The sequence below is a fragment of the Oncorhynchus kisutch genome, linkage group LG5, assembly GCF_002021735.2.
Source record: "Oncorhynchus kisutch isolate 150728-3 linkage group LG5, Okis_V2, whole genome shotgun sequence".
Classification (NCBI taxonomy): domain Eukaryota; kingdom Metazoa; phylum Chordata; class Actinopteri; order Salmoniformes; family Salmonidae; genus Oncorhynchus; species Oncorhynchus kisutch.
The window spans coordinates 20,306,554-20,360,060 of record NC_034178.2 but is presented as its reverse complement, the minus strand read 5'-3'; the positions used below and the strand labels follow the sequence as shown (position 1 = coordinate 20,360,060).

General features: G+C 39.6%; 2 protein-coding genes and 1 long non-coding RNA gene across 5 annotated transcripts; 1 reads left to right on the top strand and 2 right to left on the bottom strand.

Annotated features, from left to right (window-relative positions):
- Positions 1-6,577: 6,577 nt before the first annotated feature.
- LOC109890747 (zinc finger protein 2 homolog) lies at positions 6,578-26,197 on the top strand. Of its 2 annotated transcripts, none has more exons than XM_031824617.1 (2): positions 6,578-7,165; positions 24,251-26,197. In XM_031824617.1, the coding sequence occupies exons 1-2, from the start codon at positions 6,856-6,858 to the stop codon at positions 25,891-25,893; spliced, it is 1,953 nt and encodes a 650-aa protein (XP_031680477.1). In that variant the 5' UTR covers positions 6,578-6,855; the 3' UTR covers positions 25,894-26,197. The 2 variants fall into 2 exon arrangements, with proteins under 2 accessions (XP_031680477.1, XP_031680478.1); XM_031824618.1 differs by lacking the exon at positions 24,251-26,197 and adding an exon at positions 9,285-10,312.
- A 3,329-nt stretch (positions 26,198-29,526) lies between these two features.
- On the bottom strand, positions 29,527-30,541 carry LOC109890750 (uncharacterized). The gene is made up of 4 exons (XR_004209970.1): positions 30,487-30,541; positions 30,257-30,388; positions 30,098-30,177; positions 29,527-29,972 (listed from the first exon to the last, which is right to left on the bottom strand). It is a non-coding gene; the product is annotated as an uncharacterized LOC109890750 (long non-coding RNA).
- Positions 30,542-36,473: 5,932 nt separating this feature from the next.
- On the bottom strand, positions 36,474-41,224 carry LOC116374176 (uncharacterized). Of its 2 annotated transcripts, none has more exons than XM_031824646.1 (13): positions 39,998-41,224; positions 39,614-39,734; positions 39,438-39,509; positions 39,163-39,309; positions 38,982-39,038; positions 38,583-38,663; positions 38,281-38,430; positions 38,114-38,163; positions 37,932-38,001; positions 37,598-37,695; positions 37,397-37,477; positions 37,198-37,302; positions 36,474-36,775 (listed from the first exon to the last, which is right to left on the bottom strand). In XM_031824646.1, the coding sequence occupies exons 4-11, from the start codon at positions 39,292-39,294 to the stop codon at positions 37,465-37,467; spliced, it is 651 nt and encodes a 216-aa protein (XP_031680506.1). In that variant the 5' UTR covers positions 39,295-39,309; positions 39,438-39,509; positions 39,614-39,734; positions 39,998-41,224; the 3' UTR covers positions 36,474-36,775; positions 37,198-37,302; positions 37,397-37,464. The 2 variants fall into 2 exon arrangements, with proteins under 2 accessions (XP_031680506.1, XP_031680507.1); XM_031824647.1 differs by having other exon boundaries at positions 39,438-39,506.
- Between the last annotated feature and the right edge of the window lie 12,283 nt (positions 41,225-53,507).

Here is a 53,507-nt window from a genome sequence, read left to right as displayed (position 1 = left end):
TAGTAACTATAGTAACATCATCGAACTAGACTATAGTAACAGCAAGGAACTAGACTATAGTAACATCATGGTACTAGACTATTGTAACAACTTGGAATTACACTATAGTAACAGCATGGAACTAGACTATAGTAACAGCATGGAACTCAACTACAGTAACAGCATGGAACTAGACTATAGTAACAGCATGGAACTAGACTATAGTAACAGCATGGAACCAGACTATAGTAACAGCATGGAATTAGACTATAGTAACAGCATGGAACTAAACAATAGTAACAGTATGGAACTAGACTATAGTAACAGCGTGGAACTAGACTATAGTAACAGCATGGAATTAGACTATAGTAACAGCATGGAACTAGACAAAAGCAGATGCATGGAACTAGACTATAGTAACAGCATGGAACTAGACTATAGTAACAGCGTGGAACTAGACGATAGTAACAGCATGGAACTAAATGATAGTAACAGCATGGAACTAGACTATAGTAACATCATGGTACAAGACTATAGTAACATCTTGGAACTAGACTATAGTAACTATAGTAACAGCATGGAACTAGACTATAGTAACAGCATGGAACTAGACTATAGTAACAGCATGGAACTAGACTATAGTAACAGCATGGAACTAGACTATAGTAACAGCATGGAATTAGACTATAGTAACAGCATGGAATTAGACTATAGTAACAGCATGGAACTAAACAATAGTAACAGTATGGAACTAGACTATAGTAACAGCGTGGAACTAGACTATAGTAACAGCATGGAATTAGACTATAGTAACAGCATGGAACTAGACAATAGTAACAGTATGGAACTAGACTATAGTAACAGCATGGAACTAGACTATAGTAACAGCATGGAATTAGACTATAGTAACAGCATGGAACTAGACTATAGTAACAGCATGGAATTAGACTATAGTAACAGCATGGAACTAGACAATAGTAACAGCATGGAACTAGATTATAGTAACAGCATGGAACTAGACAAAAGCAGATGCATGGAACTAGACTATAGTAACAGCATGGAACTAGACTATAGTAACAGCATGGAACTAGTCTATACTAACAGCATGGAACTAGTCTATACTAACAGCATGGAACTAGACTATACTAACAGCATGGAACTAGACTATACTAACAGCATGGAACTAGACTATCGTAACAACATAGAACTAGAATATAGTAACAGCATGGAACTAGACTATAGTAACAGCATGGAACTAGACTATAGTACCATAGAACTAGACTATAGTAACATCATGGAATTAGAATATGTTAACAGCATGGAACTAGACTATAGTAACTGCGTGGAACTAAACGATAGTAACAGCATGGAACTAAACGATAGTAACAGCATGGAACTAGACTATAGTAACATCATGGTACAAGACTATAGTAACAACTTGGAACTAGACTATAGTAACTATAGTAACATCATGGAACTAGACTATAGTAACAGCAAGGAACTAGACTATAGTAACATCATGGTACTAGACTATTGTAACAACTTGGAACTAGACTATAGTAACAGCATGGAACTAGACTATAGTAACTATAGTAACAGCATGGAACTAGACTATAGTAACAGCATGGAACTAGACTATAGTAACAGCATGGAACTAGACTATAGTAACAGCATGGAACTAGACTATAGTAACAGCATGGAACTCAACTACAGTAACAGCATGGAACTAGACTATAGTAACAGCATGGAACTAGACTATAGTAACAGCATGGAACTAGACAAAAGCAGATGCATGGAACTAGACTATAGTAACAGCATGGAACTAGACTATAGTAACAGCATGGAACTAGTCTATACTAACAGCATGGAACTAGACTATACTAACAACATAGAACTAGAATATCGTAACAGCATAGAACTAGACTATAGTAACAGCATGGAACTAGACTATAGTAACAGCATGGAACTAGACTATAGTACCATAGAACTAGACTATAGTAACATCATGGAATTAGAATATATTAGCAGCATGGAACTAGACTATAGTAACATCATGGTACTAGACTATAGTAACAACATAGAAGTAGACTATAGTAACAACATGGAACTAGACTATAGTAACTATAGTAACACCATGGAACTAGACTATAGTAACAGCATGGAACTTGACTATAGTAACAGTATGGAACTAGATTATAGTAACAGCATGGAACTAGACTATAGTAACAGCATGGAACCAGACTATAGTAACAGCATGGAATTAGACTATAGTAACAGCATGGAACTAAACAATAGTAACAGTATGGAACTAGACTATAGTAACAGCGTGGAACTAGACTATAGTAACAGCATGTAATTAGACTATAGTAACAGCATGGAACTAGACAATAGTAACAGTATGGAACTAGACTATAGTAACAGCATGGAACTAGACTATAGTAACAGCATGGAACTAGACTATAGTAACAGCATGGAACTAGTCTATACTAACAGCATGGAACTAGACTATACTAACAGCATGGAACTAGACTATCGTAACAACATAGAACAAGAATATAGTAACAACATGGAACTAGACTATATTAACTCTAGTAACAGCATGGAACTAGACTACAGTAACAGCATGGAACTAGACTATACTAACAGCATGGAACTAGACTATCGTAACAACATAGAACTAGAATATAGTAACAGCATGGAACTAGACTATAGTAACAGCATGGAACTAGACTATACTAACAGCATGGAACTAGACTATCGTAACAACATAGAACTAGAATATAGTAACAGCATGGAACTAGACTATAGGAACAGCATGGAACTAGACTATAGTAACAGCATGGAACTAGACAAAAGCAGATGCATGGAACTAGACTATAGTAACAGCATGGAACTAGACTATAGTAACAGCATGGAACTAGTCTATACTAACAGCATGGAACTAGACTATACTAACAGCCTGGAACTAGACTATCGTAACAACATAGAACTAGAATATAGTAACAGCATGGAACTAGACTATAGTAACAGCATGGAACTAGACTATAGTACCATAGAACTAGACTATAGTAACATCATGGAATTAGAATATATTAACAGCATGGAACTAGACTATAGTAACAGCATGGAATTAGACTATAGTAACAGCATGGAACTAGACTATGGTAACAGCATGGAACTAGACTATAGTAACTGCGTGGAACTAAACGATAGTAACAGCATGGAACTAAACGATAGTAACAGCATGGAACTAGACTATAGTAACATCATGGTACAAGACTATAGTAACAACTTGGAACTAGACTATAGTAACTATAGTAACATCATCGAACTAGACTATAGTAACAGCAAGGAACTAGACTATAGTAACATCATGGTACTAGACTATTGTAACAACTTGGAATTACACTATAGTAACTATAGTAATAGCATGGAACTAGACTATAGTAACAGCATGGAACTCAACTACAGTAACAGCATGGAACTAGACTATAGTAACAGCATGGAACTAGACTATAGTAACAGCATGGAACTAGACTATAGTAACAGCATGGAACTAGTCTATAGTAACAGCATGGAACTAGTCTATAGTAACAGCATGGAACTAGTCTATAGTAACAGCATGGAACTAGTCTATAGTAACAGCATGGAACTAGACTATACTAACAGCATGGAACTAGAATATAGTAACAACATGGAACTAGACTATATCAACTCTAGTAACAGCATGGAACTAGACTACAGTAACAGCATGGAACTAGACTATAGTAACAGCATGGAATTAGAATATAGTAACAGCATGGAACTAGACAATAGTAACCGCATGGAACTAGACAATAGTAACAGCATGGAACTAGACTATAGTAACAGCATGTAACTAGACAAAAGCAGATGCATGGAACTAGACTATAGTAACAGCATGGAACTAGACTATAGTAACAGCGTGGAACTAGACGATAGTAACAGCGTGGAACTAGACTATAGTAACATCATGGTACAAGACTATAGTAACATCTTGGAAATAGACTATAGTAACTATAGTAACAGCATGGAACTAGACTATAGTAACAGCATGGAACTAGACTATAGTAACAGCATGGAACTAGACTATAGTAACAGCATGGAACTAGACTATAGTAACAGCATGGAACTCAACTACAGTAACAGCATGGAACTAGACTATAGTAACAGCATGGAACTAGACTATAGTAACAGCATGGAACTAGACAAAAGCAGATGCATGGAACTAGACTATAGTAACAGCATGGAACTAGACTATAGTAACAGCATGGAACTAGTCTATACTAACAGCATGGAACTAGACTATACTAACAGCATGGAACTAGACTATCGTAACAACATAGAACTAGAATATAGTAACAGCATGGAACTAGACTATAGTAACAGCATGGAACTAGACTATAGTACCATAGAACTAGACTATAGTAACATCATGGAATTAGAATATATTAACAGCATGGAACTAGACTATAGTAACATCATGGTACTAGACTATAGTAACAACATAGAAGTAGACTATAGTAACAACATGGAACTAGACTATAGTAACTATAGTAACACCATGGAACTAGACTATAGTAACAGCATGGAACTTGACTATAGTAACAGTATGGAACTAGATTATAGTAACAACAGGGAACTAGACTATAGCAACAGCACGGAACTAGACTATAGTAACAGCATCGAACTAGACTATGCTGAGAAATATGATCCTTGTAATTATTATCTCGGAATTTCAGCAGTGGTAATGATTGTGAAATATTTTGATCATTTCATGAGAGCAACATGATAAGTAATATTTTCTGAACAACCATGTTTTATTTAATGTCTATTAAGAATATCTTATCAACTTTATTTCACTTTGTGATGTTTCATTATAGAGAACATAACATGACAATACATGGCATCTAAGTAGCTGAATATGATTATGGACTAACCGTCTAACAGTTTGAAGGACACAACATGTTATTCTGGTTAAACAGTGAGAGACTAGTTGATAAAGGAGTGGGGATTTTTTTACAATTAGGATATAATATTTCATGTTTTACTTGTACCTCAGCCAATATTGTGAATGGTTAAGAAATAATATGTCATGTTTTACTCGTTCCTAAGCCAGCGTTGTGAATGGTTAGGAAATAATATGTCATGTTTTACTCGTACCTCAGCCAGCATTGTGAATGGTTAGGAAATAATATGTCATGTTTTACTTGTACATCAGCCAGCATTGTGAATGGTGTCTGAGGCGGTGACATACTAGACCATGGCAGTAAATCTAATACTTAGGTGTTTTTAGTCACGCTTGAAAGGTCTGGGCTGGTTCTGTGGTTATAAGTTACTGACCTTGGAATACATCTCTGGCCATGCTGGAAGGGTCTGAATCAAACCCAATGTACATCTGGTACACTGGCAGGATCTGAATCAAACCCAATGTCCACCTGGCACACTGGCAGGGTCTGAATCAAATCAAATGTCCACCTGGCACACGGACAGGGTCTGAATCAAACCCAATGACCACCTGGCACACTGGCAGGATCTGAATCAAACCCAATGTCCACATGGCACACTGACAGGGTCCGAATCAAACTCAATGTTAGGGGGAGGGAAGATTGGTCAAGAGGGTGATGATTATTGTTGTTCTACTGCCTGATTGTTATGCAACACCACTGTTTACAAACGCTTTTGTTAAATCAGCACAACAGTTTCAGCAGTGATAACATAATTGCAAAAGGGTTTTCTATTGATCAATCAGCCTTTTAAAATGATCAACTTGGAATAGCTAACACAATGTGCCATTGGAACACAGGAGTAGTGGTTGCTGATAATGGGCCTCTCTACACCTATGTAGATATTCCATAAAGATTCAGCCTTTTCCAGCTACAATAGTCATTTACAACATTAACAATGTCTACACTGTATTTCTGATCAATTTGATGTTATTTTAATGGACAATTTCTGGGGATTTTCTTTAAAAAACAAGGACATTTCTAAGTGACCCCAAACTTTTGTTACACCATGTAGGAGCAGTATAGACCTAGTCTGTTCATTATATGCATCTACATGATGTATTGTTACACCATGTAGGAGCAGTATAGACCTAGTCTGTTCATTTTATACATCTACATGATGTATTGTTACACCATGTAGGAGTAGTATAGACCTAGTCTGTTCATTTTATACATCTACATGATGTATTGTTACACCATGTAGGAGTAGTATAGACCTAGTCTGTTCATTTTATACATCTACATGATGTATTGTTACACCATGTAGGAGCAGTATAGACCTAGTCTGTTCATTTTATACATCTACATGATGTATTGTTACACCATGTAGGAGCAGTATAGACCGACAGTAGCTGGCTACTTATTTAGATTTAGTTTGACTGAATGAAACTACCTTAAATGTGCTGTAGTAAAAATAAAAAAATCGCACTAATCAATCAACACATTCCTGTCTTTGTATGTCTCAATATAATAGTATTATTTAATTATATCCATTTAAAATAATCTTTGTCTGATAATAAAATATTTATCTCAACTGCGTTTCCCCTCCAGTCAGCTGACGGCAATGTGAGTCTTTCATGCGATGCTGCCAGCGTGACGTGTAATCTAGTGGACGGTTATTCATAAACAGCTCGTCAACCACCTCGGCAGCTTGCTAGCCAACATAGCCGAAAGATTCAAGCTTTCGGTCTATATTAGCTACCGTGTTTTAGACACAACTGTGTCCTATCTACATGTTAACCTATTTAATTTAATATCACGTTATTTTGTATTAGTCAGCTATAGTAGCTGGCTGGTTAAGTTAGCACTAGCCTAGTCGCTAATGATAGCTAGCTAGCTAACATCCCCGAACATGAGCTTCCTAAACTTCCCTCCTCCTGCTAAAGAAGAGGCGGTCTGCTGGACGGAGAAAGAAGCTCTGGGGCTGAACATTATCGTGAAAGAGGAGAAGGAAGAAGAGGATGTCACAGTTAAAAAACAAGTAGAGGGTGAGGCTGTTACAGTGAAAGAAGAAGAGAAAGACGTTTCAGTGAAAGAAGAGGAAGACTCGTTCAGAGTGAAAGAAGAGGAAGAGGAGGATGCAGTTTTTGGAGTGAAGAAGGAAGGAGAGATTACTGTCACATTGAAAGATGAAGGGGAGATAGGAGATCTGAGTAACACCAGTAAGTACCGCCTTAAATTTGTTTTTAACTTTGGATGTTCGCGGTTGGCTCGTCAATACATCTTCAACGGAGTGTCCTGGGATGATGACTGATATGTCTAGAATCAGACGACGGCCCTGGGATGATGACTGATATGTCTAGAATCAGACAACGTAGAGAGCAAGCTACCCCTTTCCGTTTCCAAAAAGTGACTTAACATATATATTTGAGAAGGGTCTATCTGCTGACCGCAGACTGGGGGGCACGGCATGTAGTGATTTTCGTGTAGTGATGATTTACTACACACAGTGCCCCCCAATAGTGTCATATGAGAGTTGGGTTGGCTACACCAAAGATTATGGATATACTGACAAGATGTCTCTCTGCCCTGATAAAGGGAGTCGTTGTCCACAAGCGGCAGTGCTGGTTCTTTAGCTCTCGCCTACCCTTTCTTTGGATTGGTGGACACATTATTATTGTAATCTATTTTTTACATATTCTATGAGGGTGGTTGACGTCAACAGCCTGTATTCAATGGAGAGAGATGCTAAGCTACTACTCATGGCATGAATATGCATAACCATCTCGAGACAACTCCTATAGTGTTTTTATTAGAACACACCGTTCTATACAGTCCACCTGGTAGAGGTTCATATCTGACAGAGATTAAAATCTCTGTTAGAAACTTAAAAAGGGGGAGTCTAAAGCTGCAACAACTAGGATTGTGCCTTTTGGCTTCTGGACAACGAACTAAAGTTGATATGAAAAACAATAGAACAGGAGAGTAATGGCATAGCGGTAGGTCCAATAGAACAGGAGAGAAATGACATAGCGGTGGGTCTAATAGAACAGGAGAGAATTTACATAGCGGTGGGTCCTACAGGTAAATCATTTGTCCCCAATGATATGATTCCTCCTGTCTATACAGAAATATGTAAGATACCAGAAAGCATGACGTTGCCACGGAGGAATCGGGGATCATTGGCTTCCTTACAATAATACCTGTGTTTGGTTTCAAATCACAAGCTTGTAGGCTTATGCCTATTTGGGCAGTGCGTGTGGCAATCGGCCTCGCTGATTATTGAGTTGAGGCTGTCAGTGAAAAGCATCTCAAATAGGTGTGAAGATAATGTCTCTTGAGTATAATTTAGAATGTTGAGACAAGGAGAAGGGGAGGGTTGTGTGGTGAAGATATGTGAGTCTCTCTTCAGTATGTCCTCCTCCTGGCTTCGACCAATTCTTGCTCCTTCGTTGTTTCATTGTGTGAATTGATTGCCTTTTAGATTGAGTTTATCATATAAATTACCCATTACAAATGTCACCAGGAGTAAATGCACCGTTACTTCCTGTTATTTGGTTACATTAATTTCTGTTAATGCATGTATTAATTAGTCATTTTTTAATTTCTTTATTTATTTTACCTTTATTTAACCAGGTAGTTAAGAACAAGTTGTCATTTACAACTGCGACCTGGCCAAGATAAAGCAAAGTAGTGTGACAAAACAACAACAGAGTTACACACAAACAAACGTACAGAAAATAAAAAAAAATAGAAAAATCTATGTACAGTGTGTGCAAATGTAGGGAGGTAGGCAATAAATAGGCCCTAGAGGTGAAATAATTAAAATTTAGAATTAATACTGGAGTGATCGATGTGCAGATGATGATGTACAAGTAGAGATACTGGGCTGCAAAAGAGCAAGAGGATAAATAACACTATGGGGATGAGGTAGTTGGGTGTGCTATTTACAGATTGGCTGTGTACAGGTACAGTGATCGGTAAGCTGCTCTGACAGCTGATGCTTAAAGTTAGAGAGGGAGATATAAGACTCCAGCTTCAGGGATTTTTGTAATTTGTTCCAGTCATTGGTAGCAGAGAACTGGAAGGAAAGGTGGCCAAAGGAGGAATTGGCTTTGAGGGTGACCAGTGAAATATATATATATGGAGCGCGTGCTACAGGTGGGTGTTGCTATGGTGACCAGTGAGCTGAGATAAGGCAGGGCTTTACCTTGCAAAGACTTAAGGATGACCTGGAGCCAGTGGGTTTGATGACGAATATGTAGTGAGGGCCAGCCAACGAGAGCATACAAGTGGTGGGTAGAATATGGGGCTTTACCTTTCTCATTTTGTTTGATGCAGGCTGTCATGTGCCTTTTACTGTGGAGTGGATTCCGTCTGCCCACTCTTGCATAAAGACCTGATCGGTGGAGTGCTGCAGGGATGGTTGTCCTTCCGGAAGGTTCTCCCATCTCCACAGAGGAAATCTGTAGCTCTGTCAGAGTGACCATCGGGTTCTTGCTCCCTTCCCTGATGAAGGCCCTTCTCCACCGATTGCTCAGTTCTGCTGGGCGGCCAGCTCTTGGAAGAGTCTTGGTGGTTCCAAACTTCTTCCATTTAAGAATGATGGAGGCCACTGTGTTCTTGGGGACCTTCAATGCCGCAGAAATGTTTTGGTACCCTTCCCCACATCTGTGCCTCGACGTAATCCTGTCTCAGAGCTCAACAGATAATTTCATTGACCTCATTCATTGGTTTTTGCTCTGACATCCACTGCTACCTGTGTGACCTTATATAGACAGGTGTGTGCCTTTCCAAGTCATGTTCAATCAATTGAATTTACCACAGGTGGACTCCAATCAAGTTGTAGAAACATCTCAAGGATGATTCGTGAAATCAAGATGCATCTGCGCTCCATTTCGAGTCTCATTGTGAAGTATTTGAATACTTAAGTAAATAAATGTGCAAAAATGTCTAAAAACTTGTTTTTGGTTTGTCATTATGTGGTTTTGTGTGTAGATTTGACGAGGGGGAAAATCTTCAATTTTAGAATAAGGCTGAAACGTAACAAAAATGTGGAAAAAGTGAAGGGGTCTGAATACATTACGAATGCAGAATGTGTCTGCAGGTGTCTATCTGGTCAAAACCACTGATACAGGTGCCCCACCACCCTCTGGGATGGATCATGTATACAGAGAAACCTAGATTCAAATACTTAGATGTGTGTGTATTGGGTATATGTTGTGAAATTGTTAGATATTACTGCACTGTCGCAGCTAGAACCACAAGCATTTCACTACACCCGCAATAACATCTGCTAAACGTGTATGTGACCAATAAAATGTGATTTAATTTTGATTTGAAATAAACGTCCTATTTATCAAAGGTGCATTTGGCTGGGGTCAAAATGACTCCAAAGGATTTGAATTTGTTAAGTCCATTTTAATCCAGAAACACTAAACCATGATTTAGATTTATTAAGAACAAGTTGATTGACAAAGTCATGAAAAAATGGAAGAATTGAATAAACCACATTTTGGCTATGATATAAAAGATATGCCTCTGGTCAAAATCATGTCAGAAGTATGGTTCAATGCAAATATGTAGTGGGTGTAAAGTTTGATTAGTTTTTAATGAGTGAGAAAATAAAACAATCAACACATGCTTCTCTTTGAAAGACTTAATATAATATTAAACTTAATAAATGAAAAGTAAACTTTTGGTTCCTCAACTGCGTTGCCCACTCCAGTCAGCAGATGGTGATTTTTAGGTTCAGGCGATGCTGCCAGTGTGACATATAATCTAGTGGACGGGACGCTCCAACAACAACAGCTAGTCAGACTCCTCGGTAGCTTTCTAACAAACATAGCTAAAACATTCACGCTCTTTACACTGTTTTGGGGTATATTAGTCACTGTGTTTTAAACACACTTCTGTTGAATGTACTTGCTGGCCCATTTTAATTATATATTTACGTTGTTTGTCAGCTAGCTGGTTTGCTAAGTTAGCTTAGGACTAGGCTAGTCGCTAATGCTAGCTAGCAAACATACCAGACCATGAGTTCACTAAGTTACTCTCCTCCTGTTGAAGAAGAGGTCTACTGGATGGAGAAAGAAGCTCTTTTGAAAGAGGAGGAGGAAGATAAGGCTGTTACAATACAATAACATGTAGAGGGTGAGGCTGTTACAGTGAAAGAAGAAGAGAAAGACGTTTCAGTGAAAGAAGAGGAAGACCCGTTCAGAGTGAAAGAGGAGGATGTTACAGTAAAAGAAGAGGTGGGTGCAGTCTTTGGAGTGAAAGACGAGGAGGGGGAGATTACTGTCACATTGGAGGAAGAAGAGGATGTTGGAGATCTGTTTAACACCAGTAAGTACCATCTCTGCAGTCGTTGAACCAATATGCTGTAAAGGGGTTCTACACTTTAATGTTGTTCTGTAGGAATGGCTGAAGCTACACTGTAACGTGTTGAACATCAAGAGTGGACCATCAACAAAATGTTAACAATTGATCACATGCTTCCAATAAAAATGCCTGAAATACTGTAATCCTCAATATCTCCTATTAGCTTAGCCCAAGATGAACTCTTAAAGGTGCAATCAGCAGTTGTTACATCCATTTTGAGACGTATACATTAATGATGATATGTACCAATCTGTTTCTTGAAGAATTCACTTATAAATGCCTCAGGAGCTTAGATCAACATACCCCATCAGAACCCCAAATATAAGCTTTTTTAAATTCTAATGTTTGTCAGTAAATATAAACTAACACTATATCCTCAAAACATGGTTAAAACTAGAATGTTGATATCATGGAGGGTTGCATTTCTCCAGCCCCATCCCTCAGCTTTTTACCAAAACGGGCCGGGAGTACGCTTTGTTAATGTTTCTACTGCTGATTGCTGCTCCCGTTACTCCTCAAGGTCCAAGGACTGTATGTTTTTCAGAGGTAGACTGGCTCTGGCAGGTAAAATAGTCAAATAATCCACCTAAATGTGAATCGATTCTCAATTGCGATACATTTCTAGAAACATAAATCGCTAAACTTTCATATCACATCAACATAAGTTAACACAATACTTTCATATCACATCAAAATAGGTAACCAGTCGCGATGCCCCAGAAGGTAAAATAAATTTGTTTCTTGTCATTTCTCCTTCCTTCAGGCTTCTTTTTCTTCTTTGAACTTTATATGGTGGTTGGCAACGAACTTTAAGGTGCATTACCAGCATCAACTGAACTGGAGTGTGGACCTCCGTTCATCTTTTAATCACCCACGTGGGTATATATCAAGATGGTCGTGAAGAGGGCACAACAAAACCTTTTCCCCCTCAGGAGACTGAAAATATTTGTCATGGTTCCCCAGATCCTCAAAAGGTAATACAGCTGCACCATCGAGAGCTTCCTGACCGGTTGCATCACCGCCTGGTATAGCAACTGCTCGGCATCTGACCCTAAGGCGCTACAGAGGGGAGTGCAAACTGCCCAGTACATCACTGGGGCCAAGCTTCCTGCCATCCAGGACCTATATAGTGGGTGGTGTCAGAGGAAAGCCCACAAAATTGTCAGAGACTCCAGTCACACAAGTTATAGACGGTTTTCTCTGCTACCGCACGGCAAGTGGTACCGCAGCACCAAGTCTAGGACCAAAAGCCTCCTCAACAGCTTCTACCCCAAGCCATAAGACTGCTGAACAATTCATAACCCCCCCCCCCCCCCCCTCCCTTTGGTGCACTGCTGCTACTCGCTGGTTGTTTGTTACCTATGCATATTCACTACGCCCCCACCTTCATGTACAGATTACCTCAACTAGCCTGTACCCCCGCACATTGACTCGGTACCGGTGCCCCCTGTATATTTCCTCGTTATTGTTATTCTCATTGTTACTTTTTATTATTACTTTTTATTTGAGTCTACTTCGTAAATGTTTTCTTCTTCTTGAACTGCACTGTTGGTTAAGGGCTTGTAAGTAAAGCATTTCACGGTAAAGTCTAAGTTGGTGTCTTGACGGATTTGTAAAAAACGGTTTGACATAAAACACTATATATTTATATTTTTTAAGTGTTGCTGACACCCCTCCCCAGAGGTGTCTCATTATTGGGATTCATTGCTGATTCCTACCTGTAGCTCACTATGAGGTGTGATACAGGTTAAGGGCCCTGTTGGAGATTGGTGGTTGGTAGCGGAGTCGGGGGAAAAAGCAGGGTTGGACACGGCCATGTTATTATCCCTCACACAGTCTCTCTGGTTCAAATGAACCCCATTCCTGGGAATTAGATATGATTACAAATTTCCCCGGTCTCTTACCACAGAAGGGTTCCGTCTGTCCCATTCCCAGCTAGGTTACAAGGCGCTTTATCGCCAGTACCTATGACTGGTTGATAGGGGAAACCCCCATGCTTATTATAGAAAAATAATTAGGGGAAAACTTTTTAGTAAACTGAAATAAAATAACAAACCTGTTTGAAAAATGAAAACTATTCCAAAGCTAACTTTGACTTCAAAACTAAAATACCCTAAAATAATATTATATTAAATAATAATATTATGCTCCGTTTGAATAAATTATATCTCGACTTTGGGCAAAAATAGAATTGGGTTTTAAATATGTTTTATGTGGTTTTAAAGCTTCTGAACCTGGTAGCTGGTAAATTCTGCCATGGGAGGGCAATATTTCAAATAGACCTAGCTTGTGTATCACAAGCTACCACCAGAAATACTTTCAGAAATTAGGATATTGGAAACTCCTTTCGATTTGTATTAACAGCTAAAAGAAAAGAACATTGGCATGAATTACCCTCTGTGAACAAGAAGCACAACATTACAAATATTTTCAGAGATGTGCGATAATTGACTTGTTCTCTGTAATATCGTATAAGCTTTGCAATTGTAACATTATGTACTTTCAAGGAAAATAGGCATGTTTCTCGACTCATACCCTGACTTTAAAAAGGGATTTTGTAAGATTATGCTTAGGAACTGCGTGTCACAGCATGACAATATGAGCGCGATTGGTCGACCGTCTCTTGTACGGACGGGCGTTATATACTCTGACATTTTCTGGAATAGTTTTATTTGAAAACGTTTTTGTTTACTTGCCTGGCTATTGAATTTGGAATGCACTGTACTGTTCATCTCTGAAACCCACTGAGATAATTCCTTTGATACAGCAGTTGCAATACAGGGATATAACATCTACAGAAAAGACAGGAATGCTTATGGGGGAGGTGGTGCTGTATACAGTGCATTCAGAAAGTAGTCAGACCCCTTGACTTTTTCCACATTTTGTTACGTTAAAGCCGTATTCTAAAATTGATTAAATGACCCCCCCCCCCTTTAATTTAGCTAATTTATTTGGCACACCTGCATTTGGGGAGTTTCTCCCATCCTTCTTTGCAGATCCTTTCTAGCTCTGTCAGGTTGGATGGAGAACATCACTGCACAGCTATTTTCACGTCTCTCCAGAGACGTTAGATCAAGCTCAAGTCCGGGCTCTGGCTGGACCACTCAAGGACATTCAGAGACTTCCCCCGAAGCCACTCCTGTTGTCTCGGTTGTGTGCTTAATTTTATTTTTTATTTCACCTTTATTTAACCAGGTAGGCTAGTTGAACAAGTTCTCATTTGCAACTACGACCTGGCCAAGATAAAGCATAGCAATGTGAACAGACAACACAGAGTTACACATGGAGTAAACAATTAACAAGTCAATAACACAGTAGAAACAAAAGAGAGTCTATATAAGGTTGTTGTTCTGTTGGACGGTGAACATTCGCCCCAGTCTGAGGTCCTGAGTGCTCTGGAGCAGGTCTTTCATCAAGGATGTCTCTGCACTTTGCGCCGTTAATATTTTCCTCAATCCTGACTGGTCTCCCAGTCCCTGCATCTGAAAAACCTGGTGCCAGGTTTCCTTCAGACGTGACTCTTGGCATTGAGGCCAATGAGTTCAATCTTGGTTTCATCAAGCCAGAGAATCTTGTTTCTCATGGTTTTAGAGTCCTTAAGGTGCCTTTTGTCAAACTCCAAGCAGGCTGTCATGTGCCTTTTTATTAAGGAGTGGTTTCCATCTGGCCACTCTACCATAAAGTGCATGGTCGCAGTTGCAAATGAGAACTTGTTCTCAACTAGCCTACCTGGTTAAATAAAGGTGAAATAAAAAAATAAAATAAAAAAAGGTCTGATTGGTGGAGTGCTGCAGAGATGATTGTCCTTCTGGAAGGTTCTCCCATCTCCACAGAGGAACTTTGGAGCTCTGTCAGAGTGACCATCAGGTTTTTGGTCACCTCCCTGACCAAGGCCCTTCTCCCCCAATCGCTCAGTTTGGCCGAATGATGGAGGCCACAGTGTTCTTAAGGACCTTCAATGCTGTAGAATCTTTTTTGGTACCCTTCCCAGATCTGTGCCTCGACACAATCCTGTCTCTGAGCTCTAGGGACAGTTCCTTCGACCTTATTGCTTTGTTTTTGCTCTGACATGCACTGGCAACTGTGGGACCATATATAGACCGGTGTGTGCTTTCCAAATCCTATCCAATCAATTGAATTTACCACACGTGAACTCCGAACAAGTTGTAGATACATCTCAAGGATGATTAATGGAAACAGGGCGCAACTGTAAGAAATTGAGTGTCATAGCAAAGGGTCTGAATACGTATGTAAATAAGGTATTTAAAAAATATATTTTTTATTTTTTTACCTGTTTTCACTTTTTCATTATTGTGTGGAGATTAATGAGGATTCTATTTGTTTAAATCTATTTTAAAATAAAGCTGTAATGTAACAAAATGTGGAAAAGGGGAAGGGGTCTGAACTTTCTGAATAAACTATTTTTTTAAATGTTCAAATGTAACCTTTATTTAATTCACAATCACATCCGGTTGTAAACACAGCCTGGACTCGAACTGGGGTGTCTGTATTGACGCCTCAAGCACTGAGAGGCAGTGTCTTAGACCGCTGCACCACTCAGGAGCCCCAAAATCATGGGGCTGTTTTTCTGCAAAGGGACCAGGACGACTGATCCGTGTTAAGGAAAGAATGAATGGGGCCATGTATCGTGAGATTTTGAGTGAAAACCTCCTTCCATCAGCAAGGGCATTGAAGATGAAACGTGGCTACGTCTTTCAGCATGACAATGATCCCAAACACACCGCCCGGGCAACGAAGGAGTGGCTTCGTAAGAAGCATTTCAAGGTCCTGGAGTGGCCTAGCCAGTCTCCAGATCTCAACCCCATAGAAAATCTTTGGAGGGAGTTGAAAGTCCATGTTGCCCAGCAACAGCCCCAAAACATCACTGCTCTAGAGGAGATCTGCATGGAGGAATGGGCCAAAATACCAGCAACAGTGTGTGAAAACCTTGTGAAGACTTACAGAAAACGTTTGACCTCTGTCATTGCCAACAAAGTATTGAGATAACAAAAGTTTATTGACCAAATACTTATTTTCCACCATAATTTGCAAATAAATTCATAAAAAATCCTACAATGTGATTTTCAGGATTTTTTTTTCTCTAATTTTGTCTGTCATAGTTGAAGTGTACCTATGATGGAAATTACAGGCTCTCTCATCTTTTTAAGTGGGAGAACATGCACAATTGGTGGCTGACTAAATACTTTTTTGCCCCACTGTATATGTACTGAACTGGTCTGATGCTTTAAGCACGCGTTTGATTAAATAATTAAGACACGCAAATGACTCGAGGGAGCCAGAGATCAAAATAATCTAACCAGAAGGAGAAAAATACTGCTGTTATGCTCTTGAAGTTTCCGGTAATGGGCTACACCAGAGGTCGGCAACCTTTTCCATTTGGAATGTGAAGTTATCTGACCATTTCTAACTATCTGCGTGCCAGTTAGGATTTTCTTAATTCATAATAGTATCTCAATCATAGAATGTAGATTAATCTACATTCTATCTAAATGAAAATTATACAAATTCAAAAGTAACTTTTATTGCCATTGCCAACTATGTAAAAAAAGCCTACATAAAGCCAACAAATAAAAATATTGCAGCCTGTAGGTAGAAAATATCCTATAAATTACATTTGCTGCACATGGCCTGTCTACAACGAACTGGAAACATTTTTATCAACTATCAACTGGGTCGGCCCAAAACTGGAGATAGCAAGCTTTGTATAAAATATTCTGGGCCCTCAGAGTATCCCGCACCAGTGTGTTTGGGACACAGACAGCTGTCGGCTATTTGTGCAAAGAATAAGAAGCAATCAGGTATTTTAGGACATTTCCACTGGATCAGAGCGTTACATTTTTCCCTTTTATGAGAGCTGGAAATATTTTACGAAAATACTTTGAGGAACTATTGTCATTTGATATTGATTTTGATGAGACTTTGTTTACTTGCTGTTTGAGGTGAAGAAAAAAATAATTTGAGAAGCTCCACAACTCATTAGTGGTGGTGCGTTAATCAGAAATACTATCAGACATCCCCAAATGGGCACATTTATAAGCCTAAATTTGCATGCAGGCCAGGTAGACTAATCCTACTTCTATATGCGTAATCAGGTGTGCGTCCTTTCTCAACATTGGCAGGAATGTTTCAAACTAAAGTCAATGAATAAATTGACAAAACTGACGCATCTTGCGGGGTCAGGTCTTGGTGGTCTGCCAGGGGCCGTTTCATTTAGTGTCTGTTTGGGTCGGCATGGGGAATGATTGTATTTCCCCATAGTATGTTGTACCGAAGTTGACCAACTGAAAGGGAGTGTAACTTTATGACTGTTGGATTCGGGCTAAACTTTGAACATTGAGATATTAAAGACATGATATATCAGACTCAGAGTATATAAAGGAGTGAGATCTGTAGAAAGACAGAGTGGCTGTGGAATGTGCTGGGTGGACTGGAGGAGATCACAGGATTGCTACAGGGAAAGCGGATGGACATCTGTGGATTAGGCGGAGGAGGGGTTGAGGTCAGGAGGTCAGGTCAGATCCCTTGAAGGGCGTAATAAGGGTTTAGTATCCTGTTACCCTCTTCCTGTCTAACCAGAAAATGTAAGGATTGGAGAGAAGGAGGAGTGTCCAAAGTGAGGTATATACTTGTGATGGTGAGAACATGTTTTTGTCTGACTTGCAGCTGTAACGACCCTTTGGGAATAATTAAACTTGATTAAGCTTCTCTAGTGTCCGTGAGTTATTTTCTCTGAAAAATTAGAACCTAACACTATAATTAGTGTTCCCTGAAGGAGGGAAATGAGGTACAACACCTGTTTGGCCCCACCCCTTCCTGGGTCGGTGAAGAGCGGTATTACATTTAAGTAATAAATCCGAGCCTCACGTTCATCACCTGTAGAAGGCAGGTATTCCAGCGACGCTTGAATTTAATAGTATGTTGTACCTAGTTTCCCTCCTTCAGGGAACAGTAGTTATAGTCATAATATTACTCTTGTCATGTGATGAACTTCAACTTAAATAGGAGATCTTGCTGTCGGACAGTTTTTTTGTATTCTGAAATGCACTCGAACTATGTATCATTTAGTGGCTCCTTATGTTACGCTGGGGAAAGTTTTTGTGGGCACAGAAATACAAAATAATTTCAGAGTTTGTAATCCAAGATGGCGAAGCAGTAAGACGTGTTTGTTGTAAATGTTATGTTTTTTTGTCTTTTTTTGTATATATTGCAATATTTCAATCTCTTTTTCCATCTTTAAATGAAATATACCTTCCGGCAACCCGCCTCACCCAATGTGATACGGATCTGCTATTTGTTAGACCTTATAGCTAGAACCTCCATCAGAAGTTAGCCATCAGAAGCTAACCAGCTGATTAGCTACTTGCTATTTAGTCATTGTTAGCCACTGCTAGCAGCCTTTACATTTTTAGCTAAGAGACCGGCTGTTTTTAGCCTGGATAATACCTGCCAGTCTGCACAGCGCAATATCAACCCTGAGCATATCGGACTGTTTTTCTCCACTACATCACCGTATTCCTGCCGTAATCTCTGGACCATTACACCGGATAATCGCAGCTAGCTAGCTTCTATCGAGTGGCCCAGCCCCGAAGCTAGCCTTGAGCCAGGCCCATCTCCTGGCCTGCTCAGTGGACCCTATGATCACTCGGCTACACATCTGATGCCTCCCAGACTCTTCACTAAGACGACTAGAAGCCACTACATCACCGGATTCCTGCCGTAAGCTCTGGACCTTTGCACCGGATTGGCTATAGTGGCTAGCACCCTTGTCCCGAAACTAACACCAATTAGCCTCGAGCCAGGTGCATCTACCGGCTAGCAAACAAATGTACTCCAGCTACAATACCTCTTTTGCCAATTGGCCTGGACCCTTTGTCGACACGGAGCCCCGCCTATCCATCACGACTGGTCTGCCTACACAATTCCGTCCGATGTGCCCTCAACCGGCCTTTGCCAGATGTCGGTTACGCCCTTGTCCCGAAGCTAGCACCAGGTGCATCTCCCAGCCAGCGTAGTAACGACTACCATATCGGCTTCCCTGGTTCATATATTGCTGTTCACTGGACCCTATGATCACTTGGCTACATAGCTGATGCCTGCTGGACTGTTATTAATCACAGTACTCCATTTTGTTTATTTTGTTTAACTGCGGCCTCAGCCTTGATTTCAGGCCCTGTGTGTAGTTAACTGACCCTCTCTGCCCATTCATCGCCATTTTACCTGTTGTTGTTGTCTTACCCGTTGTTGTCTAAGCTAGCTCTCCCAATCAACACCTGTGATTGCTTTATGCCTTCCTTTATGTCTCTCTAATTTCAATATGCCTTGTATACTGTTGTTTAGGGTAGTTATCATTGTTTTATTTTACTGCAGAGCCCCTAGTCCCACTCAACATGCCTCAGAGAACTCTTTTGTCCCACCTCCCACATATGCGGTGACCTCTGTGGTGGTTAATTTCTTTACTATCAAATGAGGAGAGACAAACTTCACACAAGTCAGAGTTATACTTAAACTAAATCTTTAATAATAAGAGCTTTGCAATAGCAAATACTTATCAACAATTCACTATTTATTAACAAAAGTGCAAAGATCTTTTATAGCCCAGATACACTCCTTTCAACCTACATGACAAACAACAGATAGATAGAATGGTCACACGGTTAAGATTTGTATAAAAGACATCTATAATACATAGCAGACAGCATCTGCTGTGTGAACAGTTTTCATTGTATAGACCAGTGTCTGGCACTCCTACTCCAAACTGGAACCGTCTCTTCCTGGTACGGTATAGAACAGAACCATTAACTCATGTTCTCTGGAATGCTCTTTAGGTTTTATCACCCAAAGACATTGTAAATCTCCTCTGTCAGTGTTATCTCATAGAGGCCCTTCCTCAGTAGAACACACACACAATAGTTAACAGAATACTCTATTCTGTCGAATAAAACCACCATTATAATGCAATACAAGTATTATAACATAATATTGCAATTTCCCTGACACCTCACCTACCATAACCGGTGCCTCCAGAGATGCAACCTCTCTTATCGTCACTCAATACCTAGGTTTACCTCCACTGTATCCGCACACTACCATACCCCTGTCTGTACGTTATGCGTTGAATCTATCCTACCACGCCCAGCAATTTGCTCCTTTTATTCTCTGTTCACAACCCACTAGACGACCAGTTCTGATAGCCTTTAGTCGTACCCTCATCCTACTCCTCTGTTCCTCGGGTGATGTAGAGGTTTACCCAGGCCCTGTGTGTCCCAAGGCGCTCTCATTTGTTGACTTCTGTAACCGTAAAAGCCTTGGTTTCATGCATGTTAAAAAAAACAGAAGCCTCCTCCCTAAGTTTGTTTTACTCACCGCTTTAGCACACTCCGCCAACCTTGATGTCCTTGCCGTGTCTGAATCCTGGCTTTGGAAGGCCACAAAAAAATCAGAATTTTCCACCCCCATCTACAACATTTTCCAACAAGATAGAACTGCCAAAGGGGGAGGAGTTGCAATCTACTGCAGAGATGGCCTGCAAAGTTCTATCCTACTTTCCAGGTCTAAGCCCAAACAGTTCGAGCTTCTAATTTTAAAAATGAATCTCTCCAGAAATAAGTCTCTCACTGTTGCCACCTGTTACAGACCCCCCTCAGTTCCCAGCTGTGCCCTGGACACCATATGTGAATTGATTGCCCCCCATATATCTTCAGAGTTCGTTCTGTTAGGTGACCTAAACTGGGATGCCTGGTTGTTCTTTAAAAGTAATTTCCTCACCACCTTAAATAAGCATGTCCCTTTCAAAAAAATGTAAAACTTAGAACAGATACAGCCCTTGGTTCACTCCAGACCTGACTGCCCTCGACCAGCACAAAAACATCCTGTTGCGTACTGCAATATGCAACTTTTCAGAGAAGTCAGGAACTAATACATACAGTCAGTTAGGAAAGCAAGAGTTAGCTTTTTCAAACAGAAATATGCATCCTGTAGCTCCAACTCCAAAAAGTTTTGGGACACTGTAAAGCCCATGGAGAATAAGAGCACCTCATCCCAGCTGCCCACTGCACTGAGGCTAGGAAAGACTGTCACCACTGATAAATCCACGATAATCGAGAATTTCAGGAAGCATTTCTCTACGGCTGGCCATGCTTTCCTCCTGGCTACCCCAACCCCGGCCAACAGCTCCCCACCCCCCGCAGCTACTTGCCCAAACCTCCCCAGCTTCTCCTTCACCCAAATCCAGATAGCTGATGTTCTGAAAGAGTTGCAAAACCTGGACCCGTACAAATCAGCTGGGCTAAACAATCTGGACCCTCTCTAAGATTATCTGCCGCCATTGTGGCAACCCCTATTACGAGTCTGTTCGTAAGGTAGCCTAGTGGTTAGAGCGTTGGACTTGTAACCGAAAGGTTGCAAGATCGAATCCCCGAGCTGACAAAGTAAAAATCTGTCGTTCTGCCCCGAACAAGGCAGTTAACCCACTGTTCCTAGGCCGTCATTGAAAATAAGAATTTGTTCTTAACTGACTTGCCTAGTTAAATAAAGGTCAAATAAAATAAAAATAGTCTGTTCAACCTCTCTTTCGTATCGTCCGAGATTCCTAAAGATTGGAAAGCTTCTGCGGTCAACCCCCTCTTCAAAGGGGGTGACACTCTAGACCCAAACTGTTACAGACCTATATCCATCCTGCCCTGCCTTTCCAAAGTCTTCGAAAGCCAAGTTAACAAACACTGACCATTTTTTAATCCCACCGTACCTTCTCCGCTGTGCAAACCGGTTTCCGAGCTCAGCCACGCTCAAGGTACTAAACCATATCATAACCGCTCTTTTGCACACCAGTACTTCTACTTGCACAACATCATCTGCAAATCTATCACTCCAGTGTTAATGCTAAATTGTAATTACTTTACTACTATGGCTGATTTATTGCCTTACCTCTGTACTCCATTTGCAAACACTGTATATAGATTTTTCTATTGTGTTATTGACTGTACTTTTGTATATCCCACGTGTAACTCTGTTGTTTTTTTCGCACTGCTTTGCTTTATCTTGGCCAGGTCGCAGTTGTAAATGAGAACTTGTTCTCAACTGGCCTACCTGGTTAAATAAAGGTGAAATAAAAAAATGTATGAATTGTTCATGATGTCCTCCAGTGTGTTTTTTGGGTACTTTTCCTGTTGAAAAGTCATATATAAATACAGTAAAGTATAAACACACTAAAGGGAAACAAATAAATGTTTTGAGCAAAATAGTTTTTTTTAGAGAGAACTGCAAACTACAAGGTGTGAGTGATTCCACACCTTGTAGGCATTCAAGGAGTTGGCTTGATGGGAAGTCGTGATGTCATCCAATAGGCGACTGATCTTCATGTGAATATTCATTATTCTTTTTTAAATCCTTCCTGTTCTGTCAAGTTGGTTGTTGATCATTGCTAGAAAGCCATTTTCAAGTCTTTCCATATATTTTAAAGATAATTTAAGTCAAAACTGTAACCAGGCCACTTGGGAACATTCAATGTCATCTTGGTAAGCTCCTCCAGTGTAGATCTGGCCTTGTGGTTTAGGTTATTGTCCTATTAGTACAGTTTTTTGTATTCAGATCTCTGAAATGCACTCTACCTACGTAACATTTAGTTTCGTTATATTTACGCTGGGAAAACAGTTTTCATAGGCACAGAAATCCTAAATCATTTGAGTTTGCAAAATCCAATGGTTCTAACCGAGAGTCACCTTAACTTTATTGACATCACCCAAATGGATACGGTCATTAATGCGGTTCTTCAATAATTACACATAATTCTTAATACTGTAGCTGTTTTGTTAGTCACATGTTCAACTATCATCAACTTATCTAGGAAATCATTTTCTGAATAACAATTACATGACAAATATCATGACATGCAACCAAGCTGCTTCTTCATTCATTACTCTGGTAAAGACAGTTATGCCGTGCTCCACGTTTGATCCAACATCCCTAACAAATGTATGTTTATAATGTGTTATTGTCTGCTTGATTTACAGTAGGGTCTCGTTAGTCTGTTTGGACACAGATACTTACCTCATAATGTGTAGAGAACTGTTTCTTGATGGATAGGCTATTGTACAACACACAGAGCTATTTTCCTATATTTGTTTTTAGGTGAAGTTATGGGTCCTAGAGTACACTATGTGTGTCATGCAACAACAACCAAAGTGCTTTTTCATTCATTACATAGGTTTATTTGTTGTTAGGTGAAGTTATGGGCCAATTGTGTAAACAGTGTACAAACCTCATTGTCAGGCTGATGGAACAGCTTGCCAAAGAGCATTTTACTGGTTGAAGTGATTTTAAGTACAAGCGGCTAATTTGAGATGATGACACAAACATTATATTAAGCAGGACATTCAAACGAGCCTTACAATTATAATAAAAGTAGTGAAATGCACTCATAAGCAACCTGGAAATGGAGGTTCCTCCCCTGACTCTTCCCATATTCACATTCAGAATACATCGTGAAAAACGAAAATCTTTGCTCACCATTTTTGCTCCTGGCAGATATACTACATCCATAACTATCGGTTTCCTCATTAGCAGGGAGGAGTTTCTACAACCAAATTGAATGTGCATTGCCCTCGTGCCACAATTTTATGAAACAGGAAGGGGCCTATATTGGAGACCGAAAGTCGTCTGGCACACTGCTTAGAGTTTCAACAACATGAATAACTTATTTCTAGTCTACAATCTTAATGTTACTACTAATGTGAAAAGAAGACAAAATATGACTGTTCTTGCTCATTTTAAGACAAATGTCAAACAATCATTACATTCATTACAGTTGTTGTACAACATCATGACTACGCTGTTGGCATCACTTTTTTACAATGGATTTCTGCTGTTGTGGGCCTTTAACCATCTGTCTGACTTTGTTGTTCACACAGGAGAGAGACATGACTACCGTGGGTCATCTGGGGAGCCTCAACAACCTCATGATGCTGACAAGGCAGAGAAGAGTCTCTCCACATTAGAACACATCAAGAAACACCCGCAGAGATCCACAGGGAAGATACCTCACTGCTTTTCTGAATGTGGGAAGAGATTCACCTCAGCAGGCATTAAAATTCATCAGAGAATCCACACAGTAGAGAAATCGTATAACTGTACTCAATGTGGGAAGAGTTTTACTCATTCATCCAGCCTGATATCACACAGGAGAATACACACAGGAGAGAAATCTTATAGCTGTACTCAATGTGGGAAGAGTTTTACTCATTCATCCAGCCTGATATCACACCAGAGAACACACACAGGAGAGAAACCTTATAGCTGTACTCAATGTGGGAAGAGTTTTACTCATTCATCCAGCCTGATATCACACCAGAGAACACACACAGGAGAGAAACCTTATAGCTGTACTCAATGTGGGAAGAGTTTTACTCATTCAACCAGCCTGATATCGCACCAGAGAACACACACAGGAGAGAAACCTTATAGCTGTGGTCAATGTGGGATGAGTTTTGCTCAGCAAAGCAGCCTGATATCACACCAGAGAACACACACAGGAGAGAAACCGTATATCTGTGATGAATGTGGGAAGAGTTTTGATACATCTAGCCATCTTACTGTACACCAAAGATCACACACAGGAGAGAAACCGTATAGTTGTACTCAATGTGGGAAGAGTTTTTTTACATCTAGCCATCTGAAGATACACCAGAGAATACACACAGGAGAGAAACCTTATAGCTGTACTCAATGTGGGAAGAGTTTTTTAACATCTAGCCAGCTGAAGATACACCAGAGAACACACACAGGAGAGAAACCGTATAGCTGTGGTCAATGTGGGAAGAGTTTTACTCAGCTAAGCAACCTGATATCACACCAGAGAACACACACAGGAGAGAAACCGTATAGCTGTGATGAATGTGGGAATTGTTTTACAAAGTTGTGTAATCTGACTCTTCACCAGAGAACACACACAGGAGAGAAACCTTATAGCTGTGCTCAATGTGGGAAGAGTTTTTTTACATCTAGCCATCTGAATATACACCAGAGAACACACACAGGAGAGAGACCTTATAGCTGTGATCCATGTGGGAAGAGTTTTACTCAGCTAAGCAGCCTGATTTCACACCAGAGAATACACACAGGAGAGAAACCTTATAGCTGTACTCAATGTGTGAAGAGTTTTACTCACCTAAGCAGCCTGATATCACACCAGAGAACACACACAGGAGAGAAACCGTATAGCTGTGATCGATGTGGGAAGAGTTTTACTCAGCTAAGCAGCCTGATATCACACCAGAGAATACACACAGGAGAGAAACCTTATAGCTGTACTCAATGTGGGAAGAGTTTTACTCACATAAGCACCCTGATATCACACCAGAGAACACACACAGGAGATAAACCATATAGCTGTAATGAATGTGGGAAGAGTTTTGTTCAATCTGGCAATCTGACAGTACACCAGAGAACGCACACAGGAGAGAAATTGTACAGCTGTAATCAATGTGGGAAGAGTTTTGTTCAATCTGGCAATCTGACAGTACACCAGATAACACACACAGGAAAGAAATCTTGAGATAATCTGATAAAACGCTGATCAAGTAATAGAAAATACATACATGGGGTGGTTTCATGATATCAAGTAATTCATGTCACAATGTGGAATGTTAACACATTGTAGTAGGAGTATTTTGATATTGTCACAATGTAGAAGCCTAATCATATGCCCCCTTATCATTTGATTTCAACATGATATGGATATTAGCCTCAGGGGGAAAATCCAGGCTCTGAATTGGAAGAGTACTATTGTGATTTAACAAAAGATGTACTAACAAAAAAAGAGTTGTGTTACACTTGAATAAAAATACAACACTTCAAAATGTAGCGAGCTGTTTTCTACAAATTGTCCTCTAACCAGGGATGTACAGATTACTCCCAGATTCCATGTGTTTTTGAGCTGTTAGTTTTAACAGGATGTCCCTCCCTCTCTCGCACGATATGTGTGATGAGTGATGACAAGTAAGTGTTGCATTTCTCTTAGTGTTGGGGACCCATACACTCTAAATGTAGCTGACTGTCTTCTGCAGGTTGTCTTCTAACCAGTGAGCTAAAAGATATCTCCCATTTCCATGTGTTTTTTTAGTTTCAACAGCAAGTACAACCTGATTTCCCCCTAATCGATATCAGTGATTTATTGCTGCTTGTGTCCATGGTGAGGACAACTTGGTTTCTGATTGTCTCAAGGTTGGGCAGTCAAAAAGATTTGTGTTTTGTGTTTAGCCAGTGCGTTCCATGGATGACAAATTATTTTGAATTTCCATATTAGAGATGAGTTTTGTTTGGGCTCGTTCCAAGGGGACGAGAGTTCAAGAAGCAAGTGAGTTTTAGGAAGGGAAAAATACTTTTTTTGTTGTTTGTAATTGTTGACTGCCAGTAGACACCATGTTTATATTGGTGAAGGTGAAGCATTGTAGTTGATTATAATGTGAAATGGAAGTTGTTTTCTGTTGGTGGTGCGCATTCTCTTAATTAATGTGTTACAGTCTTTGGTTTTTCCATTTATGTTTTGAGGTTGGACTTTAGCGGGTATAGCTCGTTAGCACATAGGGCGCACTGATTGGTGTCACCTCGTTAGTCAGTATGTGTTACACATGTGCTGGCTTGTCCATCTCTTTAGTGGGAAGGTGTTTCACCTGAGCTGGTCCAGGTTCTATTTAAGAGTGTCTGGCCCAGTGCTCCAGTTATCTTGATAGATGTTGAATGTCAACACATTTAGTTGCGTCCTGTCTGTAAGTTTGGTGTGAGTTATTGTTTCCCTCTTCTTGGGCAGATTTAGTGGGTCTCATGGTATGTCTTGTATGTCCCAGTTGTTGTTACTAGTCAACTTTCAGTGGACACTGAGAGCAAAACTGCAACATTATGTTATAATGCTTTTATTGGATCAAATAGTTGTTTTATGCAACATAATAGAGTGTTCTTATAACTATTGTGTCTGTGTATTCTACTGAGGATGGTCCTCTGGGGATAACACTGACAGGGGCTTTACAATGTAATGGGTGATAAAACCTAAAGTGACCGCATTCCAGAGCATGAGTTAATGTTTCTGTTCTATATGGTACCAGGGCGAGATGACCACAGGGCCAGACCCTGGTCTCTACACGAAGAGTACTGTTTTTACAGCAGATACTGTCTCCTGTGAATTATAAGTAGCTTTCATACAAATCTTAAACTTGTGACCCGTTCTATGCGTCTATTGTTGGTCTTGTAGGTTGAAAAGGGTTTATCTTGGCTATAAAAGACCTTTGTACTTTTGTCTCGTGGCCCTCGACAAATAATCTGGGGGTGATTTGTCGACCAGCCATCATTATCGTAGAACACTCAATTGATTCACTTTATATGTGTGCGTTGTATTGACCTGCTCCCTTATTAATAAGTGAATAAAGATTTAGTTTAAGAATAACAATGACTTGTGTGATAAGTTTGCTTCCTCATTTGATATTAAAGAAATGAACCACATTTGGCGATGGGGATGTGAATTTTCACTTGGTGACGCTCCTGACGACCTGGGTAAATGGTACACGAGGGATCCTTCAAACTTGGAATCTCAGGAGACCACACTTCAGGAACGGACCAGATGGACTCATCTCATAGGCTCTGAGTGTTTCCTGTGTGAGGTGTGAAGAGGGCCGAGCCAGCTATCTGTGTGAACTGGATGAAAACTAGAATCTGTGTTTACTAGTTAAGACCATGTTTGATATAGAATAAGCTAGTAAGGTGCACCTGTAATTGTTGAAAACCTGTACCTGTTTTAAACCTGGATCCCATTTTAGAAGTATTGAAAGATGTAAATGTATGACTTACATTATCCTAGGAACTAACCATGTATTCAAATATTCCTGTAGGTTAAAATATTGTTGAAAAACAAATTAGGTATGTTTGGGAATAGCATGGTGGGACTGCGATATGTGCGTGATTGAGAGATCTATAGTTCCACACAGATCTATAGTTTATTTTTTGTTCTGCTGGTGTATGTTTGGAAAGCTGCTTCGTAGCTATGGAGAGTCCTTGAAAAAGCAAATGGAATGGTTGTTGTGAGTACCTGAGAATTTCTTATGTTTTATATGCGTTCTGTGAATATATGATAAATTGAATGTGTGTATAATCGATCTCTAGAGATTTGATAAAGTAATACTGGGAATATAATTAAATACAATTTAAACACATGTAGACGAACGTAGGTTTTGAGTTGGTATCTTTAATGGATAATGTGATAAAGATTAGGTTTAAGCATTATTAAACAGTCTACAAAGTCTGGGCAATTGTCTCAGAAACTGATGGGAGTGTGTCCACTTTAGGGCAAGTTACGCTAAGGATGAAACTATAAAACACCTATTGGATTTTCTCTGTCCGGGTACTACATTTGAAATAAAACTGCCCTTAAGGCCTGGGGGGGGTCTTCCCAGTATGAGAGGAGTTGCTAGATTTATTGAATAAACCTTTTTCCATTAAGTTACAGTGAACCAAGTTGGCTGTTGATATTGAAGAAGCATCCCGTCCACTAGATTATACGTCACAGTGGCAGAATCACCTGAAAGATGCACATCGCCATCTGCTGACTGGAGTTGGTATCGCAGCTGAGAAAATACTTTCAAGCAAAAAGCGACTGCCCTTTGAACGACTCCCTTTGAAAACGGGCGATGTGGCATCAGAAACATGTATTATAGTGTAAAAATGTACTACAAAGTGCAGCTAAATAGAACAACTTTGGTCATATCCACTAAGCACGTGTTATTCAAGGACGTCGAATTATGGACGATATCAGGTCTCTGTTGTGGCCTCTATTTCGCCCCAAAATAGTCATCCCAAATTGGGCTGTGTATAACTATGTAAATGTCTCTCGGACAAGGTGACTTTTATCAATATACACTCTAAAAAGTAAAAGTTCCTGGGGTATCCTTTAGGGGTTCTTCAAATTGAAACTGGGGGAACCCCTAAAAGTTATTTGAAGAACCCCTTATAATGGTTCCTCTAAGAACCTTTTGGGGTTCATTTTTTAAACTCCCTGTCCACCCTCCCTCCATTATAAAAAAAATATTTTAATAATAATATTGACAATATTGATTTAAATAATTCATTGTTTATTTAGTGGCACCACAAATGTGAATAAATATTTACAGAACAATTTACCAAACAAAACACATTACAATATTGCAACATTTCTGCAGACATGTCAGACCATAATAAATACATTTACTTTGTATAGTGCATTTCATGACATTTAACAAATAAATTTAAATGATACAATAAAAACCACATTCATTAAAAATTAATCATAGGTAAACTAACAATATTGTAGAGTATATGTATATTGTATCCATTTAGATATGTTAGGAAGTTTGCCATCTTTATGACCGGCCCTGGTACCCCAACTTCTCTTATCCCCAGAACACAGTAACTGAACAACACAAGTGTTTTTCTGACATTTTGGGGAAATTTAAGGAAAATAAATAAATTCAGCCCTAGCAGAGCCCCAAGTCCAATGGGGACGTCCTCGAGGGCGTGGATATTCTCCCCATCAAAGGCCAGCGGGAATTCACTCTCATGGTGAAATGGTTATCCACCGATGTGCCGTAAAGGAGTGAAAAGAGGTGAAATCTGTGTCAACAAAAGTAAGAAGAGATTAATATACATACAAAGAACATAACAAATGTTCAGCTGTAGTTTTATATAAGCATGCACACCTATGTTTATGACGAAACATGATTTGTGCATAGGCATACCTTGTCACGGACATAAAGGCCACTCGGGTTCTCATTGAAGAGGTAGGGCACGAGCAGAATCGCTGCTGTGGTCTCCAGTCCTAGTAAAGTAAAGCAATGATTTTACTACACTTGCTAATTTTATTACAAAATACATTAGAGAAAGGGAAGGAATAATACCTATTTTGTATTGTCCTTCAGGGACTGTCAAATAGCAGGATGATGTCCTCACCCCTGCCTCACCTCTGCTAGTCCTTGAATTATCTTTTTGTCTATATCCATTCCATGGACTTGATTCATTTCTGAGAACATCTGTAAAGATAATTTGCACACATTTGTATGCTAATAGATTTCAGTGTGTATTGACTACTATGTAGGTTAAATGTACACTTCAAATGCAGCTGTCCTACAACATATCTGTGCCTTCTTCTTGATCCCAATTGCATTGTGTCCATGTTCTGTCCTATAAGAATTTCAAAGGAAGAGAAAATGTGTCAATGAATAGTCTTACAAGCATTAAAACACACACACACACACACACACACACACACACACACACACACATATATATATATATATATAATAAATAAATATTGAAAGATAAATGGCATCGACATACAATTGAATGCAAAATAGAGGAACATATTGGAGAAAGCACTAGCCAATACAGTAATGCCATAAAGTATCAGTACTGCCATACAGACCTAATATCACATTACAAGATATTTTTGTACACAAATTGTTCAATATTTTATCAGGCTGACTTGAAAGATTATACGCAACATTTTGCTGCATGGCAATACTGTGTTTGGATTCTGAAGGGCATTTGTACAAAAGAGGTAGTCTAGACACTGTATTAATACCATTATGCATTTGAATCCCATCTAAAAAATTTATTTCCCTCCACAAGGGGGCGAACATGTAACGTTTCCAAAATGGGGTAGTATCGTTCATGTAACGTTTCCAAAATGGGATAGTATTGTATATGTAACGTTTCCAAAATGGGATAGTATTGTACATGTAACATTTCCAAAATGGGATAGTTTTGTACATGTAACGTTATGCCCCCTTGTGAGTTAATAGTATTGCATGCTGTAGCAGGCTATACAAAAGAGGAAAACCTCCATTGACTATTCAGTTCATTGTAACATCTCGTCTGGACAGGTCACCGTCCTTAGTTAGTTAGTTAACGAAGCTAAGGTTAGCTAGTTCATTATCACAAAAGTGAGAACTGCTCTCGATTGGAAACTTACGTTAATGAGTGTAAAGCCATGTTGCTTTTATGGAAACGATATAGAATATATGGGAAAGAATATAGTTCAGGAAATAATCCAAACCTAGTTGTGCCTAGTTAGGAGCTAGATAACGGTACTGTACTGTAGCTCATCGGTCAAACGCGGCTTTCTAATATTTACGGTAATTAACTAAAGTAACGTTATGGAAGCTATTCACAGAAAACCATCATTGTCTTCGTTATTCATTATTATTATGTTATATTATTATTATACATTTTTCGAGACATATTCAGAGCCAAACATCAACCCAACTTAACCTTTTTAACTGTTGTCGCATACAAACTTGTCACCATCGTTTTCAGTTGTCATTGCGAAGTTCCCGGAAGAAGTCCAGCAACAACGGAGGTTCCTCGATGAACCCACCTTCTAACAAGTTATTTGAAGAACCTTTTGGGGCTGTTTTTCATTGACTAAAAACCCTACGGTTCTTAGGGGATCTGAGAACAACTCCAGTTGAACCCTTCATTTTTTGAGTGGTCGGCTCTTTTTTTTTTTTTTTACCTTTATTTATTTACTCTCAGATTCAAACATGCTGATTACAATCAATGATCAACTCAGCTGCTGCTCCTCCAATACAGTGGGAGGTGAGACGGTGAACTGACGTTGAATCATAATGATTAAGTTAATTAAAATTAATTAGTGAAACTGTTCATTCCAATTTTCGAAAAATGTATTTTTCCCCACTAGCTTAGAACTCTCGTCTTCCTAAAACTCACTAGCTTCTAGAACTCTCGTCCCCTTGGAAAGAGCCCAAACAAAACTCATCTCCAATAAGGAAAAACGTGCAGTCAAAATAAATTGTGATCCATGGCAAACACACTGGCTAAACACAAAACTTTTTGACTGGCCACCCTTGAGAAAATCACCAACTAAGTTGTCTTTACCACAAACAAGAGGAGACTCCTGAAATATCCATAGTAACTTCCCACCTCACTGCGGAGCTTCCCCCTCTTTTCAGGGTTCACTAGATAAGCATGTTATTGGATCGGGGCCCAGTCCCCAATGTCATGCTCTAGTTCATTTGGGTTGGCACATGTGAGAATTAACCCTGATATTCTAAAAGCAGGGCAACAATGTCAATATAATTGTACAATTGGTTGCATAAATAATTATCATTACCAAATGTGAAATTAACTGTAAATATCAAAACGGAATATACACAATTGTAAATATAAAATATCAAAAGCAAATGTACACCCCTTTGTTAATATGTATTGGCAATACTTCACTTAGTGGTGAGGCATGGAATAATAACAAATGTATATTTTGTCAGGCTGGATGTTTGAAATATGAGGTGATTTGAGTCATGCTTCTTCAGTAGTGGAATAAAGACAATTAGCACTTGAATGTTGTAAAGAAATGCTGGTGTGATGTAGGATTGTTAATAAAATTGATGTTAGTTGAGAATTATCTGTTAACTGATATGATTAGAATATTCCACCCTGAAATATATAATTGTATGTAATGTATAAAATCATAATCAATAAATGTGTAGTCCTAGTCAGAATTAGGGTAAAACAATGTCTTTATGGTATTTTAAACACAGACAGTCTGAGCTTGGTGCCGACCTGACTAGAGATTTGGGTGAGAACTGGGAGTACGTCTCAAGGACAAGGTCACTGATCTCTGTCGGCTGGGTAGTGAGACAGACAGTGTGTGCGTCTGTTTGTGTGTATGTGTGGGCGTGAGAAGTCAGTGTAAAATGAATTGTTGTATTCTTGACTTTAGCTGGGCCTCCGTCTGTTTCATTCGACCAGGATCTTACAAATTCTGGTTTGCAGACAGAGTAATATAATTACATTGGGTTATGGACCTGGAGAATATAATTCTCTTATCAATTGACTATAGACCAATTTATTATACTGCGTCCATGTGTATAGGCTGCAAGTACATTGAAATTAAATCACTGATATCGATTAGGGGGGAAATCAGATTGTACATGCTGTTGAAACTAACACAACAACAAAAACATAGAAATGGGAGATATCTTTTAGCTCACTGGTTAGAGGACAACCAGCAGAAGACAGTAACATGGGGGAAGGAGAAGTGTAACCACTCTCAAATTCATAGAGAAAGCTATTGTAGAAACCGTAACCCAACACCTTGCGACCTCGTCAAGAAGTTCAGACATCTTGGCATAACAGTTATATGGTGTTGGCTTGACAGTCGCTGGACCCAGGTTTGAGTTCAGCACAGGGCTTCCCCCTGAATTCACTACACTATGAATACAAAGACTGGCCATCCAAGAGGACAAAATTATTGTTTTAAACAGTTTGAGGCTATATAGTATATTCTATAATTGCTAGTGAAGATTTCCCGTGTGGGCAAATTATTAGAGCTGTTGTTATAAGTCATTGTATAATATTCAGCCACATTGTTTTTCACGCCCTTATATTAAAGGCAAGACATACCTAGATTCAATTACATTCATGAATTGGTTTGAAACCTTTGTTTTAAACCCTTCTCAAAGTTGGTGCCTTGACGGATTTGTAACAAATGGTTTGTCATGAAGCACTATTTTTGAAATGATTTAAATGTAACTTTTATTTAGCTAGGCAAGTCAGTTAAGAACAAATTCTTATTTACAATGATACAACCTGGATTTGAACCAGGGTGTCTATAGTGACACCTCAAGCACTGAGATGTGGTGTCTGCTGCGCCACTCGGGAGCCCCAGAATTATGTTCCAGTGCTGTCCCCAACTAAAATAAATCTTGGTCAACCAAGAGTCATCTGTTCTTTCTACCAATCGCCCCATGTGTTTTTATCAAATCTATATGTACTGAACTTGTCTGATGCTTTAAGCACGCGGTTTGATTAAATAAATAAGACACAAGAATACTAGAGGGAGCCAGTCGTCAACCTACCCTGACGAGAGGGAGCCGGTCACCAACATAACCTGACCAGAGGGAGTCGGTCGTCCGCTGCTGGACTTTGTAAATTCTGCCGTTCTGCTTCTTCAGTAATAGACTACAGATAAACTAGTAATAGACTACACCAGCGGTCGGCAACCAATATTCGTCGCCAAACTCACTGGCTCCAGGTCATGTATAAGTCTTTGTTAGGCCGCCTTAACTCAGCTCACTGGTCACCATAGCAACACCCACCCATTGCACGCGCTTCAGGAGGTATATCTCACTGGTCATTCCCAAAGCCAACAACTTCTTTAGCCGCCTTTCCTTCCAAATCTCTGCTGCCAATAACTGGAACGAATTGCAAAAATCGGTGAAGTTGGAGACTTATCTCCCTCACTAACTTTAAGCATCAGCTATCTGACCAGCTTACCAATCGCTGCAGCTGTACATAGCCCATCTGTAAATAGCCCATCCAACTACCTACCTCATCCCAATGTTTTTATTGTATGTTTTTGCTCTTTTGCACACCAGTATTTGTACTTGCACATCATCTGCACATCTTTCACTCCAGAGTTAAAACAGGTGATGTCATCACATATTTAGGAGGTGGGACAACATGGTTGGTTAAGGCATATTGAGCAGGGCTGGAGGCTCTACAGTGAAATAAGACAGTAATCACTAACCAGGACAGTAATGGAAGAGGCATACTGATATTAGAGAGAGGCATGCGTAGCCAAGTGAACATATGGGTCCAGTGAGTGGTTGGGCTGACAGGGGACACAGCAATTCAGACAGTTAGCAGGCCGATGCTAACAGTTAGTAGGCCGGGGCTAAACAAGCTAGCAGTTAGCAGACCAGGTTAGCAATTAAGCAGTTAGCAGGGGCTAGTAGTTAGCAGACCGGGGAAGGCAAGCTAGCAGTTAGTAGACCGGGGCTAGCAAGTTAGCCTTTGGGGGACGTTGCGATGGAGGTAAGTCTGTTTTTGCCTCTTCGTGCGGTTGATAGTCGTGGAGTTAGTAGGGTTCCAAGTGGCTCTAGGTAGCTAGCGGCCCTAGCAGGTAAGCAGAATTGGCCTTCAGCGGGCGTCGCGCCTGCGGGGCCTGTTGGAATCCTCAGGCAGATTATGACGGTATTCCAGTCATAGAGGATCGGCGGGGTTCCATGCCCCGTACTGGCAGTAGAAGGGGTCAGGATATTGTAGCCCAGGAGTGAGTCGGGAGATGAGTCTAGCATGGGCTAGCCCCAGGCTAGTTGGTGCTAGCTCCGAGACGGAAACATTAGCCGTGAGTAGTTAACCTGGGTTGCGGTTAGCTAGCTGTGATGATCCAGATGAAAAGGTTCAGAGTTTGTGGTAGGAATTCAGGGATATGGAGAGAAAAATAGGTCCGGTATGCTCTGGTTTGAAGCGCGTTGTACGAACTGGCGAGAGCTTTGAGCTAAAGGTTACCCGATGACCGCTAGCAGTGGTTAGCTGAATGATAGCTGGTAGCTAGCTAGCTTCAGTTGAGGTATTCCAGTTCAGAGGTAAATAGAAATAGGAGGGAAAAAAAACTGATCCACACCACATTGGGTGAGGCGGGTTGCAGGAGAGTATTTTGAAGTTGAGGTTTAGGAAAAATATTAAAAAGAACGTGAAGAAAATATATATATATACACATGGGACGAGACAAGACGTCTGACTGCTACGCCATCTTGGAAACAAGATGAGTGAGTGACAACATTTCCACGTTGAACCATACAACATATAACTGAAGCATACAGTTGTGCAAGAGTTTGCTGCTGACGAGTCTACGATATGTAAAACACTAAACAACAATGGTGTTCATGGGAGGACACCACGGAAGAAGCCATAGCTGTCCAAAAAAACTTTGCTGCATGTCTGAAGTTTGCAGAAGTGCACCTGGATGTTCCACAGCGCTACTGGCAAAATGAAACTACAGTTGGGTTGTTTGGAAGGAACACACAGTGGCTCTAGGCACCGGGTTAAGTGTGTCAAGAACTGCAACACTGCTGTTTTTTTCATGCTCAGTTTCCCATGTGTATCAAGAATGGTCCACCACCCAAAGGACGTCCAGCCAACTTGACACAACATGGGCTAGCATTCTTGTGGAATGCTTAGGGCAGCTTGTAGAGTCCATACCACGACAAAGTGAGGCTGTTCTGAGGGGAAAAGGGTGTGCAACTCAATATTAAGATGTTCCTAATGTTTTGTACAATCAGTGTATGTAGTCCTACATGTTTTTAAATGGTACAGTATCAAACCACAGTACAAAACCATATAAAGTGTGGGCCTGCAGTAGCTGTAAAATCAACTAAACGTTGTTTTTTATTTCCATATGCAGATAAAGCATCATTGTTCATGTAATCTAATATTAGCATTATACCTCTAGGAAGAGGAAATAGTCATAAAATCAAATAGATGAAAAGACATAAAAACAAAAATGTTTTTGAACTACAACTTATTTTATTTAAAAATGTCAAATTCAGTGCAAAGTAATGTAGTGCATTGGTGTCTAGATCCCTGTTGGGTGGCAAAGTGTCACAAGAATCCTGTGGGGAGAGAGAACAAGAGAATACATTAAATTAATGAGTGTTAACTAATTGGGGTTCAACAAAGCACTTCAAGTCCTCAATTCCCTCAAAAGAGAGAGAGAAGGAGAAAGGAGTATGTCCCTGCAGTAGGACTACATGCTGGCCATGAGGTTCTCCAAGAGGCTGGAGAGCTCAGTGACCAGAGACTCCGGGTTAAAGTACCAGGCCAGCTGCTGGCCAAACATGTCATCTAGCAGAGCCATCAGCCCGCCCTGAAGAGAACCACACAACACATAGAAAATGGCTCTGAGTTACTAGCTTATCAAGAGGAGATAATTTGAAATACTCACCCTAAAATGTCATTGAAACCTGGTTAACCATGAATAAGGAAGTAAAAAGGAAGTACACTAAGAATATGGAAGTAACCTCTTGACTCTTACATTGAGCAGCAGCAGGTATCTGTCGGCCTCTGGCTCCATGTTGGCAGCAGTACGCAGGAAGGAGTACAGGAGAGCGTACAGACGCTCCACGAACCCACCAGGGTGCTAAAGGAAACAGAGGAGAAAAGAAGAAGAGAAATTTAAGTGAAACTGCTAATAGAGAGATATCCAAACATTGTACCAGTGAGATGCTACTTACCACCATCAGGGACTTCTGAGCTGTCATCATCCCAAACAGCACCAGCTCAAAGAGGACATTGATCATGTTCACATGATGGATCTAGGACAAGAAAACACATTGAGAAAATAGGAATGATTACATATAGATCAGCTACTGTGATGTATAAAAGACATGCATGTGGAAGAACTCAGTGAGACTTGAAAGAGTTAATGAACTCACCTTTGCCTCAGCCAGCCAGTCTCAATGTAATTCCGTTTGGAGGGGTCACTCAGGTAGTCCACAAAGTCGTTATGGGTACCGATGAACTTGGCCTCGTCCTATGACAAAGAAAAGAGCATCTTAGTGAACAGAACACATTTCCCCTCAGGGATGCTCTCTTTCCCTTGAAAGAGACTGAGTTAGTGAGTTTCCATGTGGACCTTTCCCGCCACAAACAGATGGTTCCTGCTCAGGGTGGAACCAAGCAGGGTCTAGGGAAGAGGGAAGAGTTAGGGTGAGACATCTTCCTCTAGGAGACAAGAAGTCAGAGAGAAAAAGAAGTGGGTCCACTCACAGTGAAGGCCTGGCACAGGGAGACGAGCCTCAGGGAGTTGTCCTCCACTCTCTTGGTGGTAAGGTAGCGGCTGTGAAAGGGAGGGAATGGAGCATGTCAACCATTAGAGTCAATGGGGGATAACAGCATTATGACCACTATCCTTCAGCATCTGACAAGCCCAGACGTTAAGAGGAACTCACTTTAGCAGAGGAACCTCCCTCTCCTCAGGCAGCAGGTCCTCCTCCCAGCCCTACGACAACAAAACAAGCATTCAAAATCAGTGACCAATGCAATGACATAACAAACAATCGGTCAATGGAAGGATCTTAATGATCCTAGTCAATAGTATGTGTGTGTAACGTCTGACCTCATAGCAGTTGTGGCCCTCAGGCTCTGGGTCAGTGAACTGCTGAGTGGTGGGCGTAGAGAAGGAGGCAGCCTCCAACCACGCTGAAGAGGAGAGAAGCCCATCCAGCCCCATGTGGACAGTGGCATACACCCCTGAGACATTAGACTTCTGCTCAAAACACACACACACACACACACACACACACACAGACACACACACACCTGTTTACCACACACACACGATATTAGAAAACACACCGAATCTAATGCAAAAATGCCCAGTAATGTCTAGTCTATATACATAGGAAATTGTTTATTTACCTGGTAGCAGCCAAGCGTCACGTCCACAGACGTCTCGTGGCGGAGGTGAGACGCATAGTGGGTCACCCTGCCAGACACACGCTGACAGAGAGAGAATACATGTTAAGGCTGTCACGAACCGGCTCAAAGCCCGTAACAAAGGGAGACAAAGTGGAGATAAGGAGTAACAAAATATATATTTATTAACTAAAGCAACTAAGGAAAATATACAATGGTGTGTGTAATCAGTAGTGTAAGTGAGTGTTTTGCATGCATGAATGTGATAATGCACAGTGTTGAAAGGTGCCAAAGCAAACAAACAAAAGGCCACCAACAACCACAACACAATCTACAAAGGTGTCTGCATGGAGAGAGTCTCCTCCATGAATGTGGAAGAGGTCTATTTATCCTGGGACACACCTGGCCCAGGTGTTTCCCATGTAGCTGACGACCCTCCCAACTCCGCCCACCGGCATCCTAATAAGGAAACAAGAACAAAGACAGAATACGGCAGACAGAGTGGGAGGGCCGTCACAATGCCAAATGGAATAAGTGAAGAAAAGTCTAATCTAATACTATTTCAGTAGTATGTACGTCTTACCTGGATCCAAGTGATGGACTGCACTTTGGTGGCACAGTAGGGGATGCCCTCTGGACTAAGCCTGGCTGTCTCCTTAGAGATGGCCCACACCAGTTGAGTCTCCAGGACTCTCACACTACTCACGTGGTGCATCCTCACTACCACCTGCTGTTGAGATAAACAACAAGACAACATCAACAAAACCACTTCAGAAATTGCTGTGACACATTTCCATCTAGATCAAATTACTGACAATGTAGATTAGGATTAGGTAGTTACAGTAGGGGGTCTCTTACCCTGATCACTACAGGCCCACAGTACAGGGGGCTGAACCTAATCTGAATCAACTGCCAATTGCCAGTGGCCTGCTAAAGCAGAAAGCAGACAAGATATTTGTTTCATGTCAAAGAGACAACTTAGTTAGTTTTTATAGTTTTCAAACATAAAACCCCAAACTTTCAGAAAATTGTACCTCAAGGATAGTCTGCACATCTGGCACATCCTCAAGGATGATAGCAGTATTCTGGACATCAAGGAGGACTGTCAGCTGTGGAACACCACATCCAACTAGACTTCATCCAGGACAGTTGTTTCTAAAATGAGGAACATTGGAATATAAAATAAACAATTGTTATGACATAAAACGTAGCAGATTGCTAATACTAGCTAGCTAGGTAGCAAAAGTCAATTGCTTAGCAACAGTTACTAAAGTTAATGTTAGCTAGCAAGCTAGCTAGCTACAACATCTCTAGCACAAGCATTTTTGCCAAGTCTGAATGATAGAAATACACAACATTTCACAAATTGTAATGACATTGTTAAATGTAGTAAAATAAGAGTTTTAAACTCCACATACCCTCTTCGAAGTCGCTGTCGCTGTCCACCTGTCGACGATCACGAACCCTGCAAAACAGAAATGTTACTTCCGGCGCCGACAGAGATGGCCACCTCGCTTCGCGTTCCTAGGAAACTATGCAGTTTTTTGTTTTTTTTACGCGTTATTTCTTACATTAGTACCCCAGGTCATCTTAGGTTTCATTACATACAGTCGAGAAGAACTACTGAACATAAGAGCAGCGTCAACTCACCATCAGTACGACCAAGAACATTCTTGGCTTCCTTAAATAGCAAGGTGTAATTACTTTGATTCCCTAACCTAATAAGGATACTCTTTATATAGACAACTGGAGACTCATTAGCCTGTTGAATAATGATGGGAAATGATTTGCCCTTGTGTTTGCTAAGAGGTTGAAACAAGGCTTGCATCATATAATTGATGAATAACAATCTGGTTTTATGCATGATCAACACATTAGTAATAACATCAGGTTGATCTTAGATATGATTGACTATAATGACCTCATCCTTGATGATAGTATTCTTATGTTTGTTGATTTTTATAAAGCTTTTGACACTGTAGAACATGAGTTTATGTTCAAAGCAATAGGTTTTTTGGGGGTTTGGAGACTATTTTCTGAAAGCAGTCCAAACTTTATATAGTGGTTGTACTAGCTCTGTAAAATTAGCTCACGGGACATCCCAAAGATTTGATATTGGCCGTGGCATTAGGCAGGGCTGCCCAATTAGTCCATTTGTATTTTTATTGGTTACTCAAATTATGGCTCTTCATATCAAGAAAGGGAATTTAAGGTGTTTCAGCACTTTGCAAGGAATTTAAACTATGTCAACTGGCTGATGATACCACCATATTTTTAAGAGACAGGAATGAGGTTTCTAAAGCAGTTTCCTGTATTGAAGACTTTTCCTTAGTTTCGGGTTTGAAAATTAATATCAATAAATCAGTCTTATTTCCACTCAAGGATTGTGTTTTACAGGACGTATATGGTATCCCAGTTAAAGATAAGGTTACTTATCTTGGAATTGTTATATGCAAGGATGAAAAACAAAGGAGTGAATTGAACTTTAACTCCATTATTGAGAAAACAAAGAGGAAATTGAACCTCTGGAACAAGGAGGTCTTGAGGTTTTAGATTTCTGTCACGACTTCCGCCGAAGTCTGTCCCTCTCCTTGTTCGGGCGGTGTTCAGCGGTCGACGTCACCGACGTTATAGCCATCACTGATCCATTTTTAATTTCCCCCTCTGTTTCCTCTCATGTCCTTGTCGGAGATTGTTTGATTGTATGTTTTATTTATCCTGTGAAACATGCTTTGGAAACATTCAAGCTGTCACAACCGACGTATGAATAATTAGACCAAGGCGCAGCGTGAGTAATTTTTTATTAAATAAATAAAATAAATAAATAAAATAAAACTTTTTTAATAAAAGTGAAACTTCCAAAAACAACAACGCTATAACGATCGTGAACCACGTAGCGCACATAGGCACTCACACAAAACAATATCCCACATCGCAGGTGGGAAAAAGGACACACTAAGTATGATCCTGTCATGGCAGAATCAGAATTCTTTAGGTAACATTTATAAATAAATACATTTTAAAAGTATGCTTATGTAGGAAAAGTTACTTGGGCCCAGATAGGGGAGAGGTCGGGTTAGTCTTATCTGTGAATGTGTCTGTAAACTATTCCTAAACCATGTGAAGGGATGGGGTGATTAATTGGGAACCAGTTAGGTGGCTCCACAATGTCTGTGTGCCAATCACATCTCTCTGTGATCTTGTCCAGGAGGGGGTGTATTTGATATATGCCATTGGATGAGGTAATGTTTTTGGTCCTAAGTGGTACCAAGAGCGAGGGAAGAACTTAGTTTAGGAGACCAAACTGAACGACAATTTATAGCCAATGCTGTCTGGCTATGTGTGTCTTTGCTATAAAGGATCTCAGTTGCCAATATGTAAGCACTCTCAGAGAATTCATTTATAGACACTGAATTGATCTGAGAGTCACAGGGCTATGGTGAAGCTCATATAATTAAAAATGGACTTTACGCTAACTCTGACTTGTGTGTGGTTTGCTCTCTCATGATTTGGTAATACAGGAAATTTCCACGACACACTCCATACCGAATAACGTTTTAACAAGCCTTGTGTTACTACAAGGTTGGGCTTTTGTCATATTGGGACACTAATGTATTGTTGTCATGTGTGCCTGACCTTAACTCTAACCCCCACCAACTTTAATTGCATCCCCCTCAAATTCTCACCTTAATCTGAACCCATAATCTGAACCCTTAACCCAAAACCTGTTTTCTGCCACACGGCATAGCAACAGTACGGACCAACCAAAGATTCCCACACCACCTGGGCCAAGCCCACCAACCACAAGAGGAGCTGCGGACCTCACAAATTTACAGGTGGACAACCAGACAACACTGTGCTCTTCAAACTCAACCAAGACTACATCAAAGGCAAGTAAAACACACAACACTGCCGCAATAGATACAGTTGAAGTCGGAAGTTTACATACACTAAGGTTGGAGTCATTAAATCAAATTTTTCAACCACTCCACAAATTTCTTGTCAACAAATTCCAAGAATTGTTTACAGACAGATTATTTCACTTATAATTCACTATATGACAATTCCAGTGGGTCAGACGTTTACATACACTAAGTTGACTGTGCTTTTAAACAGCTTGAAAAATTACAGAAAATGTCATGGGTTTGGAAACTTCTGATAGGCTAATTGACATAATTTGAGTCAATTGGAGGTGTACCTAATGATGTATTTCAAGGCCTACCTTCAGACTCAGTGCCTCTTTGCTTGACATCATGGGAAAATCAAAAGAAATCAGCCAAGGCCTCAGAAAAATTGTAGACCTCCACAAGTCTGGCTCATCCTTGGGAGCAAATTCCAAATGCCTTAAGGTACCACGTTCACCTGTACAAACAATAGTACACAAATAAACACCATGGGACCACACAGCCGTCATACCACTCAGGAAGGAGACGCGTTCTGCCTCATAGAGATGAACGTACTTTGGTGTGAAAAGTGCAAATCAATCCCAGAACAACAGCAAAGGAACTTGTGAAGATGCTGGAGGAAACAGGTACAAAACAAGTCCTATAAATAAAATACAATTTTATTTGTCACATACACATAGTTAGCGGATGCGAGTGCAGCGAAATGCTTGTGCTTCTAGTTCCGTCAATGCAGTAATAACCAACGAGTAAACATTTTTTTACATCAATTTTTCCATTATTAAAGTGGCTGGACAATGGGTGGTGTAGGTGTCCTGGAGGGCAGGTAGCTTTCCCCCGGTGATGCGTTGTGCAGACCTTACTACCCTTTGGAGAGCCTTACGGTTGTGGGCGGAGCAGTTGCCGTACCAGGCGGTGATACAGCATGACAGGATGCTCTCGATTGTGCTTCTGTAAAAGTTTGAGTGCTTCTGGTGACAATCCGAATTTCTTCAGACTCCTGAGGATGAAGAGGCACTGCTGCGCCTTCTTCACAATGCTGTCTGTGTGTGTGGACCAATTCAGTTTGTCTGTGATGTGTACGCCGAGGAACTTAAAACTTACTACCCTCTCCACTACTGTCCCATCGATGTGGATAGGGGGGTGCTCCCTCTGCTGTTTCCTGAAGTCCACGATCATCTCCTTTGTTTTGTTGACATTGAGTGTGAGGTTATTTTCCTGACACCACACTCCGAGGGCCCTTACCTCCTCCCTGTAGGCCATTTCGTCGTTGTTGGTAATCAAGCCTACCACTGTAGTGTCATCTGCAAACTTGATGATTGAGTTGGAGGCGTGCATGTGCAGCAGTGTGATGTTGTTCCCCTAGATTATGCACCAAGTTGCACACATGGACCAATTCAAATAGGCCAGGTCAATTTGTACCATGATGTTACTATAGTCTAGTTCCATGCTGTTACTATCGTTTAGTTCCATGCTGTTACTATCGTTTAGTTCCACGCTGTTACTATAGTCTAGTTCCATGCATCTGCTTTTGTCTAGTTCCATGCTGTTACTATAGTCTAGTTCCATGCTGTTACTATAGTCTAGTTCCATGATGTTACTATAGTCTAGTTCCATGCTGTTACTATAGTCTAGTTTCATGCTGTTACTATAGTCTAGTTCCATGCTGTTACTATAGTCTAGTTCCATGCTGTTACTGTAGTTGAGTTCCATGCTGTTACTATAGTCTAGTTCCATGCTGTTACTATAGTCTAGTTCCATGCTGTTACTGTAGTTGAGTTCCATGCTGTTACTATAGTCTAGTTCCATGCTGTTACTATAGTTACTGTAGTCTAATTCCAAGTTGTTACAATAGTCTAGTACCATGATGTTACTATAGTCTAGTTCCATGCTGTTACTATAGTCTAGTTCCATGCATCTGCTTTTGTCTAGTTCCATGCTGTTACTATAGTCTAGTTCCATGCTGTTACTATAGTCTAGTTCCATGCTGTTACTATAGTCTAGTTCCATGCTGTTACTATAGTCTAGTTCCATGCGGTTACTATAGTCTAGTTCCATGCTGTTACTATAGTCTAGTTCCAAGTTGTTACTATAGTCTTGTACCATGATGTTACTATAGTCTAGTTCCATGCTGTTACTATAGTCTAGTTCCATGCTGTTACTATAGTTACTGTAGTCTAATTCCAAGTTGTTACAATAGTCTAGTACCATGATGTTACTATAGTCTAGTTCCATGCTGTTACTATAGTCTAGTTCCATGCATCTGCTTTTGTCTAGTTCCATGCTGTTACTATAGTCTAGTTCCATGCTGTTACTATAGTCTAGTTCCATGCTGTTACTATAGTCTAGTTCCATGCTGTTACTATAGTCTAGTTCCATGCTGTTACTATAGTCTAGTTCCATGCTGTTACTATAGTTACTATAGTCTAGTTCCAAGTTGTTACTATAGTCTTGTACCATGATGTTACTATAGTCTAGTTCCATGCTGTTACTATCGTTTAGTTCCATGCTGTTACTATCGTTTAGTTCCACGCTGTTACTATAGTCTAGTTCCACGCTGTTACTATAGTCTAGTTCCATGCTGTTACTATAGTCTAGTTCCATGCTGTTACTATAGTCTAGTTCCATGCTGTTACTATAGTCTAGTTCCATGCTGTTACTATAGTCTAGTTCCATGCTGTTACTATAGTCTAGTTCCATGCTGTTACTATAGTCTAGTTCCATGCTGTTACTATAGTCTAGTTCCATGCTGTTACTATAGTCTAGTTCCATGCTGTTACTATAGTCTAGTTCCATGCTGTTACTATAGTCTAGTTCCATGCTGTTACTATAGTCTAGTTCCATGCTGTTACTATAGTCTAGTTCCATGCTGTTACTATAGTCTAGTTCCAGGTTGTTACTATAGTCTAGTACCATGATGTTACTATAGTCTAGTTCTATGGTACTATAGTCTAGTTCCATGCTGTTACTATAGTCTAGTTCCATGCTGTTACTATAGTCTAGTTCCATGCTGTTACTATAGTCTAGTTCCATGCTGTTACTATAGTCTAGTTCCATGCTGTTACTATAGTTACTATAGTCTAGTTCCAAGTTGTTACTATAGTCTTGTACCATGATGTTACTATAGTCTAGTTCCATGCTGTTACTATCGTCTAGTTCCACGCTGTTACTATCGTCTAGTTCCACGCTGTTACTATTGTCTAGTTCCATGCTGTTACTATAGTCTAGTTCCATGCTGTTACTATAGTCTAGTTCCATGCTGTTACTATAGTCTAGCTTTTACTATAGTATATTTACTATAGTCTAGTTTTTACTATAGTATATTTACTATAGTCTAGTTCCAAGTTGTTACTATAGTCTATTACCATGATGTTACTATAGTCTAGTTCTATGGTACTATAGTCTAGTTCCATGCTGTTACTATAGTCTAGTTCCATGCTGTTACTATAGTCTAGTTCCATGCTGTTACTATAGTCTAGTTCCATGCTGTTACTATAGTCTAGTTCCATGCTGTTACTATAGTCTAGTTCCATGCTGTTACTATAGTCTAGTTCCATGCTGTTACTATAGTTACTATAGTCTAGTTCCAAGTTGTTACTATAGTCTTGTACCATGATGTTACTATAGTCTAGTTCCATGCTGTTACTATCGTATAGTTCCATGCTGTTACTATCGTCTAGTTCCATGCTGTTACTATCGTCTAGTTCCATGCTGTTACTATCGTCTACTTCCATGCTGTTAGTATAGTCTACTTCCATGCTGTTACTATAGTCTAGTTCCATTGCTGTTACTATAGTCTAGTTCCATGCATCTGCTTTTGTCTAGTACCATGCTGTTCCTATAGTCTAGTTCCATGCTGTTACTATTGTCTAGTTCCATGCTGTTACTGTAGTCGAGTACCCTGCTGTTACTATAGTCTAGTTCCATGCTGTTACTATAGTCTAGTTCCATGCTGTTACTATAGTCTAGTTCCATGCTGTTACTATAGTCTAGCTCCATGCTGTTACTATAGTCTAGTTCCATGCTGTTACTATAGTCTAGTTCCATGCTGTTACTATAGTCTAGTTCCATGCTGTTACTGTAGTTGAGTTCCATGCTGTTACTATAGTCTAGTTCCATGCTGTTACTATAGTTACTATAGTGTAATTCCAAGTTGTTACAATAGTCTAGTACCATGATGTTACTATAGTCTAGTTCCATGCTGTTATTATAGTCTAGTTCCATGATGTTACTATAGTTACTATAGTCTAGTTCCAAGTTGTTACTATAGTCTTGTACCATGATGTTACTATAGTCTAGTTCCATGCTGTTACTATCGTTTAGTTCCATGCTGTTACCATAGTCTAGTTCCATGCTGTTACTATAGTCTAGTTCCATGCTGTTACTATAGTCTAGTTCCATCCTGTTACTGTAGTTACTACAGTCTAGTTCCAGGTTGTTACTATAGTCTAGTACCATGATGTTACTATAGTCTAGTTCTATGGTACTATAGTCTAGTTCCATGCTGTTACTATAGTCTAGTTCCATGCTGTTACTATAGTCTAGTTCCATGCTGTTACTATAGTCTAGTTCCATGCTGTTACTATAGTTACTATAGTCTAGTTCCAAGTTGTTACTATAGTCTTGTACCATGATGTTACTATAGTCTAGTTCCATGCTGTTACTATCGTCTAGTTCCACGCTGTTACTATCGTCTAGTTCCACGCTGTTACTATTGTCTAGTTCCATGCTGTTACTATAGTTACTATAGTCTAGTTCCAAGTTGTTACTATAGTCTTGTACCATGATGTTACTATAGTCTAGTTCCATGCTGTTACTATAGTCTAGTTTTTACTATAGTATATTTACTATAGTCTAGTTTTTACTATAGTATATTTACTATAGTCTAGTTCCAAGTTGTTACTATAGTCTATTACCATGATGTTACTATAGTCTAGTTCTATGGTACTATAGTCTAGTTCCATGCTGTTACTATAGTCTAGTTCCATGCTGTTACTATAGTCTAGTTCCATGCTGTTACTATAGTCTAGTTCCATGCTGTTACTATAGTCTAGTTCCATGCTGTTACTATAGTTACTATAGTCTAGTTCCAAGTTGTTACTATAGTCTTGTACCATGATGTTACTATAGTCTAGTTCCATGCTGTTACTATCGTATAGTTACATGCTTTTACTATCGTCCAGTTCCATGCTGTTACTATCGTCTACTTCCATGCTGTTAGTATAGTCTACTTCCATGCTGTTACTATAGTCTAGTTCCATTGCTGTTACTATAGTCTAGTTCCATTGCTGTTACTATAGTCTAGTTCCATGCATCTGCTTTTGTCTAGTACCATGCTGTTCCTATAGTCTAGTTCCATGCTGTTACTATTGTCTAGTTCCATGCTGTTACTGTAGTCGAGTACCCTGCTGTTACTATAGTCTAGTTCCATGCTGTTACTATAGTCTAGTTCCATGCTGTTACTATAGTCTAGTTCCATGCTGTTACTATAGTCTAGTTCCATGCTGTTACTATAGTTACTATAGTCTAGTTCCAAGTTGTTACTATAGTCTTGTACCATGATGTTACTATAGTCTAGTTCCATGCTGTTACTATCGTATAGTTACATGCTTTTACTATCGTCTAGTTCCATGCTGTTACTATCGTCTACTTCCATGCTGTTAGTATAGTCTACTTCCATGCTGTTACTATAGTCTAGTTCCATTGCTGTTACTATAGTCTAGTTCCATTGCTGTTACTATAGTCTAGTTCCATGCATCTGCTTTTGTCTAGTACCATGCTGTTCCTATAGTCTAGTTCCATGCTGTTACTATTGTCTAGTTCCATGCTGTTACTGTAGTCGAGTACCCTGCTGTTACTATAGTCTAGTTCCATGCTGTTACTATAGTCTAGTTCCATGCTGTTACTATAGTCTAGTTCCATGCTGTTACTATAGTCTAGCTCCATGCTGTTACTATAGTCTAGTTCCATGCTGTTACTATAGTCTAGTTCCATGCTGTTACTATAGTCTAGTTCCATGCTGTTACTATAGTCTAGTTCCATGCTGTTACTGTAGTTGAGTTCCATGCTGTTACTATAGTCTAGTTCCATGCTGTTACTATAGTCTAGTTCCATGCTGTTACTATAGTCTAGTTCCATGCTGTTACTATAGTTACTATAGTCTAGTTCCAAGTTGTTACTATAGTCTTGTACCATGATGTTACTATAGTCTAGTTCCATGCTGTTACTATCGTTTAGTTCCATGCTGTTACTATCGTTTAGTTCCACGCAGTTACTATAGTCTAGTTCCATGCTGTTACCATAGTCTAGTTCCATGCTGTTACTATAGTCTAATTCCATGCTGTTACTATAGTCTAGTTCCATGCTGTTACTATATTCTAATTCCATGATGTTACTATAGTCTAGTTCTATGGTACTATAGTCTAGTTCCATGCTGTTACTATAGTCTAGTTCCATGCTGTTACTATATTCTAGTTCTATGTTGTTACGATAGTCTAGTTCCATGCTGTTAGTATAGTCTAGTTCCATGCTGTTAGTATAGACTAGTTCCATGCTGTTACTATAGTCTAGTTCCATGCTGTTACTATAGTCTAGTTCCATGCATCTGCTTTTGTCTAGTTCCATGCTGTTACTATAGTCTAGTTCCATGCTGTTACTATAGTGTAGTTCCATGCTGTTACTGTAGTTGAGTTCCATGCTGTTACTATAGCCTAGTTCCATGCTGTTACTATTGTCTAGTTCCATGCTGTTACTATATTCTAATTCCATGCTGTTACTATAGTCTAGTTCCATGCTGTTACTGTAGTCTAGTTCCATGCTGTTAGTATAGACTAGTTCCATGCTGTTACTATAGTCTAGTTCCATGCTGTTACTATAGTCTAGTTCCATACTGTTACTATTGTCTAGTTCCATGCTGTTACTATAGTCTAATTCCATGCTGTTACTATAGTCTAGTTCCATGCTGTTACTATAGTCTAGTTCCATACTGTTACTATTGTCTAGTTCCATGCTGTTACTATAGTATAATTCCATGCTGTTACTATAGGCTGGTTCCATGCTGTTACTATAGTCTAGTTCCATGCTGTTACTATAGTCTAGTTCCATGCTGTTACTATAGTCTAGTTCCATGCTGTTACTATAGTTACTATAGTCTAGTTCCAAGATGTTACTATAGTCTTGTACCATGATGTTACTATAGTCTAGTTCCATGCTGTTACTATCGTTTAGTTCCATGCTGTTACTATCGTCTAGTTCCACGCTGTTACTATAGTCTAGTTCCATGCTGTTACTATAGTCTAGTGCCATGCATCTGCTTTTGTCTAGTTCCATGCTGTTACTATAGTCTAGTTCCATGCTGTTACTATAGTCTAGTTCCATGCTGTTACTGTAGTTGAGTTCCATGCTGTTACTATAGTTACTATAGTCTAATTCCAAGTTGTTACAATAGTCTAGTACCATGATGTTACTATAGTCTAGTTCCATGCTGTTACTATAGTCTAGTTCCATGATGTTACTATAGTTACTATAGACTAGTTCCAAGTTGTTACTATAGTCTTGTACCATGATGTTACTATAGTCTAGTTCCATGCTGTTACTATCGTTTAGTTCCATGCTGTTACTATCGTTTAGTTCCACGCAGTTACTATAGTCTAGTTCCATGCTGTTACTATAGTCTAGTTCCATGCTGTTACTATAGTCTAATTCCATGCTGTTACTATAGTCTAGTTCCATGCTGTTACCATAGTCTAGTTCCATGCTGTTACTATAGTCTAATTCCATGCTGTTACTATAGTCTAGTTCCATGCTGTTACTATATTCTAATTCCATGATGTTACTATAGTCTAGTTCTATGGTACTATAGTCTAGTTCCATGCTGTTACTATAGTCTAGTTCCATGCTGTTACTATATTCTAGTTCTATGTTGTTACGATAGTCTAGTTCCATGCTGTTAGTATAGTCTAGTTCCATGCTGTTAGTATAGACTAGTTCCATGCTGTTACTATAGTCTAGTTCCATGCTGTTACTATAGTCTAGTTCCATGCATCTGCTTTTGTCTAGTTCCATGCTGTTACTATAGTCTAGTTCCATGCTGTTACTATAGTGTAGTTCCATGCTGTTACTGTAGTTGAGTTCCATGCTGTTACTATAGTCTAGTTCCATGCTGTTACTAATGTCTAGTTCCATGCTGTTACTATATTCTAATTCCATGCTGTTACTATAGTCTAGTTCCATGCTGTTACTGTAGTCTAGTTCCATGCTGTTAGTATAGACTAGTTCCATGCTGTTACTATAGTCTAGTTCCATGCTGTTACTATAGTCTAGTTCCATACTGTTACTATTGTCTAGTTCCATGCTGTTACTATAGTCTAATTCCATGCTGTTACTATAGTCTAGTTCCATGCTGTTACTATAGTCTAGTTCCATACTGTTACTATTGTCTAGTTCCATGCTGTTACTATAGTATAATTCCATGCTGTTACTATAGGCTGGTTCCATGCTGTTACTATAGTCTAGTTCCATGCTGTTACTATAGTCTAGTTCCATGCTGTTACTATAGTCTAGTTCCATGCTGTTACTATAGTTACTATAGTCTAGTTCCAAGATGTTACTATAGTCTTGTACCATGATGTTACTATAGTCTAGTTCCATGCTGTTACTATCGTTTAGTTCCATGCTGTTACTATCGTCTAGTTCCACGCTGTTACTATAGTCTAGTTCCATGCTGTTACTATAGTCTAGTGCCATGCATCTGCTTTTGTCTAGTTCCATGCTGTTACTATAGTCTAGTTCCATGCTGTTACTATAGTCTAGTTCCATGCTGTTACTGTAGTTGAGTTCCATGCTGTTACTATAGTTACTATAGTCTAATTCCAAGTTGTTACAATAGTCTAGTACCATGATGTTACTATAGTCTAGTTCCATGCTGTTACTATAGTCTAGTTCCATGATGTTACTATAGTTACTATAGACTAGTTCCAAGTTGTTACTATAGTCTTGTACCATGATGTTACTATAGTCTAGTTCCATGCTGTTACTATCGTTTAGTTCCATGCTGTTACTATCGTTTAGTTCCACGCAGTTACTATAGTCTAGTTCCATGCTGTTACTATAGTCTAGTTCCATGCTGTTACTATATTCTAGTTCTATGTTGTTACGATAGTCTAGTTCCATGCTGTTAGTATAGTCTAGTTCCATGCTGTTAGTATAGACTAGTTCCATGCTGTTACTATAGTCTAGTTCCATGCTGTTACTATAGTCTAGTTCCATGCATCTGCTTTTGTCTAGTTCCATGCTGTTACTATAGTCTAGTTCCATGCTGTTACTATAGTGTAGTTCCATGCTGTTACTGTAGTTGAGTTCCATGCTGTTACTATAGTCTAGTTCCATGCTGTTACTATTGTCTAGTTCCATGCTGTTACTATATTCTAATTCCATGCTGTTACTATAGTCTAGTTCCATGCTGTTACTATAGTCTAATTCCATGCTGTTACTATAGTCTAGTTCCATGCTGTTACTATAGTCTAGTTCCATACTGTTACTATTGTCTAGTTCCATGCTGTTACTATAGTCTAGTTCCATGATGTTACTATAGTTACTATAGTCTAGTTCCAAGTTGTTACTATAGTCTTGTACCATGATGTTACTATAGTCTAGTTCCATGCTGTTACTATCGTTTAGTTCCATGCTGTTACTATCGTTTAGTTCCACGCAGTTACTATAGTCTAGTTCCATGCTGTTACTATAGTCTAGTTCCATGCTGTTACTATAGTCTAATTCCATGCTGTTACTATAGTCTAGTTTTTACTATAGTATATTTACTATAGTCTAGTTTTTACTATAGTATATTTACTATAGTCTAGTTCCAAGTTGTTACTATAGTCTATTACCATGATGTTACTATAGTCTAGTTCTATGGTACTATAGTCTAGTTCCATGCTGTTACTATAGTCTAGTTCCATGCTGTTACTATAGTCTAGTTCCATGCTGTTACTATAGTCTAGTTCCATGCTGTTACTATAGTCTAGTTCCATGCTGTTACTATAGTTACTATAGTCTAGTTCCAAGTTGTTACTATAGTCTTGTACCATGATGTTACTATAGTCTAGTTCCATGCTGTTACTATCGTATAGTTACATGCTTTTACTATCGTCCAGTTCCATGCTGTTACTATCGTCTACTTCCATGCTGTTAGTATAGTCTACTTCCATGCTGTTACTATAGTCTAGTTCCATTGCTGTTACTATAGTCTAGTTCCATTGCTGTTACTATAGTCTAGTTCCATGCATCTGCTTTTGTCTAGTACCATGCTGTTCCTATAGTCTAGTTCCATGCTGTTACTATTGTCTAGTTCCATGCTGTTACTGTAGTCGAGTACCCTGCTGTTACTATAGTCTAGTTCCATGCTGTTACTATAGTCTAGTTCCATGCTGTTACTATAGTCTAGTTCCATGCTGTTACTATAGTCTAGTTCCATGCTGTTACTATAGTTACTATAGTCTAGTTCCAAGTTGTTACTATAGTCTTGTACCATGATGTTACTATAGTCTAGTTCCATGCTGTTACTATCGTATAGTTACATGCTTTTACTATCGTCTAGTTCCATGCTGTTACTATCGTCTACTTCCATGCTGTTAGTATAGTCTACTTCCATGCTGTTACTATAGTCTAGTTCCATTGCTGTTACTATAGTCTAGTTCCATTGCTGTTACTATAGTCTAGTTCCATGCATCTGCTTTTGTCTAGTACCATGCTGTTCCTATAGTCTAGTTCCATGCTGTTACTATTGTCTAGTTCCATGCTGTTACTGTAGTCGAGTACCCTGCTGTTACTATAGTCTAGTTCCATGCTGTTACTATAGTCTAGTTCCATGCTGTTACTATAGTCTAGTTCCATGCTGTTACTATAGTCTAGCTCCATGCTGTTACTATAGTCTAGTTCCATGCTGTTACTATAGTCTAGTTCCATGCTGTTACTATAGTCTAGTTCCATGCTGTTACTATAGTCTAGTTCCATGCTGTTACTGTAG

What these genes read in the sequence shown, in the direction of transcription:
- LOC109890747 (XM_031824617.1), top strand. Translation starts at nt 6,856, where the DNA reads ATGAGCTTCCTAAACTTCCCTCCTCCTGCTAAAGAAGAGGCGGTCTGC. An exon ending in AGGAGATCTGAGTAACACCA is followed by an intron (nt 7,166 to 24,250) that starts GTAAGTACCGCC and finishes TTGTTCACACAG; the next exon opens with GAGAGAGACATGACTACCGT.
- LOC116374176 (XM_031824646.1), bottom strand. Translation starts at nt 39,294, where the DNA reads ATGCACCACGTGAGTAGTGTGAGAGTCCTGGAGACTCAACTGGTGTGG. An exon ending in AGTCCATCACTTGGATCCAG is followed by an intron (nt 39,039 to 39,162) that starts GTAAGACGTACA and finishes TTTCCTTATTAG; the next exon opens with GATGCCGGTGGGCGGAGTTG. An exon ending in AGGGCCACAACTGCTATGAG is followed by an intron (nt 38,164 to 38,280) that starts GTCAGACGTTAC and finishes TTGTTGTCGTAG; the next exon opens with GGCTGGGAGGAGGACCTGCT.